At 44.0% G+C, this 64704-nt stretch overlaps 1 protein-coding gene across 2 annotated transcripts; it reads left to right on the forward strand.

Annotated features, from left to right (window-relative positions):
• Positions 1-19782: 19782 nt before the first annotated feature.
• Positions 19783-36317, forward strand: scaf1 (SR-related CTD-associated factor 1). 2 transcript variants are annotated; one of them, XM_082973576.1, is made up of 9 exons: positions 19783-19983; positions 20815-20928; positions 21014-21093; positions 21929-22032; positions 22163-26045; positions 26195-26277; positions 31462-31749; positions 33211-33339; positions 35726-36317. In XM_082973576.1, the coding sequence occupies exons 5-9, from the start codon at positions 22274-22276 to the stop codon at positions 35873-35875; spliced, it is 4422 nt and encodes a 1473-aa protein (XP_082829702.1). In that variant the 5' UTR covers positions 19783-19983; positions 20815-20928; positions 21014-21093; positions 21929-22032; positions 22163-22273; the 3' UTR covers positions 35876-36317. The 2 variants fall into 2 exon arrangements, with proteins under 2 accessions (XP_082829702.1, XP_082829703.1); XM_082973577.1 differs by having other exon boundaries at positions 31528-31749.
• The last annotated feature ends 28387 nt before the right edge of the window (positions 36318-64704 follow it).

A 64704-nucleotide genomic window follows, 5' to 3' on the forward strand; every position in this document is an offset into this window, starting at 1 on the left:
AACCGGGTGGGCGAGAACGCCCCCATCCACATCAACGGGGCGGCAGTGGAGCAGGTAGACAGCTTCAAGTTCCTAGGACAGTACATTACTGGGGCCGAGCTCCCTGCCATCCAGGACCTCGATATCAGGCTGTGTGCAAAGAACGTCCGGATAATTGTCAAAGACCCCAACCAGCCAAGCCATAGACTATCTCTGCTGCCGCATAGCAAGAGGTACATGTGCATCAAGTTTGACACCAACAGGCTCTTGAACAGCTTCTATCCCCAAGCAATACGACTGATAAATAGCTAACAAAATAGCTACATGGACCGAGTTTACCTTATCTTTATTGGCCTTTTATTTCATTATTTGCACTGTCTCTATGCACACTCACAGGGCCCTACACACTTGCACACACTGTCACTCCAACACACACACAAACACACATTTTCTCACTCACACATAATATGCACATACATTTATACTGACTTTACACACCCGCACACCCACTCACATGCAAGCTGCTGCTACTCTTTTTATCTTATATCCTGTTGCCTAGTCACCATACCATTATACAGATCTACCTCAAATCAAAATCAAATCAAATCAAATTTATTTATATAGCCCTTCGTACATCAGCTGATATCTCAAAGTGCTGTACAGAAACCCAGCCTAAAACCCCAAACAGCAAGCAATGCATGTGAAAGAAGCACGGTGGCTAGGAAAAACTCCCTAAGAAAAACTCCCTAGAAAGGCCAAAAACCTAGGAAGAAACCTAGAGAGGAACCAGGCTATGAGGGGTGGCCAGTCCTCTTCTGGCTGTGCAGGGTGGATATTATAACAGAACATGGTCAAGATGTTAAAATGTTCATAAATGACCAGCATGGTCAAATAATAATAATCATAGTAGTTGTCGAGGGTGCAACAAGCACGTCCGGTGAACAGGTCAGGGTTCCATAGCCGCAGGCAGAACAGTTGAAACTGGAGCAGCAGCACGGCCAGGTGGACTGGGGACAGCAAGGAGTCATCATACCAGGTAGTCCTGAGGCATGGTCCTAGGGCTCAGGTCCTCCGAGAGAAAGACAGAAAGCGAGAAAGAGAGAATTAGAGAGAGCATATTTAAATTCACACAGGACACTGGATAAGACAAGAGAAATACTCCAGATGTAACAGACTGACCCTAGCCCCCCGACACATAAACTACTGCAGCATAAATACTGGAGGCTGAGACAGGAGGGATCAGAAGACACTGTGGCCCCATCCGATGATACCCCCGGACAGGGCCAAACAGTATCACTCCAGTATCCCTGCACAGTTACAGTTAGAATTGGAACTGACTTTTAAAATATTTCCTGTATATAGTATACTTACTTTATTGTGTGTTTCTTTTTTTTCCATTTTTTTTCTAGTAATACATAGTTTTTGATTATTGCATTGTTGGGTTTTGAGTTTGCAAGGAAGGCATTTCACTGTACTTGTGCATGTCAAACTTGAAACTACACAAATTTACTGGCTAACTACAGTGACTTGGATGAAGCTACATCTCCAGTAGTCTTTCACTCTCTCTCAGCTTTGTTTGACAGTACAGTCTATCACCACTATAGAACATATCAAGATGTATTGTCACAGCATTGATATCACTCGTAGATATGATTAGAATGGTGCATTGCCATTATCTGTTATATGATTAATAAATATCATGTGTTTCCAACGCAGGTTTAGAGATGGACCTCTCTCTCTTTCTCATATTTGTCATTTTTTCTCCAGATCTACAGTGCATCCGGAAACTATTCAGACCAGTTGACTTTTTCCACATTTTGTTACTTTACAGCCTTATTCTAAAATCGTTTTTTTTACCTCATACATTTTGTCAAATGTATTAAGTATAAAAACTGAAATCACATTTACATAAGTATTCAGACCCTTTACTCAGTACTTTGTTGAAGCCCCTTCGGCAGCGATTACAGCATCGAGTCTTCTTGGGTATGACGCTACAAGCTTGGCACACCTGTATTTGGGGATTCGCATTCTTCTCTGCAGATCCTCTCAAGCTCTATCAGGTTGGATGGGGAGCATCGCTGCACAGCTATTTTCAAGTCTCTCCAGAGATGTTAGATTGGGTTCAAGTTGGGGCTCTGGCTGGGCCACTCAAGGACATTCAGAGACTTGTCCCGAATCCACTCCAGCATTGTCTTGGCTGTCTGCTTAGGGTCATTGTCCTGTTGGAAGGTGAACCTTCGCCCCAGTCTGAGGTCCTGAGCGCTCTGGTTTTCATCAAGGATCTCTCTGTACTTTACTCCGTTCATCTTTCCCTCAAGTCTGACGAGTCTCCCAGTTCCTGCTGCTGAACAACATCCCCAAAACATGATGCTGCCACCACCATGCTTCACTGTAGGGATTGTGATTGTTTTTTTTCCAGACGTGACGCTTGGCATTTAGGCCAAAGAGTTTAATCTTGGTTTCATCAGACCAGAGAATCTTGTTTCTCATGTTCTGAGAGTCTTTTGGGTGCCTTTTGGCAAACTCCAAGCGGGCTGTCATGTGCCTTACTGAGGAGTGGCTTCCGTCTGGCCACTCTACCATGAAGGCCTGATTGGTGGAGTGCTGCAGTAATGGTTGTCCTTCTGGAAGGTTATCCCATCTCCACAGAGGAACTCTAGAGCTTTGTCAGAGTGACTATCGGGTTCTTGGTCAGCTCCCTGACCAAGGCCCTTCTCCCCTGATTGCTAAGTTTGGCCGGGCGACCAGCGCTAGGAAGAGTCTTGGTGGTTCCAAACTTCTTCCTTTTATTAATTTCATTTACATCATTTAGCAGACGGTCTTATCCAGAGCGACTTACAAATTGGTGCATTCACCTTATGATATCCAGTGGAACAACCACTTTACAATAGTACATCTATATCTTTTTTTGGGGGGGGAGGGGGGGGTTAGAAGGATTACTATATCCTATCCCAGGTATTCCTTAAAGAGGTGGGGTTTCAGGTGTCTACGGAAGGTGGTGATTGACTCCGCTGTCCTGGCGTCGTGAGGGAGCTTGTTCCACCATTGGGGTGATGGAGACCACTGTGTTCTTGGGGACCTTCAATGCTGCAGACATGTTTTGGTACCCTTCCCCAGGTCTGTGACTCGACACAATCCTGTCTCGGAGCTATACAGACAATTATTTCGAACTCACTGCTTGGTTTTTGCTCTGACATGCACTGTGAACTGTGGGACCTTATATAGATAGGTGTGTGCCTTTCCAAATCATATCCAATCAATTGAATCTACCACAGGTGGACTCCAATCAAACTGTAGAAACATCTCATGGACGATCAATGGAAACAGGATGCACCTGAGCTCAATTTTGAGTCTCATAGTAAAGGGTCTGAATACTTATGTAAATAAGGTATTTCTGTTCTTTTTCTTTTTTTTATACATTTGACAACAAGTTTTTTGAATTTTTGCACTTTGCCATTATGGGGTATTATGTGTAGATTAATAAGGGGAAAAAAAGTAATTGAATCAATTTTAGATTAAGGCTGTAACGTAACAAAATGTGGAAAAAGGTAAAGGGTCTGAATATTTTCTGAATGCACTGTATAGTATTTTTTTTGTGTTGATTTATATCTAAGGGTAGGTCATACAATTCTGGTGTTATATTTTACATGTAGCTTGTAAACTGTTCTGTGTTCATATTTCTTTTTACGAAACACGAGGATGTGTTATACTTTAGGTTGATAGTATAGTGAGCAGGGCACAGCAGGTAAATCGTTTCAGAAATGTGGGTGTGGGTTTAATGACTTCAACAGTGAGTAATGGCACTCAATTTGCTCGAATTGGATTACAGCAGCTTTCCCCAAACTCAAGGGGTGCACATTTTGTTTTTTGTCCTAACACTCAGAGGCGGAAATCCCGGGGGGGACACGACCCCCCCTTCCTGGGAAAAATATGATTTGTGCCCCCCAATATATCACTGAAACATAACTATGTAATTTAAATAATATTAATAATATGCAATGAAAGCAATTGTGCTGATTATAGACACTTAATAGCGCGTTTTTAAGTTTCAAAAGATTGCGATCCCCCCCACCCTTTGCCTCACAATGGTTTGATCCACTGCCAGTTCCTTAGTTGGCAAGGTAACAGAGGGGTCGTGTCTACTGTCTGAAAGGCACTCAATGAACGTAACTGACGTGAGGTTAATCCAGTCAATCACGCACACACACTAGCTGAATATGCAGAGCTAGCGCGCAAATATTAATTATTAAGCTAGCTAGTACCTATTCCATTTATGTGGCGTCGTCAAAGATGGAATCTTTGCTATCGTCAATTTATTCCAAGATCAGCATGCAGATGATGTAAATTAGTGCTTCAAAGTCCCTGTGATAAGGTTAGCGATAAACTGAAGTCCAAACTGAACAGAACTACACTCTCTTCTACCATTGTCTTAAATATATTTAATGGTCTCGTTGCAAAAGCTAAATTGTCGCAAGGGAACTTTTATTTATTTATTTTATTTCACCTTTATTTAACCCGGGTAGCAAAGATTATAGCAAACAACACTGAAACGGAATTGGTGCTCGCTAGCTTTGCAAATTCAGCTATTGTTGGAAGCCAGCCAATATGAAACAAACTATTACAATTACAAAAGGTTGCAGCATATGTTGTGTAAATGGTGAACTCATACAGCTGTCAACTCTTGTCATTTTAATCCGTTTCACATTTGCTAGCTACCTTTTAGATCGAAGCCCAAATAGAATGATAGAAGATAAGATGATAGAAGCCCATCTCCTACTGTAAATAACCTACACACTGTGTGTGTGTGTGTGTGTGTGTAGCCAGCCAGGTAGAAAAATGGCAGAAAAATAAAAGATGGACATCAGAGTATTTTTCAGTACACCAAAACGCAAAGTAAGAACCCTAGTAGCCTAATATCTCAAAGACTAGTTGATAAAATGTTCATAAGAAATAAATGAAATTCTAATGGAAATGTTTCACAATGATGTCATTAGGCAGAGCAGGCAACAGATGGCACACAGACAGCAGAGTTGGGGACAGATATGCAGGGACAGACTGGCAGAGACAGGGAGTTTCAGGTAAGTTTGTTGAGTCTTTGTTTGGCAACATTATGAAAGGTTCTCAATTTTTTTGACTTGTAAAATAGGAACATAATTGGAAAATGCCATGGATACCCCCACTCTCAACTTAAACTGGTGACTGAACTAAGATTTGTTAAAGGCAACGGTATTGCTGTTGTGATTAGTTGTGTAGTTTTGGGTACCGGTAGTTAAGAGTATGGCAAACACCTTATTTCTTTGGTTCCTCAATATACATTTACCATATTACAATGTAGGCTATGTGTTACAGCACTACTTTTGGTGTCCCCCTCAGGAATTGCTCTTGAGAAAATGTTATGTAATTTTCCCCTCCAAAGTTGATATCAGATTTTTGCCCCTGCTAACACTACACAGCTGATTCAAATGATCAAAGCTTGATGATTAGTTGAATCAGCTGTATAGTGCTAGGGCAAAAACCAAGATTTGCACACCTTGGGGTCCCGAGGACCGAGTTTGGGGAAACCCTGGATTATAGGCACATTTTGTGTAGATTCAAGGCCTTTGGACCTCAAGCCTTAACCTCCTGCACTGTGCTCTCTGCCCCTACTCATTTGGGCTGCTCAGTTATGCCACCTGCTGGATCATAAAAATACTGCTGCTGTAATTCATTTCATTAACACTCTTACGGTCACACTGTTGATCACAACCATCAAAGCAACATTCGGAATGCAAATTAAGGGAATTTCATTAATTTTGACATTTGCTCAGTACTTGAAGGATGTCATTTCTTGGAAGGTGAGTGTTGAGCCAATATCTTCTCAGTATCTATCTGCAGATCCAGAGGCATCAGGCAGTCAGTCCTCTGTTATCCTGGTCAAATTAATTGTGGTAGAAAATTCCCATGACATTCTGATTCATAATTTAGTTTTATTGGGGCAATGGAATGTTTGGGCCAGCATAGTGCACACTAAAATTCTAATAATAAAACCATATGAGAGCTTTTGTAACTAAGCCCTACTTTTGTGTTGTACACTTTTGTAATTACTATATCCTATGGGAGCAGCCAGAGGAATTTGGGTACTGAAGTTGAAAATAGGTATTAAAATATAACTGAGTTTCCAGACCCGGGGCACAAATGAGTGAAATTTACTACAAAAAATACCAGATATACCACAGTGGTACACGTTGTTGAAATTAGGACAGGAAACCAACTGGATAGCCAAAACCAACTGGAAAATGGGCTTTATGCTTCAAGTTACCCTTTGAAATGTCATACAAGTGTCATCTGTCAACCTTCAGTAAAAAAGCACACTTGAAGCGAATGTAAACATGCAATATAACCGATTTAATTAAAGAATAGTTGAACAAGAGTTAGTAAAGTTTAGGATGAGGGGGATAAAGTTGTTGATGTCGTCTGACAGCCTGGGATTGGTGCCAACAGCAAAGTAACTTCCCCTAGTGTATCCTGGAGAGAAAGAGAGAGAGAACGTGGCAGTGAAGGGATCATTCAAATTATGTGAAAGGGACACAGCATTCTAACACACAGGTAACAAGTAAATAACCTGATGTGGACAACAAAATCAGAGGCAAACTACACTATACAGTGCATTCGGGAACTATTCAGACCCTTTCCATTTTTCCACATTTTGTTACATTACAGCCTTATTCTAAAATTGATTAAATAAATGTTTTTCCTCATCAATCTACACACAAGCAAAGCAAAAACAGGTTTTTCGAAAATTTTGCAAATGTATTACAAATAAAAAAATCTGAAATACCTGTGGTAAATTCAATAATTTGGAAAGGCACACACCTGTCTATATAAGGTCCCACAGTTGACAGTGCATGTCAGAGCAAAAACTAAGCCATGAGGTCGAAGGAATTGTCTGTAGAGCTCCGAGACAGGATTATTTTGAGGCACAGACCTGAGGAACGGTACCAAAAAATGTCTGCATCATTGAAGGTCCTCAAGAACACAGTGGCCATCATTCTTAAATGGAAGAAGTTTGGAACCACCAAGACTCTTCCTAGAGCTGGCTGCCTGGCCAAACTGAGCAATCGGGGGAGAAGGGTAACAAGGAGGTCTACAACACAGGGAGGTCTACAACACATTTGGATTATGTAATTGTAAAATAGGGACCTTGTAGCAGTCATAAGGCATGAAATCAGCAGAAGGCAGGTTGACGTACTCTGAGTAGATTTATTTACAGATCTTGGTGATTATAGCACCATATCATACAAAATATACAAGTAGATTTACCAAATATACAAGGGCAATAGCCCAAAAGAATTAGCCTTTGGATCAGGCTTAACCTGTCCTATTTGAACAGACATACATAGAGGGCAAGACTGCACAGCCTTCCCTTGAGAAACCAAATTTAATCTGTCTAATAGAAGCTCAAACAGGTACATAATATAAGCACTTGGCCCCCAGGACCATTGTCAATTACAACCAATAAACTGGTTCTACAATGTAAAAGGACATTTCCATTGTTACATTGGTACATTAGTCTTAATCTGCCTAATGATTGTTAATTATATTTCAACAACATGCATACCTAGAACAATCATTTTCTCTTATTCCACATTCTGACTCCAAAGCATGGAGCGCAGGCCACGTAACCTATTTCTATGTGCACTGAGGCGCGCTCGCTCCTAACACGCATAACAGAAATGGCAGAGACATAGGATACAGACACACGGAACTCTGACATGTCCCAGGAAATACGAACAAAGGAAACCATACATTTAATTAAATAAACAGAACTAATACCTCATGAATCTTGCGAACGTTCATGTGTACAATAAACATCCCTCCCACTCAGAGCAGGGTAAGTAATGCTTGGCTAAATGAAAATGTATTGTGAGCATATCAAACATAAAACAGAAATGTCTAAGTGTTGCAATACATGTTACAGAAATTATTGTAGTATTAGATGGAATATAGATTTACTACATATATGCATTTAAATGTGTGAAAGCAACAGCAAACATTCAAACAACAGAAAAAAGCACTCTCCACTGGCGGGGGTTTGGACAGTGCAAGTGGAGAGCCTATGGTGCATTTTGGTGCATTTTCGCCACTGTAATAATTAACAAAAAATTCAAAATGCAAGCCTCATAAGTAAATTATACATTTAAAGCAATTTTAACATACCAAAAGACCAGTAGGCCTATGCTAGTAATTGTTGCTTGATGCCCCATTGCTGGTAAACTTTCAAAGTAAACAGTTAATATTCTTGAGCACCAAACAATTTTTGGAGCTGCATATTTATTATGGCAATCCTCTCTCCCTACCATTTGACGTTTGCACTGCACCTGATCCTATAGCTGTAGGCCTACAGCAAATCAGCAATCTGTTCGCTAGCTCAGCTGATCTGTGTTGATTGATATTTTGCTGGTCCAATTAGAGGGCCAAGTGTACGTTTTACTAGCCAATCTGTTGCAGTTTTTTTTTGCTGCAGCTACTGTATTTTGCTGCGTGTAGAGTAATCCACGTAGACTGTGCCACAAAAGGAGTGACAAAACTTTACAAAACCTGGCCAGATAATTTCAAGTCATCAGTCTCAAGTCAACGTCGTGTGCTGAGTCTTCAGGCTCCAAGTCCAAGTCAAATTATTTTATTTTCTATCAAGTTGAGTCTCAAGTCATCAAATTTGTGACTGGAGTCAGACTTGAGTCCAAGTCATGTGACTCAAATCCACAACTCTTCTTTCCTCTGCATCTCTCTGCGCTGCTCTTTCACTGACAACCAGCGCTGTTTTCTAGAAATCCACACTTGTGAAGCTGTGGGAGGAGTGTTGTCATGATCAAACTACCATTCAGCTCCTCATGAGTCATTTGCTTGAAATCCAGAATAATGTCTAATCCCTCGAAAGGGATGCAGTTCACAGGATACAGTTCTGCTACAATGACACACTCAGGCAAACTAATTCTGTATCTAGAATCCACTCCAGGAAGAATCCCAGGCACCACACGGTATTGTCTGTAAGACAAAAACTGAACTATTGTACAGTTTGAACTGTACCACTATAACATCAATATTAGGGTAGACAAGTATAACATGCATACAGGTGCACAGGCACAGCTATTACATTTACAACAAAATGTAGCTTAATAGAAAGAAAAATGGCATAACCCTCAACCTTTGCACAGTGACCAGACCGTACAAATGAGCCTTGGTAGGTAGGCAGACAGTATCTACTGTACCTACAACGATGTCTATCGGGCATGCTTAGGCAAATACTTTTATCGTAAAACCAGCTTCAGTTTTAGAGATTTACAAATTCGTTGGCGAATGGGTAACCCGCCTCTACCATCTGTCCTATTTGCCAATGTACAATCATTGGAGAATAAACTGGATGAGCTCGGTTCGAGACTGTCCTTCCAACGGGACATTAAAAACTGTAATATCTTATGTTTCACAGAGTCGTAGCTGAACAACAACATGGATAATATACTGTTGACTGGGTTTTCCGTGCATTGGCAAGACAGAACAGCTACCTCCGGTAAGATGAGGGGTGGTGGTCTGTGTCTATTTGTCAATAAGAGCTGGTGCGCGAAATGTAATATGAAAGAAGTCTCAAGATTTTGCTCGGCTGCGGTATGGGGTACCTCATGATAAGCTGATGACCACACTATTTACCAAGAGAGTTTTCATCTATATTTTTCGTAGCTGTCTATTTACCACCACAAACCGATGCTTTGCACTAAGATCACACTTAATGAGCTGTATAAGGCTATAAGCAAACAAGAAAATGTTCATCCAGAAGCGGCACTCCAAGTGGCTGGGACTTTAATGCAGGAAAACTTAAATCCGTTTGACCTCATTTGGCAAATCTGACCATAATTCTATCCTCCTGATTCCTGCTTACAAGCAAAAACTAGGAAGTACCAGTGACACGCTCAGTACAGAAGTGGTCAGATGACGCAGATGCTAAGATACAGGACTGTTTTACTAGAACAGACTGGAATATGCTCCAGGATTCATCCGATGGCGTTGAGGAGTATACCACATCAGTCACCGGCTTCATCAATAAGTGCATCGACGATGTCATCCCCACAGTGACAGTAGGTACATATCCCAACCAGAAACCATGAATTACAGGCAACATCCGCACTGAGCTAAAGGTTAGAGCTACTGTTTTCAAGGAGTGGGACATTAACCCGGACGCTTATGAGAAATCCAGCTATGCCCTCCGACGAACCATCAAACAGGCAAAGCATCAATACAGGACTAAGATTGAATCCTACTACATTGGCTTTGATGCTCGTCCGATGTGGCATGGCTTGCAAACTACAACAGACTACAAAGGGAAGCCCAGCTGTGAGCTGCCCAGTGACACGAGCCTACCAGACGAGCTAAATGACTTCTCTGCGTGCTTCGAGACAGGCAACACTGAAGCATGCATGAGAGCACCAGCTGTTCTGGACGACTGTGTGATCACGCTCTCCGTAGCTGATGTGAGTAAGACCTTTAAACAGGTCAACATCTACAAGGCTGCAGGGCCAGATGGATTACCAGGATGTGTACTCAACTGGCAAGTGTCTTCACTGACATTTTTAACATGTCTCTTACCGAGTCTGTAATACCTACATGTTTCAAGCAGACCGGCATATTCCCTGTGCCCAAGAACGCTATAGTAACCTGCCTAAATGTCTACAGAACCGTAGCACTCACGTCTGTAGCCATGAAGTGCTTTGAAAGGCTAGTCATGGCTCACATCAAACACCATCATCCCCGAAACCCTAGACCCACTCCAATTCACCTACCGCCCCAAAACATCCAAAGATGATGCAATCTCTATTGCACTCCACACTGCTCTTTCTCATCTGGACAAAAGGAACACCTACGTGAGAATGCTGTTCATTGACTACAGCTCAGCGTTCAACACCAGAGTGCCCTCAAAGCTCATTACTAAGCTAAAGACCCTGGGACTAAACACCTCCCTCTGCAACTGCCTCCTGGACTTCCTGACGTGCCGCCCCCAGGTGGTAAGGGTAGGCAACAGCACATCTGCCACACTGATCCTCAACACGGGGGCCCCTCAGGGGTGCGTGCTTAGTCTCCTCCTGTACTCCCTGTTTATGCACGACTGCATGGCCAATCATGACTCCAACACTATAATTAAGTTTGCTGGTGACACAATAGTGGTAGGCCTGATCACTGACAACGGTGAGACAACCTATAGGGAGGAGGTCAGAGACCTGGCCGTGTGGTGCCAAGACAACAACCTCTCCCTCAACGTGATCAAGACAAAGGAGCTGATCATGGACTATGGGAAAAGGAGGGCCGAGCACGCCCCCATTCTCATCAATGGCGCTGTAGTGAAACAGGTCAAGAGAGTTCCTCTGTGTTCACATCACCAACAAACTATCATGATCTGAACACAGCAAGACAGTTGTCAAGAGGGCATGACAACGCTTATTCTCCCTCAGGTGATTTGGCATGGGTAAACAGCCCCTCAAAAAGTTCTACAGCTGCACCATCGAGAGCATCCTGACTGGTCGTATCCCCCTTGGTATGGCAACTGCTCGGCATCTGACCGCAAGGCGATACAGAGGGTAGTGCGTACGGCCCAGTACATCACTGGGGCCAAGCTTCCTGCCATCCAGAGCCTCTATACCAGGCAGTGTCAGAGGAAGGCCCTAAAAATGGGCAAAGACTCCAGCCACCCTAGTCATTGGGTGGCAGCGTAGCCTAGTGGTTAGAGCATTGGACTAGCAATCGAAAGCTTGCAAGATCGAATCCCTGAGCTGACAAGGTACAAATCTGTCGTTCTGCCCCTGAACAAGGCAGATAAGCCATTGTTCCTAGGCTGTCATTGAAAATAATAATTTTTCCCTGTGGCTCAGTTGGTAGAGCATGGTGTTTGCAACGCCAGCATAGTGTGTGCAACACCAGGGTTGTGGGTTTGATTCCCACGGGGGGGCAGTACAAAAAAAACAAATGCATGAAATTAAATGAAATGAAATTAAATGTATGCATTCACTACTGTAAATCGCTCTGGATAAGAGCGTCTGCTAAATGACTAACATGTAAAAAATGTAAAATGTTCTTAACTGACTTGTCTAGTTAAATAAAGGTAATAAAAGAAATAGACTGTTCTCTCTGCTACCGCAGGGCAAGTGGTAGCAGAGCGCTATGTCTAGGTCCAAAAGGCTCCTTACCAGTTTCTACCCCCAAACCATAATTATGGCTGTTGCAGTGACCATATTACCGCCACAACGCGGTCATGAGTCATGAAGGGAGTCAAATTCCACGTGACCATTTAGTCACGGTAATTAGGCTTCTCCAAGCTCTGATGCTGTTGATGGTCATTAGTAGCCTACCAAACTTGCTAACTGCCTGGTACTCAGCACTCTATTGTCCCTCTAATCACTCTGACATCAATGGAAATGTAATTGAAAATCTAATCAAACACTTCATGAGAGCCAATGACCTCATGTTGCGCAACATTTCTATAAGCTATGCAATTGTGTGAGAAATGGCCTCTATTTAAAAGTGGAGAATCCCGTCAGCTTTCTATAGGCTAAGCCTAATATATTATTTCTCAACTTTCCTAATATTAGGCACATTGCTTATCTTTACAACAGGAGTACCTGGCTGGCATGAAAATGAACCATGGGAAAGCGTCCTCCATTCGCTATTTAAGTGCATAGATGACACATTTTTTCTGTTTGGAGACAGGTGCATGATAATGGTCCATTCTAAATCAAAACAAATTTCACACATATATATTATTTAGTTTAAGTAAAGACAAGTTTAAGTCAAGAATAGTCTGATGGGTGACAATATTTGAATCATAGTCGCACACCTCATGTAGCTGTAATGGGTGCGTGTCGGTGGCAGGAAGTCAGGCGCAGGAAAACGAACTTGGTATAAACGTAGTCGTTTAATAAGTGCTCATAAAACTCCAAAACCAAAATGTACAAAAAATTATATAAGTGAGTACAAAACCCGTCGCGCACCGACAAATGACTTGCACAAACATACAATAAAACAATCTCCGACAAGGACATGAGGGGAAACAATGGAAACCAATGGAAAATGAAAAATGGATCAGTGATGGCTAGAAGGTCGGTGACGTCGACCGCCGAACACCGCCCGAACAAGGAGAGGGACTGACTTCGGCGGAAGTCGTGACAGTACCCATCCCGACGTGCGGCTCCAGCTGCGCGTCGGTACCGACCTCGGGGACGACCCGGAGGGTGAGGCACAGGGCGATCCGGATGGAGACGGTGGAAATCTCGCAGCATAGAAGGATCCAACACGTCCTCCACCGGAACCCAGCATCTCTCCTCTGGACCATACCCCTCCCAGTCCACGAGGTACTGAAGGCCCCTCGCCCGACGTCTCGAATCCAGTATGGAACGAACAGAGTATGCCGGGGCCCCCTCGACATCGAGGGGGCGGAGGAACCTCCCACACCTCAGACTCCTGGAGCGGGCCAGCCACCACAGGCCTGAGGAGAGACACATGGAACGAGGGGTTAATGCGGTAATCGGGGGGAAGCTGTAACATACCTTGTTCACTCTCCTCAGGACTTTAAATGGCCCCACAAACCGCGGACCCAGCTTCCGACAGGGCAGGCGAGGGGCAGTTTTCGGGTCGACAGCCAGACCCGGCACCGGGGCCTCACTGCGGTGACGGTCTGCGCCAACTTTCTGGCGCAGTACGGCACGCTGAAGATGGACATGGGCGGCGTCACATGTTTCCTCCACGCGCCGAAACCAGTCGTCCACCGCAGAAGCCGGGAAGTCAGGGAAGTCAGGCGCAGGGAAACGAACTTGGTATAAACGGAGTCGTTTAATAAGTGCTCATAAAACTCCAAAACCAAAATATACAAAATATAATATAAGTGGGTATAAAACCCGTAGCGCACTGACAAATGACCTGCACAAACATACAATAAAACAATCTCCGACAAGGACTTGAGGGGAAACAGAGGGTTAAATACACAACATGTAATTGATGGGATTGGAACCAGGTGTGAAGGAAGACAAGACAAAACCAATGAAAAATGGATCAGTGATGGCTAGAAGGTCGGTGAGGTCAAACGCCAAACACCGCCCGAACAAGGAGAGGGACCGACTTCGGCGGAAGTCATGACAGTAGCCTAGCCCCTAGGTCTATATGTTTTGATAAGATTTGAAGCACAGCTGAAGTGGTCAATTAACTAATTAAATTAAGCACATTAATCTGCTTTACAAGGGGTGTAGAGCCTAACTGGCATATGTAAGCAGCACGTGAGTTTCAAATTTGGGAAAATAATTTTCACCATAAAAATTCACCTTTTGTCACGCCCTGACCAGGTGAACTCGGGTATTTTGGGTCAGGGTGTGTCATGTTGGGTATTTTTCCTGGGTTTGTTTTCTATGTTTGCATTATAGCCTTGTGTTAGCTCTATGGGGTATATTTCTATGTTGGGTTCTGTCGATTCCCAATCAGAGACAGCTGTCGCTAGTTGTCTCTGATTGGGATCACATTTAAGTTCCTCTTTCCCCCACGCTGTTTGTGGGGTGTTGCCTCTTTGTGTTTGAGCAGTTAACGTATCGGCCTTGTCTTGGTTTTGTGTACGTGTTTATTTCAGTGTAAAGAATAAACATGTGTTCGCTCCCAGCTGCGTTTTGGTCCGCTTCCTCATCCCCCGACGACGATCATTACACCTTTATAATAAAAGCATTACATCCATAATGAAATTTGTGGTCTGTTTTGATAATGGTGTTTTCCCACTGATGGAACATTCGCGCTTATAGCCGACTGCCATGTGCGCATTTCTGCGTTCATAATGTGAAGAAATAGCATAATAGATTATCTACATTTCAAGCTAAACATTCTGATCTGTTGCGTCAGCCACATTGCGTAACAATGTTTTTTTGATGCTAGTGGTTGTATTAATTTGGTATCTATCATATCCCCAATTGTCCCAGACTATGTTTGAAATATTCATTTCTCGCACAGAATAGAATAGGTCAACGTTTGTACTACGGGGGATAGTAAATTGACATAGGCTAGTGCTTTTGCTGTTTGTTAGGCCTACTCATCTTGTTGGCTGACGAAAAGTACCTGTTGACAGTTCTTCCAATATCTTCAATATGCACCTCAGAACTGGATAAGAACGAGCGCAGTTACGTCCCCGATGAGTCTGTCTTCACTTGTAGCCTGTGAGAGGTCAGTCAATACGGAAATTTTCAAGAACTTTGAAAGTTTCTTCAAGTGCAGTTGCAAAAACCATTAAGCGCTATGATGAAACTGGCTCTCATGAGGACCGCCACAGGAAAGGAAGACCCAGAGTTACCTCTGTTGCAGAGGATAAGTTCATTAGAGTTAACTGCACCTCAGATTGCAGCCCAAATAAATGCTTCACAGAGTTCAAGTAAAAGACACATCTCAACATCAACTGTTCAGAGGAGAATCAGGCATTCATGGTCGATTGGTGCAAAGAAACCACTACTAAAGGACACCAATATGAAGAAGAGACTTGCTTGGGCCAAGAAACACGAGCAATGGACATTAGACCGGTGGAAATCTGTCCTTTGGTCTGATGAGTTGATATTTGAGATTTTTGGTTCCATCCACTGTGTCTTTGTGAGACGTGGAGTAGGTGAACGCATGTGTAGTTCCCACCGTGAAGCATGGAGGAGGAGGTGTGACGGTGTGGGGGTGCTTTGCTGGTGACACTATATATATATATATATATATATATATATATATATATATATATATATATATGACATCAAAACTATGAAATAACACATATGGAATCATGTAGTAACCAAAAAAGTGTTAACACTTTTTGGTTACTACATGATTCCATATGTGTTATTTCATAGTTTTGATGTCAACACTATTATTCTACAATGTAGAAAATAGTAAAACTAAAGAAAAAGTAGGTGTATCCAAACTTTTGGCTGGTACTGTATTGCATTTTTTTAATCAGCAGTTGTCACAAAGTTCTTATACAGTAACCTGGCCTACACCAGAGGAACCCAGAACATACAGGGCACCACTGCTTCTGTCATCACTTTCACCCGGTGTGATGTCATATCCTGTTCCTGTTTAGGCACCTGGACACCTGAGTGCAGATTGGGCTCTCCCATCAACATATGGCTCCTGCTGCTCCTGCCGGAAATACACACAGGTACTCAGACACACTATTAGGAATGTTCTCCTATTTACATGTTTGTTGTGTGTCAGAGTTGAGGGATGATAAGCTAGTGTTTGAGAAGAGGCATCTGGTGTGGGAGGAGGACATGCAGTTCCTGGACAGAAAGGGGACATATCAGTATTTCCCTACACCCTACCATTACCCCCTACTCACACCTAGCCCCTTACTCTTAAACCACTATCCCCTAAGTTTCCAACATTGATATGGTCTATAACCAACAGTCACAATACCAGAGCTAGTGTTATGTCTTCTAAAATCCCAAAAGGAAACAGTACTGCGAGGAGCATGTTTTTCCATACAGGCATTTGTCTATGGAATAGCCTTCCGTTGGAGATCAAGCAAATAAATAGTAACAATAGCTTTAAAAAGCAGGCAAAGGTTTTCATTTGGACAAGGTTGTTTCAGTAAGGGAAACAACTCCACTGCCCCTTGTGCCCCCTACTCCTGGTCAGGTGTATTTATTTGAAGGATTGGTATGATGTGCAATTAATAGATTGTTTTAAGGTTAGGGAGAAGTGCAGTGAATAGTGGCACTTTTTAGGATGTCAATATAAATGAATGTATTTATTGTTGTTTGTAATTTTGTCTTGTCTTTTATTCATTATGTGTTATTGTTTTTACCATCGAGGACCACTTTGGAATAAGCGTTTTAATTAATACTTTCAAGTGATATCCTCTGTGTCCACATTGTGCATTTTGTTGTATATGTCTGTTGCCCAAAATAAATTCAATTCAATAAAAAAATATACATATAATCTCATTAGTGTTATGTTGCACATTTGATTTCTTAACTGAAAGAGCCTACATTTCTTATTGTCCTCTTACTGTTTAGGGGTCTGAGCAAGAGTACAAGTACATCAGAGTGTCTAGTTTGAGAAACAGACCCCTCACAAGTCCTCAACTGCAGCTTCATTATAGTACCCGCAAAACACCAGTCTCAACGTCAACAGTGAAGAGGCGACTCCGGGCCGCTGGCCTTTTTAGTAGAGTTGCAAAGAAAAAGCCATATTTCTGACTGGCCAATAAAAAGAAAAGATTAATATGAGCAAAAGACACTGAAAAGAGTAACTCTGCCTAGAAGGCCAGCATCCCCGAGTCATCTCTTCACTTCACTGTTGACGTTGATGGTTGCTGATAATGGGCCTCTGTACGCCTATGTAGATATTCCATTCAAAATCTGCTGTTTCCAGCTACAATAGTCATTTACAACATTAACAATGTCTACACTGTGTTTCTAATCAATCTGATGTTATTTTAATGGACAAAAATTGTGCTTTTCTTTCAAAAACAAGGACATTTCTAAGTGACCCAAACTTTTGAACGGTAGTGTATATTTCTAATAACTGATAGAATGCACTCATATATACAATTATATTATAATTATACAATTTGTTGTTGAAATCTTACAATAAATTGAAAACCCAAATCAGCGTGGGGGTCTATTCCCCTTCAATTCCAGTCAATTCAGGAAGTACACTGAAATTCCAATTCCAATTATTTTCAATGCTTTGAAATGAGGAACATTTTAAAAAATTTGATAGATAAAAAAAATTAAAAATAGTTTGGAGTATCTTCATCCATTGTCCAACTGTTGCATTTATTATAATTGTTTTTAAAACCTTTTAAAAATGTTGATGATTGTTGCTCGGGGACTGAGTGTAATTGTGAATGCTCTTAGTGATGATTAATTGAAGGCCTCTGGTATTTGGTTTCTGATGGACCCGGACATTGGTCAGACAACATGATGCATTAGTTAATGTACAGTAGATGGAGAGAAAGGAAGTGTGTGTTTGTCAAATCAAATCAAACTGTATTTGTCACATGCTTTGTAAACAACAGCTGTAGACTAACAGTGAAATACTTACTTTCTGGTTATTTCCTGATAATGCAGAGTTAAAGATAAAAACATATATAGAAATGTGTGTGTGTGTGTGTGTGTCTGTGTGTGAGAGGGAGAGAGAGAGGGCGAGAGAACAAGGAGGTAAGGGATACAGAACACGAAAGGTTGGAGAGGAGCAAATAGAGGGACTCAGACTGAGCTGGCATCGAAATTAAAGGCCCTAACAGCCAGTCAACAGGGTAAGTTATCTCTACTTTAAAACTACTTAAAACTCTACTTGCATTTCCGTCTTTGCCTTCACAGCAACTTTTTTTCTTCTTAGCATTTGTCGATCACCCTCAATCTCAGCTCTATTTTTCTCTCTTTTTGCCTTTCTGTGTCGGGTTACTTATTTTTCTACTCTTTCTTTCTTAATCTTTTTCTGTCACTTCTTCCTAACAAATTGTTCCTCTCCATCTTTTCCTCTCTTGTTCTTACGTCTATCTATCTAGCTAGTCCTTTGTCTTTTTTTCTTTCTCTCTCACACAAACTGACTTGTCTCCCCATCGTGTAGCTCCTCTCTACTCTGTACTCCTCCTCTGTAGCAGAAGGATGTGCCTCCTTGGTCTCCCTGTCCTGGCCCTGCTCCCTCTGCCATCGCTGTGTGAGCATTTGGGAACCGCAGTCTGTGTGGCATCCAGCTGGTCGAAGCTCTGCTGTTGGTCTGTGGAGAGAAGGGGCTGTTCTACCAGCCTGAGAGATGGGTCAGAGAGGACAACATAGGCCTGCGTATGTGTCTCTGTTGTGTGTGTCTATAGGTGCCTGTTTCTGTGTAACTGGGTACCCTGTTTTCATCCCTAACAGGTATCATCCAGTGGAAGCTGGTGGGAGGAGCTATAGGAGTATGGACTCATTTTAATGGCTGGAATGGACTTAATGGAACAGTATCAAACACATCAAACATATAGAAATCACATGTTTGACTCCGTTCCATTAATTCCATTACAGCCATTACAATGAGCCCATCCTACTATAGCTCCTTCCACCAGCCTCCACTGGCATCATGATGAGGGACATAGCCCATTTCCAAATGGCAACCAGGGTGATGCTGGAGAATGAAGAGAGAGAGATCAGGACCATGGACTGTTAAAGAGGGGCTACTGAAACTACTATGACCTGGAAAACTACTGCAATACTTAGGAAAGCTCTTGCTGTGCTAGGCCAACAAGCAAAGATCTGGGGAACCACAAAACTACAACACTTTGAGACAGATTTAGCATGGGTTTACACCAGTGCAAAGTTTTCACATTTTCTGAAGTATATACACTAAAAGGATATGGGTCAACATATGAGGATAAAAAGGTTGAAAGACAATTCACACGTAAACAATAAAATAGTGTATTTTATTTAACTAGGCAAGTCAGTTAAGCACAAATTCTTATTTACAATGACAGCCTACACCGGCCAAACCCGGACGACGCTGGGCCAATTGTGCGCCATCCTATGGGACTCTCAATCACGGCCGGTTGTGATACAGCCTGGATTCGAACCAGCCTCAAGCACTGAAATGCAGTGTCTTAGACCGCTGCAATTATTTGTTATAAAAAAGGCGTGATATTCAGTCATCGAAATGTGAAAAAATATCATCTTCAGTATTAAATACACGTCTAGATGTATTGGTGGGAAAAGTATTTATTTTGTGCAGGATCTTTGAAATAGCATTTGGAAGGTTGTCATACCCAAAATCAGCCCGATCAATTAAAAACGTAATTTCCCGTCGGCCCTTGTTGACCGGTTTCAAGTGAAGGGAAGTAAAATGTCGGCGATGGATGGGATGGGCCTCTTATTGTGCTTTTGAAAGAACAATATCTCAACCTTTAATACTGTATTTTAAACGTAAATTGCATGTTTTAGAAAATAAAGGGTAGTTGAAGATTGTGGATTTACACGGACAAAACATATAACTGGATCTAAGGTAATTAGCGCATGTATTTGACTGGTGTAGCTAGGAGGTGAGCTAACATTAGCATTCCTGGCCAGCTAGCTAGTAACGTTACTGCAATTTCTGGCAGGTCTGGCTAGCTAGCTATGAATCTATCCCATTGAAAACATGTGGCGATGTAACTAGTTTTCAGGGAGCAAGTGTATTTACTAGTTAAGTTAGTTGATGTAGTGTGTCAGCCTAGTCAACTGACTATAGTGCGGCCTGATTTAGGTATTTTGCAACATCTAACGTTAACTAGCCACTGCCAGTTATAACTAATGCAATTGCTAATTAGATAGTTAGCTCGCATTAGTTAGCTCTCTCGTTCGCTGGCTGCAGTTTTCATTATAGATCTGTGGTCTTATTAGCCAGCTAGCATTACCTAGTTACGACCCAATCACTGAATGTCATGATCGTCCATCTTTCGTGTTTTTTCGCAGGAAACTGTGAAATTAGCTAAACGGCTAACCCCGATCAGTAATGATAGCTTGATGTCGAGACTAGCTAGACTACAATTTCACTATTGTTTTCACATAGATGGGCATAGAGGAAGACACTGATGGAGACAGCATGAATCCCAGAAACAAAGGGTTGTGCTGTAACTGTGCTTCCTCAAATTAATTGAGGGGTACCGTAGAAGTTGAGGGTTTTGGTTCAATCGTTTTTTTTTTATGGTCATGCTGCAACTGATTTGAATTGAGGAATGCTTACATTTACTCACTGTCTACATTTTCTAATATACCTGAAGTGATAAGCGATGTGGCACGGGGGGGGGGGGGAAATTCTTCAAAACAAAATTTGATTTGCCTTATGTGTCTTCAGACAGAGAAAGACTCCAGCGAAGAGGAGACAGATGAGGATGAAGAAAGGAGTAGGACGAGGTTGAGGTGTTACCAAGGTGATAGGGAGAGCCCAGATGACGAGCCTAGCGAGCTGGTGAGTGTGATTGTGTGTGTGTGTTTTTTAAAGCTCTTCCACTGACTGTAGCAGCTATTAATGTGTGTGTCGTCCCTTCATGTAGGGAGCTGTCATTACTGCAACCCCCGAAACGCTTCCCTGCCTGGTCCATCTTCACTGCTCTCCACAGCATCTCCTTGACAGGTAATGCCGGCGTACACTACATTACTTTTAAAATCTTTCCTGTCATTTTTTTGTCTTGCCAACATAGTGGTGTGCACTCTAAACGATGTGGCAGAGACGGGGGTCACACGCTATAAAATTCTTCCCTTGGTTGTGAGGATTCGCAATACCACCCTGTCTCGCGAAAACAATTATGTAATTAGATTAGCTAGAATGAGCTGTGGCTCAAAGCCGCCTCATAAACGTTTTCAGTCAGACATTCACGCATGCCATGCAGAGTTGAAATATCAAGCCAATACATTTTGAATTGAATGACATTGCTTGTCAACTTCAGAGCTGTGACGATATTACGCTTTGGTTAAAGGCAAGGACAAATGCATGCAAGTAGTATTCATCGCTCTTGTTTAATAGTACACATTCTGGCAGATGCGATACATCATCATCACTGGTAGGATATCATTGGCAATTGCTGATCACCGCTCTCAAAACTTGTCGTTAAACATCTCACACTACAAGAGCATTGCAGATTTTTTGAAAATATCGGGAAGTCTCAAAGACGGGATCGGTAGCCCTCAGATTTCTTCTCTGACCCGCTCACATTAAACAAGCATCGGTGACAGCCATGTGCTCCGAGTAGGCAACAACATGTGTATTTTGTCTCCAATCTCAAATTTGTCAGGGACAGCTAAATTGGGGCCAAAATCATATGCCCGGCTAAAGAGAGGATGTCAGAGTGAAAAGTAAGCTGAAATGTATGGGAGAGTGAGACACCCAATATAATAAATGACATAACAGGGAATTTAGATGTGCCAGTTCCACTGTGCGTGGTCTCAGGAGTGATGTATTTGTATTCCAGTTCTGACCTTGAAGTCGAGTTGACAGCTGAGGTAAGAGTGGAAGGCTCATCACTGCTCAGTATCTTGTCCACTGTCACCCCTGGTATAGGCAACAGGAAGTCAGGTAAATTATTGGTACCGACTCAAATAAACACGTACACTACTCTTCTTCCCCCAAACACACACACACACTTCACAGATTGTGGACCCCAGGTGGTTGATTAAAGCCTAACATTTCTTGTCTCATCTTTCAGGGTTGCTCTTTTATCCCCGGCCCTCAGCATCCCTCCTCCACTCACAACCCCAGGCTCCAGGGAGTACTGACTGGACTGCAGCTTTCCCCAAGCCCATCTCCCATCCTGGCCATGGATTTAACTCGAATCCCAGGCCTTAAAGGGATGCCTGCCGTCCCTCCTCCTCACGGGATCACAGAGACTGCCAAGAGCCCCCTGCCCTCCTCCACATCTCCCTCCTCTCCTTCCTCCTCTCCTGCCTCCCCACCTTCCTCTTCATCCTCCTCTCCTGGAGCTGTGGCAACCAGCTACCACAACGACATCCAGGAGGGAAGGGCCAACAGCGTGATGATGGGTGACGTAGTGTCCTCCACTTCCGCCTCCCTGGCTCCCCCCTCCTCTCACTCTGACCCCCCTTTCTCCTCCTCTGATCCCTTGTTATGTCTCTCCCCACCCCCTGTGGGCACCGACGGACAAAAAGAGGGCGAGACGGAGATCTACGACCCTTTTCACCCTACGGAAGGAGAGAGGGAGGGAGGAGCGGCCGAGGAGGAGGAGGAAGGGGAAAAGTACGACCCCTTTGATCCGACCGGCTCTCCCCCCTCAGAGAGAGAGGAGGAGGAGCGAGCGACAGGGGGAGGGAGGGAGAGAGGGAACAGCGTGAGCAGCAAGGGGAGCGATGCCAGAGGGAAGAAAAGGAAGGCAGAGACGGGGAGGACAGGAGGAGAGGAGAAAGACAATGCTCCTCCAGACTCCACGGACACTCTCTCTGTTCTCCCGCTCTCCCCGCGCTCCCTCCCTCTCCCCCTCCGGAGGAGGCTGGACCGAACCAAAGAGCCCCGGGTGAAAGTACGGGACAGGAGAGAGAAGGCGGACCACTCGGACCACTCTGAAATTGAGGAGGGTGAGATCGTGGGGGCCACCGAGAGGGACGGAGGGAATAGGGAGGAGAGAGGCCGGGAAGGAATCGTTCCTCTCGTCCTCCCCATCTCCTCCGGCAGTCCTTTCCTCCACGGGGGAGCTAAGCCGGAGAGGATCCTGAGGGTGCTGGATGGGGATAGCTTTGTGTCGGTGCGGGCTGAGGGGGACTGGGCGGGGCCGGTGATGCCTGGCAGGGAGGATGGGGAGCCCATGGAGGAGGATGAGGAAGAAGAAGAAGAAGAAGAGGTGGTGGTCGGGGCGGGAGATCTTAGGAGGAAGCTGGTCAGCCGGCGTAAAGCAAGATACCGTTCCTCCTTCCCTTCTTCCCTCTCACCTCAGCACCTCCCATTGTCTCCTCACACCCTCCTTCTGCCTTCCCCCCCCTCCACTGCCGAGAAGGACAAGAGCCGCAAGTCCTCCAAGAGCTCCAAGGAGAGGGAGCGGCGCAAGCGGAAGGAGGGCAAGGTAGGGGAGGAGGAGGAGAGTAGGAGGAGGAGGAAGAAAAGGAAAGAGAAGGATGGTGGAGGAGAGAAGAGTGGTGAGAGGAAGGAAAGACACAGGGAAAGGGAGAGGGGGCGGCGGAGTGAGAAAGAGAAGAAAACAAAGGTGGAGGAGAGAGGGAGGAGCAGCAGAAGCGATAGCAGGAAGAGGAAGAAGAGACGATGGAGCACCCCGGAATCTTCAGCACGCCCCCGCTCACAGAACTCCTCAGTGCAGCAAACGCACGGGGGTCGCTCCTGGTCAAACACTTCAGAGGACCAACACAGAGAGAGAGATGGGGACAGAGACCGGTACAGAGACCGAGATGGGGAACGAGATGGAGCTCGAGACAAGGACAGAAAGAAAGATGACACCCGGAGAAGGGAGAGGGATGGAGACTCGAGCCGGATAAAGAGGGAAAGAGAGCGAGACGGCGTCCGCGAATCGACCAGCCGAGAAAGAGGCAGCTCCAAGAGGTCCAAAGGAAGCATAGAACGAAGGCACCGGGACAGGCACCGGGACAGGGACAGGCACCGGGACAGGCACCGGGACAGGGACAGGGACAGAGAAAGGGACAGGGACAGAGAAAGGGACAGAGAGCGGGACAGGCACCGAGACAGGGACAGAGAAAGGGACAGAGAAAGGGACAGGGTCAGAGAAGAAGACAGGGAAAGACGTAGAGACGGTCGTCCCGTGGTGCCACCGTCCATCCAAGATCTCAATGGCTCTGACCTGTTCGCCATCAAGCGCACCATCACAGTCACCACGACCACCACCACCACTCTCCCCGGTTCCCCCCCGCTGGCTCCATCCTCCCCCCGCAGCCCCTCCCAGGGCTCGGACAAGCCCCACAAGAGAAAGAAGAAGAGGCGTCGGCGCTCGGACGAAGAGTTGGAAGACGGCATGGGCCGGCGTGGGAGCCGCTCCCTCTCGCCGCCGTCACATTACCATGGCTACGACTCGGACCATTTCTCAGACAAACTGGAGATAAACATGCACTCTCTGGACGGGGAGGCCCTGGACTCAGACTACCCCTCTATAGAAGACTCCCCACCCCCTCCCCAGCTTCTGGAACCCGCTGCCCCCAGCGCCAAACCCAAGACCGCCACCAAACCTGGACGCCACCACTTCAAGAAGAAATCCCGAACGGGCACGAAAGCTGGTCAGTCCGAGTCGTCCTCTTCCTCCTCGGTTCGACCCAAAGGCAAGGGGCTCTCCACCTCCTCACTCTCCCCAACCCAGGCCGCCCTAGCCACCCTTCCCTCGGCCAAACGAGGGCGGAAGATGGGGAAGGAGAAAGAGCGCGGGGAAAAAGGGGGAAAGAAAGAGTCTGGTCGGTCTGGCAGGTCCAAGAAATTAAGCGGTGGTGGGAGGAAAGCCAAGCTGCAATCCAAAGTGTCAGTGCTCGTGCGTGAGGGCGTGAGCAGCACCACGGGGGGCCCGGTGGGCTCTGGGAAGCTGGGCATGGAGCTCCTCGGGGCAGGCGGGTCAGTAGGGGGCTCTGGGATGCCGGTGGTGGGAGGTTCCATTGCGGTGGTCTTTAGGAGGGACAATGAGAGCAGGTCTCCGTTCCTCAAGCCCTGCTCTGAGCCTCTATTGCTGAGTGGACGCAACAAGGACCTGGGGAAGGTGGGCAAACGCAGTTCCCTGGCCGCTCCCCCTTCCTCCTCGCTGGCCAATCCCACGGTGGCAACGCTGAAGTCCAAGAAGGCCAAGCCCAGCTCCACCACCTCCACTTCCTCCTCGGCGTCTTCGCCATCATCGTCCCTGGCAACCAAGCGTAGGCGGCGGCTGGCTAAGAAGACGCGGGGAGAGAAAGGCTTAGCCGCTGGTTTGACGGACGTGGATGGCGCCATGGCCAACTGTAGCTCTGAGGGCGGCGGCTGGGGTGGGCCTTCCTCCGACATCCAATCAGGAGTCGGGACAAAACCCTCCAGTCCACACTCTGGTCCAGCCGGTCCAACCCCTTCCTCATCCTCTTCTTCATCATCCTCCTCTTCTACCAGTGTCCTCCCCCCGTCCTCCTCACCCCCCCACACCCCTCCGCCGTCCCTCACCACCTCGCGTGATGCTCGGGAGTCGTCTCCCGACTCGCAGACTGTGGACAGCAGCTGTAAGACCCCTGAGCCCTCCTTCCTTCCCGAGGATTGCCCTGTTCAGACCCAGAGCACCCCCAACCTGCCCCCCTCCAGTCCCACGTCCGTACCCTCCTCCCAGGGGGGAGGCCTCTCACAGTACGGCCCCTCCAGCATGAAGCCCCTCCCTCTGGAAGAAGCCTCCAAATCCCTGGCCTCACCCCCTTGCTCCTCCTCATCTGGCTCTGCCCTCGCCTCTCTCTCCCTTCCTCCTTCCTCCACAGACCCCTCCTCCTCTTCCTCTTCTTCTGTTTCTTCATCCTCAGCCAACAAGCTGCCACCGCCTCCTCCTCCCCCTCCTGCTGCCCCTACCCTCCCCTGGAGTCTGCAGACAGGAGTGGACTGCACAGCCGGAGGAGTTTTAGCATGTAAGTCTCTGTCACGAGCATTCATTATAATAATGTCAACTAGTAGATTTTTGGTGGAGGGGCATTACTTTTTTTGTGTATTCCTGTTGCTACTATGAAGTATATAATATCTATAAGGTTTTACTAACCCCTTGCTCTCTGTATTTCAGTGACAGCTCTGCTGTTTAAGATGGAAGAGGCCAATATCGCAAGTAGAGCCAAAGCCCAAGAGTTCATTCATGCTACAAGCCAGGTGTGTGTGTGTCTTTGAGTAATTATATTCCTCTTGGTGTGTGTGTGTGTGTGTGTGTGTGTGTGGGTGTGTGTGTGTGTGTGTGTGTGTGTGTGTGTGTGTGTGTGTGTGTGTGTGTGTGGGGTCGTGTGTGTGTGTACACAATACTAGTCAAAAGTTTGGACACACCTACTCATTCTAGGATTTTTCTTTATTTTTACTGTTTTCTACATTGTAGAATAATAGAGAAGACATCAACTATGAAATGACACATGGAATTATATAGTAACCAAAAAAGTGTGAAACAGATCAAAATATATTTTATATTTGAGATTCTGCAAAGTAGCCGCCCTTTGCCTTGATGACAGCTTTGCACACTCTTGGCAGTCTCTCAACCAGCTCCATGAGGTAGTCACTTGGAATGTATTTCAATTAATATGTGTGCCTTGTTAAAAGTTAATTTGTGGAATTTCTTTCCTTAATGCGTTTGAGCCAATCAGTTGTCTTGTGACGAGGTAGAGGTGGTATACAGAAGATAGCCCTATTTGGTAACATGACTCTACCATCTGTTCTATTGGCCAACGTGACATCACTGGAGAATAAACTGGATGAGTTCTGTTCAAGACTATCCTACCAACAGGACATTAAAAACGGTAATATCGTATGTTTCACCGAGTCATGGTTGAAGTACGTCACGGATAATAAACATTTGGCTGGGTTTTCCGGGCATCGGCAGGACAGAACAGCTACGTCTGGTAAGACGAGGGGTGGTGGTATGTGTCTATTTGTCAATAACAGTTGGTGCGCGATGTCTAATATTAAAGAAGTCTTGAGGTATTGCTCGCCTGAGGTAGAGTACCCCGTGACAAGCTGTAGACCACACTATCTACCAAGTTTTCATCTATATTTTTTGTAGCTGTCTATTTACCACAACAAACCATGCTAGCACTATGACCGCACTCAACGAGCTGTATAAGGCCATAAGCAAAGAAGAATATGCTCATCCAGAAGTGGTGCGCCTAGTGGCCGGGGACTTTAATGCAGGCAAACTTAAATCCATTTTCCATTATTTCTACAAGCATGTCATATGTGCAACCAAAGGGGAAAAAAACTCTAGACCACCTTTATTCCACACACAGAGACGCATTCAAAGCTCGCCCTCCATTTTGCAAATCTGACCATAATTATATCCTCCAGATTCCTGCTTACCAGCAAAAACTAAAGCAGGAAGTACCAGTGACTCAATACGGAAGTGGTCAAATGATGCGGATGCTACGCTACAGGACTGTTCCAGGATTCATCCAATGGCATTGAGGAGTTTATCACATCAGTTACCGGCTTCATCAATAAGTACATCGACGATGTCGTCCCCACAGTGACCGTACTTGCATATCCCAACCAGAAGCCATGGATTGCAGGCAACATCCGCACTGAGCTAAAGGCTAGAGCTTCCGCTTTCAAGGAGTGGGACACTAATCCAGACGCTTATAAGAACCACTATGCCCTCAGATTAACCATTAAACAGGCAAAGCATCAATACAGGAACTAAGATTGAATCCTACTACGCCGGCTCTGACGCTTGTTGGATGTGGTAGTGCTTGCAAACTATTACGGAGTACAAAGAAAAACTCAGCCAAGAGCTGCCCAGTGACACGAGCCTACCAGACGGGCTAAATATACTTGCTTCGAGGCAAGCAACACTGAAGCATGTGTAACCGATGTGAAATAGCTCGCTAGTTAGTCGGGTGCGCGCTAATCGCGTTTCAATCGGTGACGTCACTCGCTCTGAGACCTTGAAGTAGTTGTTCCCCTTGCTCTGCAAGAGCCTCGGCTTTTGTGGCTGTTGTCGATGTATGCAGAGGGTCCCTGGTTCGAGCCCAGGTAGGGGCGAGGAGAGGGACGGAAGCTATACTGTTACACATGCATGAGAGCACCAGCTGTTCCGGATGACTGCGTGATCACGCTCTCCATAGCCTATGCAAGTAAGACCTTTTTAACAGGTCAACATTCACAAGGCCGCAGGGCCAGACGAATTACCAGGATGTGTACTCAGAGCATGCGTGGACCAACTGGCAAGTGTCTTCACTGACATTTTCAACCTCTCCCTGACCGAGTCTGTAACACTTTCATGTTTCAAGTAGACCTCAATAGTCCCTGTGCCCAAGAAAGTGAAGTTTGGACTTCCTAAACGTGCCGCCCCCAGGTGGAAAGGTTAGGCAACAACACATCAGCCACGCTGATCCTAAACAGGGGGCCCTTCAGGTGTATGCTTAGTCCCCTCTTGTACTCCCTGTTCACATATGACTGTGCATGACTCCAACACACTCATTTAGTTTTCTGATGACACGTGGCAGGCCTTATTACCGACAACAATAAGACCGCCTATAGGGAGGAGGTTGGAGACCTGGAAGTGTGGAACCAGGACAACAACCTCTCCCTCAACGTGAGCAAGACAAAGGAGCTGATCGTGTACTACAGGAAAAGGAGGGCCGAACACACCCCCATTCACATCGATGGGGCTGTAGTGGAATGGGTCGAGAGCTTCAAGTTCGTTGGTGTCTACATCACCAACAAACTATCATGGTCCAAACACACCAAGAGGGTCGTGAAGAGGGCACAACAACACTTTTTCCCCCTCAGGAGACAGAAAAGATTTGGCATGGGTCCCCAGATCCTCAAGGTTCTACAGCTGCACCATCGAGAGCATCCTGATCGGCTGCATCACCGCCTGGTATGACAACTGCTTGGCATCCGACCGTAAGGCGCTACAGAGGGTAGTGCATACGGCCCAGTACATCTCTGGAGTCAAGCTTCCTGCCATCCAGGACCTATACTGGGCGGTGTCTGAGGAAGGCCCAAAAAATGGACAGACTCCAGTCACCCAAGTCATAGACTGTTCTCTCTGCTACCGCACGGCAAGCGGTAACGGAGCGCAAAGTCTAGGTCCAAAAGGCTCCTTAACAGCTTCTACCCCCAAGCCATAAGACTGCTGAACAATTAATCAAATGGCCACCCGGATTGTTTACATTGACCCCCCCCCCCCCCCCCTTTTGTTTTTACACAACTGCTACTCGCTGTTTATTATCTATGCATAGCCACCTTACCCCTACCTACATGTACAAATTACCTTGACTAACCTGTATCCCTGCACATTGACTCGGTACTGGTACCCCTTGTATTTAGCCTTGTTATTGTTACTTTGTTACTTTTTATTACATTTTTTACTTTTGTTTATTTAGTAAATATTTTCTCAACTCTATTTCTTGAATGGCATTGTTGGTTAAGGGCTTGTAAGTAAGCATTTTGCTGTAAGTTCTACACCATTGTATTTGGCGGATGGGATAATTAAGACGCTTACCATAACAAAGAGGTTGAATACTTATTGACTAAAGACACTTCAGCCTTTAATTTCTAAAAACACAATTCCACTTTGATATTATTGCAGTATTGTGTGCAGGCCAGTGACACAAAATCACAATTGAATCCAATTTACATTAAGGCTCTAACACAACAAAAGGTGGAAAAAGTCAAGGGAGGTAAATACTTTCTGAAGACACTGTATACAGTTGAAGTTTACATACACCTCAGCCAAATACATTTAAACTCAGTTTTTCACAATTCCTGACATTTAATCCTAGTAAATTTCCCTGTCTTAGGTCAGTTAGGATCACCACTTTATTTTAAGAGTGTAAAATGTCAGAATAATAGTAGTGATTTTATTTCCGCTTTTATTTCTTTCATCACATTCCCAGTGAGTCAGAAGTTTACATACACTCAATTAGTATTTGGTAGCATTGCCTTTAAATTGTTCAACTTGGGTCAAATGTTTCGGGTAGCCTTCCACAAGCTTCCCACTAAGTTGGGTGAATTTTGTCCCATTCCTCCTGACGTAGCTGGTGTCAGGTTTGTAGGCCTCCTTGCTCGCACACACTTTTTCACTTCTGCCCACAAATGTTCTATAGGATTGAGGTCAGGGCTTTGTGATGTCTACTCCAATACCTTGACTTTGTTGTCCTTAAGCCATTTTGCTACAACTTTGGAAGTATGCTTGGGGTCATTGTCCATTTGGAAGACCCATTTGCGACCAAGCTTTAACTTTCTGACTGATGTCTTGTGATGTTGCTTCAATATATTCACATAATTTTCCTACCTCATGATGCCATCTATTTTGTGAAGTGCACCAGTCCCTCCTGCAGCAAAGCACCCCCACAACATGATGCTGCCACCCCTGTGCTTCACGGTTGGGATGGTGTTCTTAGGCCAGTTCTATTTTTGTTTCATCAGACTAGAGGACATTTCTCCAAAAAGTACGATCTTTGTCCCCATGTGCAGTTGCAAACCGTAGTCTGGCTTTTTTAATGGCGGTTTTGGAGCAGTGGCTTTTTCCTTGCTGAGCGGCCTTTCAGGTTATGTCGATATAGGACTCGTTTTACTGTGGCTATAGATACTTTTGTACCTGTTTCCTCCAGCATCTTCACAAGGTCCTTTGCTGTTGTTCTGGGATTGATTTGCACTTTTCGCACCAATGTACGTTCATCTGTAGGAGACAGAACGCATCTCCTTCCTGAGCGGTATGACGACTGTGTGGTCCCATGGTGTTTATACTTGCGTACTATTGTTTGTACAGATGAACATGGTACCTTCAGGCATTTGGAAATTGCTCCCAAGGATGAACCAGATTTGTCGAGGTCTACAATTATTTTTCTGAGGTCTTGGCTGATTTCTTTTGATTTTTGAAGGTTGGCCTTGAAATACATCCACAGGTACATCTCCAATTGACTCAAATGATGGAAATTAGCCTATCAGAAGCTTCTAAAGCCATGCCAATACATTTTCTGGAATTTTCCAAGCTGTTTAAAGGCACAGTCAACTTAGTGTATGTAAACTTCTGACCCACTGGAATTGTGATACAGTGAATTATAAGTGAAATAATCTGTCTGTAAACAATTGTTGGAAAAATTACTTGTGTCATGCACAAAGTAATGTCCTAACCGACTTGCCAAAACTATAGTTTGTTAACAAGAAATGTATAGAGTGGTTGAAAAACAAGTTTTAATGACTCCAACCTATGTGTATGTGAACTTCTGACTTCAACTGTACGTGTTACATATTTGTCTTGGATTGTTTTGAAGGTGTTCAATATCTGACCAAGCACTTCTGTTTCTCATCATATCTTCCGTCTCTCTCTCTCTCTCTCTCTTGCAGATTCTCTCCCAAACCAATCAGAACCATTCATCGCAGCATGCCCCTTCCTCTTCTTCCTCCTCCCAGGTTCCTCCTCCCCCTGGCCCCACCCCTGCCCAGTTCATCCTGCACAGCTCTCTCCCAATGGTGGGCTGCACCAAAACCCCACCCAGCCACCTGCACCCTGGCATGTCTATGGGTGGCGGCTGTGCCCAGACCCCGCCCCCTCCCATGCCCTCTGGGTTCTCGGGAGGGTCCGGGGGCTCCAGTGATATAGGCTGGGACAATGAGAGCAAGGACCCTGACAAGGTAGCACCATTTGAAAAACATGTCTTTCTACCACCCCCATATCTTCCAATTACTGATGTGTGTGTGGAAAGGAATAAGGTCATCTGACTATCAGTACAGTACTGCATAGTGTTGTCACGATACCAGAATGTTGACTTCATTACCGATACCAGGTTTAGTATCACGATGCTCAATACCAAAACGGTTCCACGGCAAAAAAAAGGCATATTTGCCAAAGTCACCGAATGGCACTTTATCCAGACAGATATACTCAGCTACTGCTCTGTTCAATCGTTGGGCATCTTTTGAGTTCAATATCATTACATTTGCATTTTTTTACCAACATGTTTCAGAGACAGCCATGTATGCATTAATTAATCAATTATACAATCATGCAATCAGTTTGACTTTGTTTTTACCAATCTAACTACATAATGGTAATAATTTATTTGAATGGTAAATCTCTGTTGGGTAAATCAATCTGTAGCATATGGACAATACAGGTGAATGCATATTCAATAGGAGTGTGTGCATGCATTGAGTTATTGGGCTTGTTTTTGAGTGATTCCATGGGGCTACAGATGACAAATTGTATTCAACAACATTTGCGTAGAAGTAGCTTTTTCATAAAAATGTGCGTTGACTCTAACGAGTAACGATGTCATTCACGAGGCAGTCAGGACACTAAGGAACTTGGGTCAGTAGGTAGCCTAGTGGTTAGAGCTGGATTGAATCCCCGAACCCCCGAGCTGACAAGGTAAAAATCTCTCGTTCTGCCCCTGAACAAGGCAGTTAACCCACTGTTCCCCGGTAGGCCGTCATTGTAAATAATAATTTGTTCCTAACTGATTTGCCTAGTTAAATGAAGGTTAAATAAAAAATGAACAAAATATCGCTGAGGCAATAGATCATCTTTTGGAGAGAGAGAGACCGAATAACTGAATCCATAAAGTTTTTATTGATAATCAGCTTTGAAATGAACATATTATGCCTTTTGTAGTTTGCATATTATCACAAACGAAGTCTCGGATAGTGAATTGATGTTAGCTTTAGCTATCACCTAGCAAGGAAAGTTAGCCTACAAAGCTGCACACTCGGTATATTCTTCCATTGTAAAGGGTATCGACATTGTTTTGCGAACAGTAATTAACAGTTTCAACATCTACATGCCTTGTCGCATTATTCAAGTTTGTTAACTTCTGTTCAGCATGAGTGGGGAGCTAACATGATGTTGCCCAGACTCCCAGTGCAGGCTATAAATAAGCAAGTGGAGCAGGCACTGTGCGTGCTATAATAAGGGGTCGGCTGCACTGATAAGAATGGCTTGATCCGTGAGGCACATTTTGACACAAGTACCGAAAGTAACATTCTACTGCAAAACAGTTTTGCATGTTCTGGTATCTAAAAAGTACTGACGTCTCGGTATACCGTTCAACACTAGTACTGCACCTCTTATTTTATTTTTCTCTCCCTCGCTCTCAGTACCTGAAGAAGCTCCACACTCAGGAGCGTGCGGTGGAGGAGGTGAAGCTGGCCATTAAGCCGTACTACCAGCGTAAAGACATTAACAAGGACGACTACAAGGACATCCTGAGGAAGGCAGTACACAAGGTAACCCAGCTCTCTAACCATAAACCTGCTTTAGCTGCGTTACATTGTTATTACATGGTTTAAGTGCGCTGTTATTACGAACTCTTTGTTCAGAGTTCTTAACGTTGTTATTCGAGGGTGTAAAACACCTTATTCTATGACTTGATAAACAGTTGGATCAGTAGTCGAATCAGGTGTGTTAGTGCTGGGCTGGAACAAAAACGTCTGCTCTGCAATGGTCAGGCTTTTGGGTTTAGGCTGTAGCATCTCTCAGTAACGGAGTGTAGGTGCGTTTTGTTCCATAGGAATAACAATTGCTGTTCAACCTGTTTGTGACTTGCACATTTAAAAATATTGGCTCACACAATTTAAAAGATCGGCATAATTACTAGACTGAGTGGTGTGGTGTCGATACAATTACTTTGACTTGTTTGTGAAGGTTTAAAGAATTTCCACAAACAGTTGTTGGCAGTTGTTGGAAGTAGACTTCATTAAGGACAGAGGGAGTGTAGTATATTTAAGCAATAAGGCCTGAGGGGGTGTGGTATATTGGCCAATACACTGAACAAAAATATAAACACAACATGTTAAGTGTTGGTTTCATGAGCTGAAATAAAATATTTAAAAAAAATAACATATGCACAAAAAGCTTATTTCTCTCAAATTTTGTGCACAAATGTGTTTACATCCCTGTTAGTGAGCATTTCTCCTTTGCCAAGATAATCCATCCACCTGACAGGTGTGGCATATCAAGAAGTGTATTCAACAGCATGATCATTACACAGTTGCACCTTGTGCTGGGAACAATAAAAGGTCACTCTAAAATGTGCAGTTTTGTCACACCACACAATGCCACAGATGTCAAGTTTTGATGGAGCGTGCAATTGGCATGCTGACTGTAGGAATGTCCACCAGAACTGTTTCCAGAGAATGTAATGTTCATAAGCAACCTCCAATGCTGTTTTAGAGAATTTGACAGTATGTCTAACTGGCCTCACAACCGTAGACCATGTGTAACCACGTCAGCCCAGGCGGCTTCACATGCGGGATCGTCTGAGACCAGCCACTCAGACAGCTGATGAAACTGAGTATGCACAACTGAAGAATTTCTTCACAAACTATCAGAAACCGTCTCAGGGACGCTCATCTGTGTGCTTGCCGTCCTCACTGGGGTCTTGACCTGACTGCAGTTTGGTGTTGTAACTGACTTCAGTGGGAAAATGCTCTCCTTCGATGGCCACTGGCACACTAGAGAAATGTGCTCTTCACAGATGAATACCGGTTTCAATTGTACTGGGCAGACGGCGTTGTGTGGAGAGCTGTTTGCTGACGTCAACGTTGTGAACAGAGTGCCTGTGGTGGCAGTGGGGTTATAATATGGGGAGGCATAAGCTACGGACAAGTAACACGGTTGCATTTTCTCGAAGGCAATTTGAATGCACAGAGATACCGTGACGAGATCCTTAGGCTCATTGTAATGCCATTCATCCATCACCTCATGTTTCAGCATTATAACGCACGGCCTCATGTCGCAAGGATCTGTACACAATTCCTGGAAGCTGAAAATGTCCGTTCTTCCATGGCCTGCACACCAATGTCACCCATTGAGCACGTTTGGGATGCTCTGGATCAACTTTTACGACAGCGCGTTCCGGTTCCCGGCAATATCCAGCAACTTCTCACTGCCATTGAAGAGTGTGACAACATTCCACAGGCCACAATCAACAGCCTGATCAACTCTATGCGAAGGAGATGTGTGTCGCTGCATGAGGCAGATGGTGGTCACACCAAATACTGACTGGTTTTCTGATCCACGCCCATTTTAATTATTATCATTATTTTTTAAGGTATCTGTGACCCATAGATGCGTATCTGTATTCCCAGTCATGTGAAATCCATAGATTAGGGCGTAATTAATTGATTTCCTTATGAACTGTGACTCAGTAAAATCTTTATTGTATGTTGTGTTTGTATGTTGTGTTTTATGTTTTTATTCAGTGTACCATGGCCAAGGCCTGTTCTTATGCACGACGCCGAGCTGTATATTGGCCATATACCACAAACCTCAGAGGTGCCATATTGCAATTATAAACTGGTTTCCAACATAAAAAGGAGTATTTTTGCATCATACCCATGGTATATTGTATAATATACACACGGCTGAAATGCTGTTTCAGCCAATCAGCATCCAGGACGCAAACTACCCGGTTTATAATGCAGAATATGTTACTATGTTCCAGCAGTTACAATTGGAAGTTGTAATTACATTACATTGTAAGTAATTACAGCCTAGTTAAACTGTAACTACATAGTAATTACGCTGTAATAGGCATTTGATATATATATATATATATATATATATATATAGTGTGTTTCTGACTAATACCGACCTGTGTCTGCTTCTCAGATCTGCCACAGTCGAACGGGAGAGATCAACCCGGTCAAGGTGAGCAACCTGGTCAAGCTTTATGTTCAGAGGTACAAGTACTTCAGGAAGCACGGTCGAAAGATGGACGAGGAAGAGAGGGAGGACAGAGAGATGGATTCCTCCTATTGATTGGACCAGGGGTCGCACTCCCCCTACTCCCATTGGTTCTGCCACCCAAGGACCAGCCCCGCTCTCCTTGCACGTGACTGGGCCCAATGAGGCCGTAGAGTGACATTTTGTTTTATTCCCCCTCCCTATTTGCTTTCCCCATGTAAACTCGTAACACCCCCCCCCCCCCCCGTCTCCTGTGTGTCTTGCTGTACAGAAATGTTGAGTAGATATCTGCGAAATATACACACGCAGTATATGAATTTTAAAAAAAGTACAATGTTGTGGGAGAGATGCAGAACACATGTATACACACTTACACATGCGTGCACACACATACTGTATATACTGTAAGTACACTACACTGACTCTCCTTTCTCTTTGTGTGGTATAAACCTGTCATAGTCAGGTGCTTGGTCTGTTGAATGGATGGATGGTTTAAATATAGAGATTTGACACTTGATATTTTGTCCCTGTCTTTTATTTGAAGTCTGTACTCTGAGTGGTGGTTTCCTGAGCACAGGAGATTCTCTATCGAGTTCGCTTTTAAATCCAGGACCAGGCTTAATCTGTGTCCGGGAAACCAACCCTGAAGGTGTGTGTACTCTGATCAGTGCTTAGGCAGAGAGAGAAATAAATGAAAGCAGGGTGTCACTGTCCTACAAGCTATGGATTTACAGGTTTGCAGCAGCCCTGTCACTGACTGAGTGAACTGTTTGTGATGGATTCTTTTTATAAGGGCTGTTTCTGAACCAGGCTTAAATACTGTAGATAATGTTCAAGTTATGTAAGAATGTAGACACTTTAGTTAAAAGAGACACTTTGCAGCCTAAAGTAATTGCATGCATCTGTGTATCCATTTCTGTCATACACACAGGCAGTTCTAGGATCAGTTTTATCCGCCACACAATCCTTACCCTACCTATTCAAGTAGGGAACTGCAAAACTTAGATTGGTTTTGAGATGCAATTTGACATGACTACTCTGGTTAGTCTTCATTGGTTTATATTAGTGTTAGTGATTCATTTTTCGAGTACATTACCACGTGGTATCTGTCAATAAACGGACATCAAATGAAACATTGAAAGCATATGACTTGTGATATCAGAGCTGACGTTAAAAGCAACCATGAAAATGAAGTCTTCTGTGACTTGATGGGTTTACACATTGGAAGTTGAAGCTATGCGGTGAGTCAATGCATGTTGGGTGCCTGGGATGTGTGAACGGTGTTGCATGTATCAACGTGCTTGTTCCTTTCATTGTCAGGTCTCCTGTAATCTGTTAGTGGGTGAACACTCCAGTCAGTTTATCTCTACAAGTGTTTGACAAGTCAGGCAGTCAGAATTGGAACCAATGGAATAGTCCCAAACGAGTTAACTCCAAGCAACATCAAGAGCACCTCCAAAACTATGTAAGTATATAATTATTAGGGCTGTCAGAGTTAATCAGTTTTTATAAATGTTTTGTAATGTTAGTGCACCACTTTATTTTTATCACAATTTAATGACATTTTCTGAAAGTGTAGGAAATACATTGAAAGCATCCAAAATGCATTATCTATACAGCAGAAATCTAGATGTGTCACGGACACTGACGTCACGCTTCCAGACAAACTAAACACTTTCTTTGCCCGCTTTGAGGATAATACAGTGCCATCATCGCGGCTCGCTAACAAAGACTGCGTCCCCCCCCCTCTCCTCCATGGCTGATGCGAGTAAAACATTTAAACTTGTTAACCCCCGCAGGCTGCTGGCCCGGACGGCATCCCTAGCTGCGTCATCAGAGCATGCGCAGACCAGCTGGCTGGTGTGTTTACAGACATATTCAATCACTCCCTATCCCAGTCTGCTGTCCCCACATGCTTCAAGATGGCCACCATTGTTCCTGTACCCAAGAAGGCAAAGGTAACCGAACTAAATGACTATCGCCCCGTAGCACTTACTTCTGTCCTCATGAAGTGCTTTGAAAGGCTAGTCAAGGATCATATCGCCGCCACCTTACCGGCCACCCTAGACCCACTTCAGTTTGCATACCGCCCCAACAGGTCCACAGATGACGCAATCGCCATCACACTGCCCTATCCCATCTGGGCAAAAATAATACCTATGTAAGAATGCTGTTCATTTATTACAGCACAGCATTCAACACCACAGTACCCTCCAAGCTCATCATCAAGCTGGAGGCCCTGGGTCTCAACCCCGCCCTGTGCAACTGGGTCCTGGACTTTCTGACGGGCCGCCCCCAGGTGGTGAAGGTAGGAAACATCTCCACTTCGCTGACCCTCAACACTGGGGCCCCACAAGGGTGTGTGCTCAGCCCTCTCCTGTACTCCTTGTTCACCCACGACTGTGTGGCTATACACGCCTCCAACTCAATCATCAAGTTTGCAGATGACACAACAGTAGTGGGCCTGATCACCAACAACGACGAGACGGCCTACAGGGAGGAGGTGAGGGCACTCGGAGTGTGGTGTCAGTAAAACAACCTCTTACTCAATGTCAACAAAACAAAGGTGATGATCGTGGACTTCAGGAAATAGCAGAGGGAGCACCCCCCCAATCCACATCAAAGGGCCAGTAGTGGAGAAGGTGGAAAGTTTTAAGTTCCTGGGTGTACACATCACAGATAAACTGAAATGGTCCACCCTCAGAAATTTGGCTTGTCACCCAAAACCCTGACAAACTTTTCCAGATGCACAATCGAGAGCATCCTGTCGGGCTGTATTACAGCCTGGTACGGCAACTGCACCAACCTCAACCGCAAGGCTCTCCAGAGGGTGGTGCGGTCTGCACAACACATCACCGGGGGCAACCTACCTGCCCTCCATGACACCTACATCACCCGATGTCACACGAAGGCCAAAAAGATCATCAAGGACAACAACCACCCGAGCCACTGCCGGTTCACACCGCTATCATCCAGAAGGCGAGGTCAGTACAGGTGCATCAAAGCTGGGACTGAGAGATTGAGAAACAGCTTCTATCTCAAGGCCATCAGACTGCTAAACAGCAATCACTAACTCAGAGGCTGCTGCCCACATTGAGACCCAATCACTGGACACTTTAATAAATGGATCACTAGTCACTTTAAACAATGCCACTTTAAATGATGCCACTTTAATAATGTTTACATATCTTACATTACTCATCACATGTATATACTGTATATTATACCATCTACTGCACCTTGCCTATGCCGCTCGGCCATCGCTCATCTATATACATATATGGACATATTCTCATTCACCTCTTAAGATATGTGTGTATTAGGTAGTTGTTGTGGAATTGTTAGATTACTTGTTAGATATTACTGCACTGTCGGAACTAGAAGCACAAGCATTTCGCTACACTCTCATTAACATCTGCTAACCATGTGTATGTAACCAATCAAATTTGATTTGAAATAAAGTGAGCTTTCTCAATTTACCTAATTTGCTAACCATTACTTTAGACAAAATCAAGACCTCACTATACTTGTAAGGTTTTTTGTATGAACTCGGCCACTTTTCAACCTCATTCATAATCTCCAGCACTAAACCAGTGTCTACATAAACTCAGCAAAAAAAGAAACGTCCCTTTTTCATGACCCTGTCTTTCAAAGATAATTTGTAAAAATCCAAATGACTTCACAGATCTTCATTGTAAAGGGTTTAAACACTGTTTCCCATGCTTGTTCAATGAACCATAAACAATTAATGAACATGCACCTGTAGAATGGTCGTTAAGACACTAACAGCATACAAACGATAGGCAATTAAGATCAAAGTTATGAAAACGTAGGACACTAAAAAGGCCTTTTTACTGACTGAAAAAACCCAAAAGAAAGATGCCCAGGGTCCCTGCTCATCTGTGTGAACATGCCTTAGGCATGCTGCAAGGAGGCATGAGAACTGCAGGGCAATAAATTGCAATGTCTACTCTGAGACACCTAAGACAGCACTACAGGGAGACAAGACGGATAGCTGATTGTCCTCGCAGTGGCAGACCACGTGTAACAACACCTGCACAGGATCGGTACATCCGAACATCACACCTGAGGGACCGGTACAGGATGGCAACAACAACTGCCAGAGTTACACCAGGAACGCACAATCCCTCCATCAGTGCTCAGACTGTCCGCAATAGGCTGAGAGAGGCTGGACTGAGGGCTTGTAGGCCTGTTGTAAGGCAAGTCCTCACCAGACATCACCGGCAGCAACGTCGCCTATGGGCACAAACCCACCGTCGCTGGATCAGACAGGACCGGCAAAAAGTGCTCTTCACTGACGAGTCGCGGTTTTGTCTCACCAGGGGTCGGATTCGCATTTATCGTCGAAGGAATGAGCACTACACCGAGGACTGTACCCTGGAGCGGGATCGATTTGGCGGTGGCGGGTCCATCATGGTCTGGGGCGGTGTGTCACAGCGTCATCGGACTGAGCTTGTTGTCATTGCAGGCAATCTCAACGTTGTGCATTACAGGGAAGACATCCTCCTCCCTCAAGTGGTACCCTTCCTGCAGGCTCATCCTGACATGACCCTCCAGCATGACAATGCCACCAGCCATACTGCTCATTCTGTGTGTGATTTCCTGCAAGACAGGAATGTCAGTGTTCTGCCATGGCCAGCGAAGAGCCCGGATCTCAATCCCATTGAGCACGTCTGTTACCTGTTGGATCGGAGGGTGAGGGCTAGGGCCATTACCCCCAGAAATGTCCGGGAACTTGCAGGTACCTTGGTGGAAAAGTGGGGTAACATCTCACAGCAAGAACTGGCAAATCTGGTGCAGTCCATGAGGAGGAGATGCACTGCAGTACTTAATGCAGCTGGTGGCCACACCAGATACTGACTGTTACTTTTGATTTTGACCCCCCTTTGTTCAGGGACACATTATTCAATTTCTGTTAGTCACATGTCTGTGGAACTTGTTCAGTTTAAATCTTGTTATGTTCATACAAATATTTACACATGTTAAGTTTGCTGAAAATAAACGCAGTTGACAGTGAGAGGACGTTTCTTTTTTTGCTGAGTTTGTGAAAACGGCGCAATTCTATCAGGGGCAGTCGCCATACCCTAGCTCAAGACCAAAAATGTAAAGTAAGCAACAACAAAAAAAGTAGACTAAAATCATTCCAATCCTGATTAAAATGAATCGGCTGTTTAGCGTTGGCTGGCTTTAGGACCATGCAAAGCATCGCTCGGAGAGCACCTGCCAGCCTGCAGCCTTTTTTCTCACTTTTAGAAATTAGAGACAGTGCCAGTTTGTTTTGCCAGTCAGCCATTTAGGCAGTGCACAAATTGCTTCGAAGCGAGATGTCTGCATTTGAACTCGTAAACCTTGTAATCTGATAGCCAGGGGTTAATTGAATGGTGGGCAATGTTCCCTCTTTTTTTTGGTACTGAGCAAATTTCAGGTCTGCTGAGCGCAAACTTGAACATTGTGAAAATTCTGTGCAACTTCCAGCACACTTTTACTTTGAACACTGAGGCTGTACCCGCTTCAAGTTACAGTTTTAACAGTGGCCAAGTAGGCTGCTGTGGCTATTTAATCGTAATGTAGGCCTACCAGTGGCCTACCACAAAAACAATGGAGTAAATGCATCCCAAAACATTTTAACATGAAAATACCTACAGTAGCAGCCAATGTGTGGTGCTCAATGTAGGCCTAAATTCCATGAGACTTTTGAAAAAAACATGTAGGGCTTGACATTAACCTGTTTTCCACTTCTTCTTCAGACAAGGTGACTGAAAATGTTGTCGTATTGTTTGATGAAAGAAATCATTTTACAAAATAGAATGCATTATTATTCCCATACCATTATTACAAATTATGCTACCCTCTGCCTGTTGGCTACTTAGCTTATTCAAGCGTGTCTCAAAATACAACACTGCCCCTTTAAGACAAAAAAAAAAGCTCTTTACCTGACTGGCTTTTCAAAGATGTCTAGAGATGTACACATTTTCTGCTCTTGTAGGAAGCAATCATTCCCCTGTAACTATTCTAATAACTCAAACTAGCAAAGGACTAGCAAACAAAATGTGCACATGCGGCTACATGCAGCTCTTGCTTTGATCTCAAAACAAGTGCATCTACTCATGACCTCAGCTGTAAACACAGTCCAGTTCAACGTAAATGGCACAGATCCATATATGGAAATGGTCTATTTGCATATAGACCTACTGCAGCTCTGATTGGTTATGCCGCACAGGTCTGTGTCGAGTATGGGCTGATTCATGCACAATAGAATCCTACTCTGATGCCTTCTGCCTACAACAAAATCTCTTGCACAGTTAGTTTTGTTTCGGTATGTTGCATTGAAAGTGGCTAATATTGCTTTGATTTTATCACAATTGACACAGTAAAGAGGAATGGTGATAGTGTTACCTAACAGAGAATACTCTAGTGAAGTTCAATCTCGTGCTTCTCTCTGTTGGCTGATATTTCTTCTGTGCTCTGCACAGCAGTCCCGGGGACCTGCGCTGTAGTACTGCCTGGCTTCACATGCCCACAGCTTAGCGGGAACATTGTAGGTAGGCAAGCTGGCCCAGGAAACATTTGCACAAGCTGCCCCCTTGTTGGCTACTATGTTGCAAATCTATATTGATTACAAGATCCTCCTTCTGACCTACTAAGCCCTTCACCTCTCAGACCTTCTTCTCCCCTACCAACCCACACAAGCCCACCATTCCACCACAGAAGGCCACCTTGTCATCCCCAGATCCAAGCACCCTCCGTCCAGCCATCCATGACTGACTCCATCACCATCTTTCAGTTCCTCCTAAAGCCCCACATCTTTGTCAAGGCCTACCCATAAGCCCCCCCCCCCCCCCCCCCCCCCACACACACTATAGAGACACAACCCCTCTGCACCATACTGATCACCACCCAACCCAAACTGTTACCTTACCCTAAACTGGATTTGCATCCTTACCCCTAACCCGCCCCTTACCCTAAATCAGGTTTGTATCCAAAACCCCAACCCTACCCTCCCAAACACAGATACATCACACTCTTTCCCTTCCTTGAGCCCACCCCTGTCTTTGTTCATGTTTTTGTTTAGTGTGCTGTTGTTTTGTTTGAAATGCATTGCAATGTGGAAAGAAAAACAAGTTCGAAGTCCTATGGGAAAATCCCTGTCAACTTTTGTTAATGATGGGCAGCTGGCAAGAAACCACATGTATTTGTCTGCGATTGTGGTCATCATCAAGGGGGGACATTGGACGCGATAGAGTCAAGAGGGGAGGGGGTCAGTGGACTTTTTCTGTCTATGATGGAATATACTCTCTGAAACGACAAGGAACTTGCCAAGGTGTTTAGCACCATACCCAACAATGCCACACACACATCCCACAATTTTCAAAATGAAAGGAGTGAGGCATCCTCAGCTACATGCGAGAACTCATTTTCCACTTTTACAAACGTGTTCAGTCAGCACAGAAGAAGCATGCTAAACCAGGAAAGCTCAACTAATCCAACTGGAATTTGAGGGAGATCTTACAAGAAGATTTCGGGGAGAATGAAATGAAAGTTCCACAAAGCATCAAGGGGGCTGGAACTCTTCTGAAAAGGGAGGAAACAATCTAGCTGGTTGGTTTTGATCAAAATCTTGGTGGCACAGCCAGTGGTGTCATTTCAGCAAAAATGTAGGGTATGGAATGGCAAAATGATGTCCTTAGCCATTGTCGTGTCTTTGGCGTCATTAAAGGTGAAGACTGTTATTTTATCAAATAAATTCTCTGTAATTATTATTACGTGATTAAACTAATCATGTAAATTGAATTAACTAGGAAGTCAGGGCACCACGGAAAATCTTCAGATTACAAAGTTATAATTTTCCGAATATAACTCTTCAGAAATGTTAATATCTCATCAATTAGTCTTCTGTTTATGAATTGTTCTTTACCTCACGTCAGTCTCATCTGAACGTTGTAAATTGTTGGAACCCAGCCTTTACTATAAATCATCCATACACCAATTGGCTTAATCATTTATTTACTAACTAAATAATCAAAGAAATGCATAAACAAACAAACAGTAGATATTGGTTACTAACACTGATAGGGAAGATTCCCTAGCGGGCTAAACCGATATGACGGCTTGGTGGACAAAGGGAAGGGGGTGTGGACTGAGAAAGAGTGGGGAAGACATGGATTCATTACACAGTCAATAATTATATACAGTCGTGGCAAAAGTTTTGAGAATGACACAAATATTAATTTTCACAAAGTCTGATGCCTCAGTTTGTATGATGGCAATTTGCATATACTCCAGAATGTTATGAAGAGTGATCAGATGAATTGAAATTAATTGCAAAGGCCCTCTTTGCCATGCAAATGAACTGAATCCCCCAAAAACATTTCCACTGCATTTCAGCCCTGCCACAAAAGGACCAGCTCACATCATGTCAGTGATTCTCTCGTTAACACAGGTGTGAGTGTTGACGAGGACAAGGCTGGAGATCACTCTGTCATGCTGATTGAGTCCGAATAACAGACTGGAAGCTTCAAAAGGAGGGTGGTGCTTGGAATCTTTGTTCTTCCTCTGTCAATCATGGTTAACTGCAAGGAAACACGTGCCGTCATCATTGCTTTGCACAAAAAGGGCTTCACAGGCAAGGATATTGCTGCCAGTAAGATTGCACCTAAATCAACCATTTATCGGCTCATCAAGAACTTCAAGGAGAGCGGTTCAATTGTTGTGAAGAAAGCTTCAGGGCACCCAAGAAAGTCCAGCAAGCGCCAGGACCGTCTCCTAAAGTTGATTCAGCTGCGGGATCGGGGCACCAGCAGTACCAGAGCTTGCTCAGGAATGGCAGCAGGCAGGTGCGAGTGCATCTGCACGCACAGTGAGGCGAATACTTTTTGAGGATGGCCTGGTGTCAAGAAGGGCAGCAAAGAAGCCACTTCTCTCCAGGAAAAACATCAGGGACAGACTGATATTCTGCAAAAGGTACAGGGATTGGAATGCTGAGGACTGGGGTATCCGGAAAAAAGCTTGTCCAGAGAGAAGACAAGGTGAGCACTACCATCAGTCCTGTGTCATGCCAACAGTAAAGCATCCTGAGACCATTCATGTATGGGGTTGCTTCTCAGCCAAGGGAGTGGGCTCACTCACAATTTTGCCTAAGAACACAGCCATAAATAAAGAATGGTACCAACACATCCTCCGAGAGCAACTTCTCCCAACCATCCAGGAACAGTTTTATCTCATGAACAATGCCTTTTCCAGAATGATGGAGCACCTTGCCATAAGGCAAAAGTGATAATTAAGTGGCTCAGGGAATAAAACATCAATATTTTGGGTCCATGGCCAGGAAACTCCCCAGACCTTAATCCCATTGAGAACTTGTGGTCAATCCTCAAGAGATGGGTGGACAAACAAAAAACCCCAAATTCTGACAAACTCCAAGCATTGATTATGCAAGAATGGGCTGCCATTAGTCAGGATGTGGCCCAGAAGTTCATTGACAGCATGCCAGGGCAGATTGCAGAGGTCTTGAAAAAGAAGGGTCAACACTGCAAATATTGACTCTTTGCATCAACTTCATGTAATTGTCAATAAAAGCCTTTGACACGTATGAAATGCTTGTAATTGTACTTCAGTTTTCCATAGTAACATCTGACAAAAATATCTAAAGACACTGAAGCAGCAAACTTTGTGGAGATTAATATTTGTGTCATTCTCCAAACTTTTGGCCACGACTGTACATTGAAATGCTAATCCTTCGCACATGAACGGCCGCTCATTCGAGAATAATTGCAAGTACATATTTACGGTGTATATCATTGTTGTCTTCTCTGTTGGAATCTGGTCCGTCTGCTGGAGAGTTCATCCGAGTGTCTCTCTCTCTCTTTCTGTTTCCTTGAAGATCAAAGTATTTCGTGGTTAGAATGGATACTTCAGAGTACCATTCAGAAATGTTCTCATAGAATAGATGTTTAGGCGGTTGTCTGTATTCTCGTCCTCGGTTTAAGTAATTTCTAGCTGCAGACTAGTACTTCATATCTAAGATTTGCTCTTATTCTGTAGGGATCGATAGTCTCAGAGTTGAACCATTTCCAGCCATGTAGCCAATACTCCACGTGGTATGGTTAGGAATTCAACAACCATTGCAACCTTAGCTTACACTGAGGTTTTTGTGGTCTTAACTATTCGCAATCACAGCTCACGCTGTGGGTTTGCTTAGTCTGGAGTGGATTTTCTTAGGAGGGGCTTGTATTCGTAACAGTAGAAGAGGTGGTTCCATGACGCCAGATCATGTCTGTGCTCAAGGGGGCGTGGCCGCTGACTAGTTAAACTTTACAGGGAATACAATTCTCTCAAAATTTAAAAGGTTAACATCACATTACATCATTTCACAAATAGTTTCATCTTACTCATTCATTTTATACAAGAATTAGATGCAAACACCATAATTGACAAATGTACACGTTCAGAGATATAGTTGTGTTTCCTGTCCTTTGTGAGGTCACCAAATGAAACACACTCAACATAACTGTCCCTTAAGTGTCCAATGACCCTTCCCACATTCTCACAAGTGGACATATAGTTTCATTTTCCCATTTTGGGGATTTAGGAGTTTGGCCACGTGAAATCCTTTGTTCACTCTGTGGTCTCTCTCTCTCTCCATGAAAAGGGGAAGAGAGTCTCCGCCAGGAATTTATGACCTGAGACAACCAAACCTGGGTGTAGGAGAGAGTGAGAGAGGGGGAAGCCACGATCTACACCCAGAAAGGGCCACGTCATGACATCATCGGCTTTGCTTTAGTGTGTAGGGCGCTGTCCATGGTGTTAATAGAGCGCAGTGGAGATTTCACGCCCACCTGTCACTTCTTGATCAAAAGCACTCAATGGTGGTGGCATTTGAACTGTTATGTTTATTGTGGTGTAGCAGGATATAAGCACCATTCAATATAATTCCAATGCAAGAACCCAAATAACAACCCTGGGTATACAGTGTATTCGGAAACTATTCAGACCTCTTGACTTTTTCTACATTTTGTGGAAAAAAATAAATAAAAATGATTTCAAAATAAAAAACAGATTTTATTTACGTAAGTGTTCAGACCCTTTACTCAGTACTATGTTGAAGCACCTTTGGCAGCGATTACAGCCTCGAGTCTTCTTGGGTATGATGCTACAAACTTGGCACACTTGTATTTGGGGAGTTTCTCCCATTCTTCTCTGCAGATCCTCTCAAACTCTGTCAGGTTGGATGGGGAGCGTCGCTGCACAGCTATTTTCAGGTCTCTCCAGAGATGTTCGATAGGGTTCAAGTCTGGGCTCTGGCTGGGCCACTCAAGGACATTCAGAGACATGTCCCAAAACCACTCCTGCATTGTCTTGGCTGTCTGCTTAGGGTTGTTGTCCTGTTGGAAGGTGAACCTTCGCTCCAGTCTGAGGTCCTGAGCGCTCTGGAGCAAGGTTTTCATCAAGGATCTCTCTGTATTTTGCTCTATTCATATTTCCCTCGATCCTGACTAGTCTCCTAGTCCCAGCCGCTGAAAAACATCCTCACAGCATGATGCTGCCACCCATGCTTCACCGTAGGGATGGTGCAAGGTTTCCTCCAGACGTGACGCTTGGTATTCAGGCTAAAGAGTTCAATCTTAGTTTCATCAGACCAGAGAATCTTGTTTTTCATGGTCTGAGAGTCCTTTAGGTGCATTTTGGCAAACTCCAAGCGGGCTGTCGTGTGCCTTTTACTGAGGAGTGGCTTCCGTCTGGCCACTCTACCATAAAGCCAAGTTTGGTGAAGTGCTATAGAGACTGTTTTCCTTCTGGCAGGTTCTCCCACCTTAGCCAAGGAACTCTGTAGTTCTGTCAGTGGCCATTGGGTTTTTGGTCACTTCCCTGACCAAAGTCCTTCTTGCCCGGTTGTTCAGTTTGGTCAGTTTGGTCAGATGGCCAGCTCTATGTAGAGTCCAGGTAGTTCCATATTTTTTTTAATTTCCTAATGATGGAGACCACTGTGCTCTTGGACACTTTCAACACTCTAGAAATTGTTTTATACCCTTCCACAGATATCTGCCACATTTCCTTGGACTTCATGGTATAGTTTGTGCTCTGACATGCACTGTCCACTGTAGGACCGTATATAGACAGGTGTTTCTTTCTAAATCATGTCCAAACAATTAAATTGGCCACAGGTGGACTCCAATCAATTTGTAGTGACATCTCAAGGATTATCAATGGAAATTGGATGCACCTTAGCTTATTTTGGAGGGTCCATAGCAAATGGGTGTGAATACTTATGTAAATTAGATGTTTCAGCTTTTCATTTTCAATACATTTGCAAAAATGTCTAGACATGTTTTCACTTTGTCCTTATGATGTATTGTGTGTAGAAGGGTGAGACATTTTGAATCCAGGCTGTAACACAACAACACGTGGAATAAGTTAAGGGGTATGAATACTTTCTGAATGCACTGGATATGTTTTATCATAGAAATAGATCAATTCTATTATGGTTTTCTTGGTAGCCTATTGATTTTCGTGGTTGTAAATGGAACTGGAAACATGTTTATGGCAGGCTGGCATTGCTTAATTGATTATGTGGGTAGAATTGTATCCAGAGAAGTGTATTGTGCCATATCACAACGTGTTGCTTGTACTCATCAGCGGCATTATTTTCCATGTTTGAAGCTGTCCTATAGGCCTATTTGTTTGGCAAGACAGCTGTGCATGGCTGCATCTCACTGTAGTATGCTGTAGTTTATGTTTTGGTTATTTGGATCTCCATTCACCTTTTGTTTACTGTGTTTGTTTACTGTTAATGTAATTATCCTAAATATAGATTGGGTCCTACCTTTATCAATCTGATATTTAGTTTACTAGGCCTACTCGGTACCGCTGTTTTGTACTGTTCCTATTAATTTGTTCGCATTCACAGTTGTGTCGTTATTCTAAGCCAACCTGCTATTCAGTATTTTTGTTTGCATGCATGAATAACTAGGCTGCTACTAACAGCATTTAGTTTGCGTTATTTTTGTAAGACAGCTGTGTGTACGGCTGCATTCACATAGGCTGTTTGCAATAGGTGAATTACCCTATCTATTATGTAGTCTATATTCATGACCTAAATGGCCTTGCTTAACTGTCCATTGTTCTGATACTCCCACTTTAGTTACTTTATCCTGGTGCTGGGTCTGGTGCACACATTAGGAGGAACATCTCTGAATGAAGCGCAAATCAGAGAACATTTGACTAACCAAAATACATACCCACTGGGCACACACTGGTTGAATCAACGTTGTTTCAATGAAATTACATTGAACCAATGTGGAATAGACATTGAATTAACATCTGTGCCCAGTGGGATAGGTTTGACAAAGTGACATGTAAAGCTCCTTTTAAAAAGGCATGTGTAGATTTTCCTTATGTATTTCATGATTTTCATCATTCTTTGGTTGAGTTTGTTTTTCTTTATGCGTTTTTGTCGATTGTAGGCCTAAGTAAGTTTGCATTCGTGGCCTGCAGCATACCACCCTGCATCCCACTGCTGGCTTGCCTCTGCTAAGATGGGTTGGTCCTGGTCGGTCCCTGGATGGGAGACCAGGTGTGGCCAGGTGTGGCCAGTAGGAGGCAATCTTTCCCCCCAGGACAGTGATTGGGGACATTGCCCTGTGTAGGGTGCCGTCTTTCAGAAGGGAAGTTAAACGGGTGTCCTGACTCTCTGTGATCACTAAAGATCCCATGGCACTAATCGTAAGTGTAGGGGTGTTAACCCTGGTGTCCTAGCTAAATTCCCAATCTGGCCCTCATACCATCATGGCCACCTAATCATCCCCAGCTTACAATTGGCTCATTCATCCCCCTCCTCTCCCTGTAACTATTCCCCAGGTCGTTGCTGTAAATGACAATGTGTTCTCAGTCAACTTACCTGTTAAAATAAGGAGTAAATAAATAAAAAAGCTGTTTTACACACCGGTGACTTTCACATAGATGTCAGCATTTGAAGTTGACCTTGTGACTTAATAGCGTGTATTATGCATCTATTTCATGTTGCACTGTATGCGCTGTTCCACAAGTAAATGAGTACATTTATGAAGAGGTTGAGTAGTGGTTGACATTGTATACGCTGTTCTACAGACCTTTAAACCTAATATTGCGGTGATAATTAATGGCTGGGGTCATTTTATTGTTGTTGCAGTTCTCCAAATAGCATTTTAGAGTTTTTAAATTGTGTAGAAATGCAGTAAATGAGCTTCAACGTCCACCCCAACGCGACCTCACTTTGCCGTACTCTAGGTTTAGCTGAACTGATGCCATTGGTTTCTATGATGTGTGGTTAAAAAGATACGAAGAAAGGTCCTAAAAAAATGCTTCTCCCCTCATCACCGCAAATGTAATAGTGTTTGAAAATCAATGTTTTTAAAATATTAAAACTTTTGATGATGTCATTGGGTAGAACTTTTGAATGTTATATTTTTTTGACATAACTTAGACATGCTGTCAGGGTTGCCGTAGGTTAAAGTGGACCAAGACCCAGCGGGGAAATGTGCACTCATCTTCTTTTATTTAAACGGACAAAGAAGGTAAACCAAAATAAATACGTACACAAAAAACACAACGACAAATAACAGGCCGGTAAGGCACAGAGCTACACAGCACAATCTCCCACAAATACTAAAACAAACACATACCTATTTATAGAAACCTCAGAAGCAACGAGAAAACACCTGCCTCCAATTGAGGGTTCAACCCCCAATTAACTAAACATAGAAATACAAAGAACTAGATTGAACATAGAAATACATAAACATAGAACAGTGCCCAAAACCCGGAATACTAAATCAAACACCCTACAACTAACACAACCAGCCCGAATCACATAAAACAAATAACCCCTATTACTGGTCAGGACGTGACACATGCGTCGTTTTTGCAAATGTAAATACTGGTTTGGGGCTGGAGATAAATAATATAATGTGGAAAAGTGGCAGAATTGTCCTTTAAATTACAGCAAATCCTGTAAGTTAAAAAAAAGGACAGTGAGTTATCGTTTGACAGCCCTAATAATTATGTATTTTAAAATCAGCAGCTCTGATCAGCTGATCAGGCACTGAATTAAATAGAACTAGACCTTTGTCTCAGAAATGTCTAATTTATACGATATGAGAAATATTTGAGGTGTACAACCAGGAACGAAATCAAGAAACAGAACCCAAAACAGGTTTAAGCGGACAAGAGGCACTTTGCTCCAATAGGATCTAAATCGAGTAAGTAATGTAGCCAAAGTCATATGAATATTAAATATGTCCCAGACCACGCCCTTACAGACCATGATTAACCTGCCCAGCAGTCTAAGGCACTGCATCTCAATGCAAGAGGCGTCACTACAGTCCCTGGTTCGGATCCAGGCTGTATCACATCCGGCTGTAATTGGGAGTCCCATAGGGCGGCGCACAATTGGCCCACCGTCGTCCAGGTTTGGCCGGGGTAGTCCGTCATTGTAAATAAGAATTTGTTCTTAACTGACTTGCCTAGTTAAATAAAGGTAAAAAATAAAAAAAATAAAACCCTGTGTTCTCTAATTACCTTGCTGGTGCCCGCCTACTGGGTGTGGCTAATCTGATGAAGAGAGGGAAATTGACACTACTAGGCCCAAAGTTAGCTGCCCCATCTGCAGGTCTACAGTCTCCTGCCCTGTACGGATCGGGTCTCCTACCTTATTGGGTATGCAGCTTCCTATCCCGCCAGGCTTAGAGCCCCCTGCCATGCTAGGCTATAAGTTAGCTGCCCTGTTTTCAGGTCTGCTGTCTCCTGCCCTGCTCAGATCTCAGCCCTCTGCCTTAGTTGGTAGCCAGTTGCCTAGCCCACCAGGTTTAGGCTCCTGCCCTATCAAGCCCAGAGTTCACTGCGCTAGGCTCACTGTCTTCAAACATAGTCAGCCTGCAGCTCCCTAGCCCGCTAGACTTTCAGCCTCCTGCCCTGCTAGGCCACAAGTTGCTGATGCTAGGTTCTCAGTCCTCAGCCCTCCTAGGCCTTCAGTCCCAAGCACTAGGTCCTCAATGTCCAGCTGCACTAGTCGGCCCTCAGTCCCTAGCCCAGGTGGGTCATCAGGTGGCTGTCCGGCTAGGCTCAGTGTTACCAGTTCCTGGAGTAGGCCCAGAGCTCTTAACGCTCTCCTAGCACTCCGTGGTTTTCCCTGTCAGGTCCAGAATCAGTTTCCCTGCCAGGTTCAGAGTCGTTCTCCCTGTCAGCTCCAGTGTCTGTATCCTTGTCAGGTCCAAAGCCAGTTTCCTTGTCAGGTCCAGAGCCAGTTTCCCTGTCAGGTCCAGAGCCAGTTTCTCTGTCAGGTCCAGAGCCAGTTTCCCTGTTAGGTCCAGAGCCAGTTTCCCTGTTTGGTCCAGAGCCAGTTTCCCTGTTAGGTCCAGAGCCAGTTTCCCTGTCAGGTCCAGAGCCAGTTTCCCTGTCAGGTCCAGAGCCAGTTTCCCTGTCAGGTCCAGAGCCAGTTTCCCAGTCAGGTCCAGAGCCAGTTTCCCTGTCAGGTCCAGAGCCAGTTTCCCTGTCAGGTCCAGAGCCAGTTTCCCTGTTAGGTCCAGAGCCAGTTTACCTGTCAGGTTCAGGGTCATTCTCCCTCTCAGATTCAGTTTCCACCAGGCTTTGGGTTGTTTTTCCCACCAGGTCCGCAGCCTCTGCCCTCAGTTGGTCTGCAGCCCCCAGCCTCAGTCGGCAAACAGTCAGCTCCCTTAGTGCTACACACCAAACCTCCTACCCTGGTTCTACACCCTGTGTCTCCTGTTCTGCTAGGCTCTGAGTCCATGCCTCTAGCAAGTTTGCAGCCCCAAGCCACAGCCAGAGCCCAGTCACCTGTCCTAGCGCCAGGCGCCAAGTTCCCTGCTCAGCTTAGTTCACAGTCTCCTGCCATACTTGGTTCTAAACCTTAGTAGTAAATTCTAAGTCCCCTGTCAGGCCCTGAGATTCATACCCTGCTAGCCCTCAGCCCCTGGCCTGGGGGACCCACCATTCCCTGACCTGAGAGTCCTGCTGTCTCCAGTTCTGGGGGTCTACCCGCTTCCTGGGCTGGAAGACCATTTGGCCCTCGCACCTGGGGAACCACCTGACTTGTCTCTGGGGCCCAGGCAAGTCATGCCTTAAGATCCAAGCCTCCCCCAGTTTATGGAGCCCCTTCCCACCAGCACAGGAGTAATCTCCTTCAGTTGTGGTAGGAGAGCCACCCAACAGCCATGGTCAGCACGCCCCACTCCTTCACTCCTTCAGCTATGGTCAGGAGACCACCTTCAGCTTCTTGCACCTCACTCAGCGCCCATTGTGGGCCCCAGCGACCCTACAGCCATGCTGCAGAAACATTTACCACACACGTGGCCCTCCATGCGGCGGCTAAATGCTGTGCCCTTTGACTATGTACATTCCTCACAGGGTAACCGAATACAATGCCCTTGACTTCCGTGTTCTTCCATCACGGGGCGGCCCTTGAGCCCTGTAAGTACAGCTGAGCTGGCACCTCCATGGTGTCCTAGACTGAGAGACCTTTTTATTGCCTTTGATTCAACTGTCCAACACAGGCTTTTAATTGTCAGCTGTCCCTAGTTTTATGACCTTTTTCAAGATGTTAAAATGTATAGTGTACATTTTGGGGCAGCTGTTAAAAAGGCCCTAAAAGACTATGACTGACCTGCCAACGAACAAATTGCTGCTCCCTTGTGTCCTCTAATTACCTTGCTGGTACCCGCCTACTGGGCATGGCTAATCTATTAATAATGATCAGACCCTTTTTTTCAATTTTGCATAAAATTACATACTCCAATCTAACTACCTGTAGCTCAGGAAGCAAGGCTATGCATATTATTGATACCATTTGAAAGGAAACACTTTGACGTTTGTGGAAATGTGAAATTAACACATTAGATCTAGTAAAAGATAATACAAACAAAAAAAACATGCGTTTTCTATTTTATGTTCCATCATCTTTGAAATGCAAGAAAACATTGTGTGTGCAAAGTTTCATACTGATCCAGTGAAGAATTACATCACATTTTGTATCGAGTTTGCCCAAATGGGTCGGATTGGTCAATTTATACATTTTCAAGTACATAACTATAGAGAACATATAAAAATGCTATGGTAATACAGAAATAAAGTTTACACACTCCCAGGAATGTCATACATTATGGATCATTAGCTTCCCTACAGAAAATACACTAACCTTCACACATCTAGATGGCCAGGCTGGGGTGGGTGTGGAGCCAGAGACAGCAGTGGGGTCAAACTGTAGAACCCAGTTCCTACATTTGAATATAAAAATTGATTTTTTCTAAGAAAACTACACTACATTTTTTCTCTGGGACCCTCAGGATGACAAATCAGAGCAAGATTACTGAATGTAAGTACATTATTTACCTTGAGGTGAATGTATCAAACCAGTTTCCGTGATAAAAGTGTTTTGTTGTTGTGCACTATTCTCAAACAATAGCATGGTATTGTTTTGTTGTAATAGCTACTGTAAATCGGACACTGCATTTAGATTAACAAGAATTTAAGCTTTCTGCCCATATAAGACATGTCTATGTCCTGGAATTGGCTGTTGTTTACAACGTCATTCTAGTCGCATTATCGCATATTGAGCAACAACCGTCCCGGTTTAGGGACACCGAACCCGTAGAGGTTAAAAAGAGGGAGATGGACATATGGGAGCAGAACTACCAACAAAGAAGTTGTTTCTGTGTCACTGTGTGCGTAAAATAATAAAGCACATACCCTGTTGTAAAAGTACCAAAAATGATGATGTGTGGTGACAATAAAACCCCTTTACCCTGGCATCCCTGTGGTCCTTCACACATCCCTGAATCAGTACATAATGTTTAGTAGAGGTCATCAAGACAGTTTCATTTTTACACCCAGCCTTTCTTAGTCATGACTGTCAGGAAGTGGGCTTCCTGAGTTGTCAGAATGCAGGGCTACAGTTTCCTGTGCTGTGTCTTTATGTTGCCTCCTCCCAGAGCCTGCAGAGATCACACACCGGTTGTGTATGCTAGTTGTAATGACAGGATGTTTGTGTGCTATGCTATGGGTCAGGGGAGACTAGATGGAAACCGATAAAAGACCAAACATTTCCTTGGAAATGTGACCGGAAGGTTCTTCAATACACACACACATACCACACACACACAATGGCACACACATTCCCTCTGATTCAATACAACACACATTGCATTACTATACATGATGGTTGTTCTCCTGTGAATAACTACTACAGTCGTGTATGGAATGGAAAATGAACCTTTTCCCTGGAAAAGTAACAGGAGGTTTACATTGGGGTGGGTTCATTGGAAAGTATGGGCATCATTTCCAAGGAAAATCTACATTTTATTTTTCAAGACCATTCTCGACTGAAGTTATTTACAGGAGATCAGCCATTCTATATTGTAATGTACTGTATCTGTGATTCATCAATGCAACCCCAATGTGTGTTGTGCTAAACAGAGGATGTGTGAGTGTGTGTGTCCGGTGTACATGTGTGTATTGAAGAACCTCAGGAGATTTGTATTTGTACTGTGACTTCCTTGAGTTCAGGAAATAACACGACTCCACATGGGTCTCCAAGACATGACTAAGGCCCAGTTCCCTTTCAGTCCCTATCCCCTTCCCTTAGGGCCAACCCTCTTCAGTGTTCACAGATCTGAGCTAGAGGACTTGATCAATTTAAGATATACGAAGCGGATCCCTACTAGTCTTCCAAAAGGCTGTGGCGTTCCAATTGCATTGCTTTCACCTATCAGATCTGTGAACACAGAAAAGGGTAGAGAGCTAGACGCCAAAGGTAAGGAACCAGGCCGGAGTTAGCGACTAACAATGCAGGATGCCTGAGGTCCCACCCAACGTTGACCCTGTTTGATAAAGAATGGAAGGAACCCAGCCCATGAAAACAAGTGTATCCATACCCAACTGGTTTCAGTCAGGTGGATAATCTTCTCTATCTCCCAGCATGCTCCCCCTCCACCCTCGGACCCACCCTTTCTCTTCCAATCCACTATCACACCTTTCTACATTAAGTGTCAACTTAAATAGAGACATGTCTTTATGACAACAGACTTTATGACAACTATAGGCCTAGCCCACTAAGCACACCCACGTCTATTCAACGTGAAAATGTGGATAATATTTGGTTGAGACCTTGATCAATGTGATTACAACCTTTAACCACTCAAAAATGACAGCCAGAAGTTTGTTGAATTGTGTGCTTTCAACCGTCTAAAAGCACAACCATATTCCAATGGAAAAGCAATGTCTGATTGTTGTTTTTTTTTGTCATCTAAATGTATTATCACAGCGCTTTCAACCATTTAAAAGCACAACAAAGTTCAAATGGGAATACAATGTCAGATATTTGATATTTTTACAACAACTTAATGTTTTATCATTTATCATTTTTTTTGCGTAATTTGTAACTTATTTTGTACATAATGTTTCTGCCGCCATCTTTTATGACCGAAAAGAGCTTCTGGATATCAGGACAGCGATCACTCACCTTGTACTGGACGAAGATTTCTTCTTTAACGAGTCGGACGCGAAGGATTTACTTCAGACGCCCGACAAGGCCCGCATCCTCGTCATTCGCATGAGAAAGAGTCAGAGATATCTGGGACGTAGGTCAGGGTGCCTTGTAAGGATCCGACGCCGAGTGGGTTATCTGCCTCTGCCATCAGTCCTATTAGCCAATGTACAATCATTGAATAACAAAATAGATGAGCTACGATCACGAATATCCTACCAGCGGGACATTAAAAACTGTAATATCTTATGTTTCACCAAGTTGTGGCTGAACGACAACATGGATAAAATTCAGCTGGCGGGGTTTACGCTGCATCGGCAAGATAAGGGGTGACGGTCTGTGTATATTTGTAAACAAAAGCCAATATTAAGGAAGGCTCAAGGTTTTGTTCGCCTGAGCTAGAGTATCTCATGATAAGCTGTAGACCACACTATTTACCGAGAGAGTTTTCAACTGTATTTTTCGTAACTGTCTATTTACCACCACAACCTGATGCCGGCACGAAGTCTGCACTCAATGAGCTGTATAAGGCCATAAGCAAACAGGAAAATGCTCATCCAGAGGCGGCACTCCTAATTTCTACCAGCATGTTAAATGTGCAACCATAGAATTATGGTCAGATTTTCCAAATGGAGGGCAACGGAGAGCTTTTACGCATCTCTGTGTGTGGAGTAAAGGTGGTCTAGAGTTTTTTTCCCTCTGGTTGCACATTTAACATGCTGGTAGAAATTAGGAGTGCCGCCTCTGGATGAGCGTTTTCCTGTTTGCTTATGGCCTTATACAGCTCATTGAGTGCGGACTTCGTGCCGGCATCAGGTTGTGGTGGTAAATAGACAGTTACGAAAAATAGAGTTGAAAACTCTCTCGGTAAATAGTGTGGTCTACAGCTTATCATGAGAACAAGTTGAGAACATAGTGAAAACAATAGTGGTCCTAAAACGGAACCTTGAGGAACACCGAAATTTACAGTTGATTTGTCAGAGGACAAACCATTCACAGAGACAAACTGATATCTTTCCAATAGATCAGATCTAAACCAGGCAAGAACTTGTCCGTGTAGACCAATTTGGGTTTCCAATCTCTCCAAAAGAATGTGGTGATCGATGGTATCAAAAGCAGCACTGTCTAGGAGCACGAGGACAGATGCAGAGCCTCGGTCTGACGCCATTAAAAGGTAATTTACCACCTTCACAAGTGCAGTCTCAGTGCTATGATGGGGTCTAAAACCAGACTGAAGCATTTCGTATACATTGTTTGTCTTTTGAGAGGACTGGGAGATTCGATATAGGCCAATTGTTTTTTATATTTTCTGGGTCAAGGTTTGGCTTTTTCAAGAGAGGCTTTATTACTGCCACTTTTAGTGAGTTTGGTACACATCCGGTGGATAGAGAGCCGTTTATTATGTTCAACAAAGGAGGGCCAAGCACAGGAAGCAGCTCTTTCAGTAGTTTAGTTGGAATAGGGTCCAGTATGCAGCTTGAAGGTTTAGGGGCCATGATTCTTTTCATCATTGTGTCAAGAGATATAGTACTAAAACACTTGTGTCTCCCTTGATCCTAGGTCCTGGCAGAGTTGTGCAGACTCAGGACAACTGAGCTTTGGAGGAATACGCAGATTTAAAGAGGAGTCTGTAATTTGCTTTCTAAAGATCATGATCTTTTCCTCAAAGAAGTTCATGAATTTATTACTGCTGAAGTGAAAGCCATCCTCTCTTGGGGAATGCTGCTTTTTAGTTAGCTTTGCGACAGTATCAAAAATAAATGTCGGATTGTTCTTATTTTCCTCAATTAAGTTGGAAAAATAGGATGATCGAGCAGCAGTGAGGGCTCTTCGATACTGCACATTACTGTGTTTCCAAGCTAGTCGGAAGACTTCCAGTTTGGTGTGGCGCCATTTCCGTTCCAATTTTCTGGAAGCTTGCTTCAGAGCTCGGGTATTTTCTGTATACCAGGGAGCTAGTTTCTTATGACAAATGTTTTTTGTTTTTAGGGGTGCAACTGCATCTAGGGTATTGCACAAGGTTAAATTGAGTTCATCAGTTAGGTGGTTAACTGATTTTTGTACTCTGACGTCCTTAGGTAGGCAGAGGGAGTCTGGAAGGGCATCAAGGTATCTTTGGGTTGTCTGAGAATTTATAGCACGACTTTTGATGCTCCTTTTTGGGGTCTGAGCAGATTATTTGTTGCGATTGCAAACATTATAAAATGGTGGTCCGATAGTCCAGGATTATGAGGAAAAACATTAAGATCCACAACATTTATTCCATGGGACAAAACTAGGTCCAGAGTATGACTGTGGCAGTGAGTAGGTCCGGAGACATGTTGGACAAAACCCACTGTGTCGATGATGGCTCTGAAAGCCTTTTGGAGTGGGTCTGAAGACTTTTCCATGTGAATATTAAAGTCACCAAAAATTAGAATATTATCTGCTATGACTACAAGGTCCGATAGGAATTCAGGGAACTCCGTGAGGAACGCTGTATATGGCCCAGGAGGCCTGTAAACAGTAGCTATAAAAAGTGATTGAGTAGGCTGCATAGATTTCATGACTAGAAGCTCAAAAGACGAAAACGTCAGTTTTTTTTTTGTAAATTGAAATTTGCTATTGTAAATGTTAGCAACACCTCCGCCTTTGCGGGAAGCGCGGGGATATGGTCACTAGTGTAACCAGGAGGTGAGGCCTCATTTAACACAGTAAATTAATCTGGCTTAAGCCATGTTTCAGTCAGGCCAATCACATCAAGATTATGATCAGTGATTAGTTCATTGACTATAACTGCCTTCGAAGTGAGGGATCTAACATTGAGTAGCCCTATTTTGAGATGTGAGGTATCACGATCTCTTTCAATAATGGCAGGAATGGAGGAGGTCTTTATTCTAGTGAGATTGCTAAGGCGAACACCGTCATGTTTAGTTTTGCCCAACCTAGGTCGAGGCACAGACACGGTCTCAATGGGGATAGCTGAGCTGACTACACTGACTCACTGACTGTGCTAGTGGCAGACTCTACTAAGCTGGCAGGCTGGCTAACAGCCTGCTGCCTGGCCTGCACCCTATTTCATTGTTAGGCGGTGTCAGAGGAAGGCCCTTAAAATTGTTGAAGACTTCAGCCACCTTAGTCATAGACGGTTCTCTCTGCTACCGCACGGCAAGCGGTACTGGAGCGCCAAGTCTAGGTCCAAAAGGCTTCCTAACAACTTCTACCCCCAAGCCATAAGACTCCTGAACAGCTAATCAAATGGCTACCCAGACTATTTGCATTGTCCCCACCCCACCCCCTCTTTACGCTGCTGCTACTCTGGTTATTATCTATGCATAGTCACTTTAACTCTACCTACATGTACATATTACCTAAATTACCTTGACTAACCTGTGCCCCCAGCACATTGACTCTGTACTGGTACCCCCTATATATATGCCTCGCTACTGTTATTTTACTGCTGCTCTTTAATGATGTTATATTTTACTTTTTTTACTTTTTACTTAACACTTATTTTTCTTAATACTGCATTGTTGGTTAAGGGCTTGTAAGTAACCAGTTCACTGTAACCTGTTGTATTCGGCGCATGTGACAAATAACATTTGATTTGACTTCATCTAATAGCACAACCAAATTATCTGGATTGCAGTTGAGATTACATTTAAAGTACATAGTGCTTCAAACTTTATGTAAACTGCATCTAAAGTTTGATTTGATTTAGTCCTATTCTTCTGTTTAGATTTTTGGTTGAGATGTAGACGTGAATCCAACATATCAATGATTAATATGTAACTGGAATTAAAGCCAGACAAGTCAGTGGTACAGATGGTACATTTCAAGCAGAAGATACATCTCCTTCAAATGTTGATATTTGGTTGCGTTGACAGCCAAACACAATTCAATATCCACTTTAAATTAAGTTTGATTTGATGTAGTCCTATTCTTTAACTTTGATGTTTGGCTGAGCTTGAGAAGTGAATCCAACATATTAATGATTACATTTGAAATCAACCAAAGCTTAAAACCCTAGGCCTATATGTATTGCTTATTTTTAGTTTAACCCTGGGTTGAATTGAAACAAAAGCTGTTGATGACTTTGCAAATGCTATATAGGCCTAAATATGATCATTGATGATGTATGACAAACTATGGTTACAATTTATTTGATCTGTTAAACCTACTCTTTCAATGACTGCGATAGCAACCGTGAATCTATTTTGTTATTATGAGCTCTGTCAATAATCATTAACACGATAGCACATTGGTAGTAGTCAGTGACATATATCAAAGCTGGGCTTGGTTAAAACCCTGGATGGGAGACCAAATGAATAGCTGTAGCTAGATTCAACTATCCAGTAGGAGGTGCTGCCCAGCCTATTGTTATTTTTCTTCTGATAGTGGATATAACTTTGAAGAGCTGATATTGCTTCAAATTTACAAATTCAACATATTTCATACAACAACAAACAAAAAAATGTAGGAAATGTATGCATTCACTACTGTAAGTCGCTCTGGATAAGAGCGTCTGCTAAATGACTAAAATATATATAAATATAAAGGTTTGTTTATGTTGAAAATGTGTTACAACCAGTGGAGATTTTAGCATTTAAATCTTAGTAGGGCAAACTCACCCCAATATTTTTTGATGCATGCCAGAAAATCCACTACACAACACTAAACAATACAATAATTGTACTATAATGGTGACAAATGGTGCCCACAAACTGTGAGGGCCGACCTAAAGCTGTCTCAACAGCAGAGCTTTCTTTTCAGCTCCATGAAGTGAATCCTTACCATTGCTACACCTGGCTTGTCTGGCAGCGAAACAGTTCATTCAGCCTCATTTACTGCCTTTTAAAAGAACAGCTGATACGGCTGACTTGCTTAAACAAATGTGGTTTCTACTGTCAATTGAGATGTACAAACTATGGCATAAGGGAACGACGAGCGCATAAGAGGCAAACCTTAATTTTGATTAAGACATTAATGAGCGAGCTCGGATGGACATTTTCAATAAACTACAGTATTTGTTCAGCACTTTAGAAATGTACAGCGACAGAATTCAGAGCATGGGCCGTTCTTACAGTATACTCTCTGTACACCAAGTCAAAACCATAGGATAAATAAAGGGGGCATATACAGTGCATTTGGAAAGTATTCAGACCCCTTGACTTTTTCCACATTTTGTTACGTTACAGCCTTATTCTAAAATTGATTCAATTGTTTTTCCCCCCCTCATCAATGTACCCTACAATGACAAAGCAAAAACAGGCTTTCAGAGATTTTAGCAAATGTATTTAAATGAAAAACTGAAATATCACATTTACATAAGTATTCAGACCCTTCACTCAGTAATTTGTTGAAGCACCTTTGGCAGCAATTACAACCTCAGGTCATCTTGGGTATGATGCTACAAGCTTGGCACACCTGTATTTGGGGAGTTTCTCCCATTCTTCTCTGCAGATCCTCTCAAGCTCTGTCAGGTTGGATGGGGAGCATCGCTGCACAGCTATTTTCAGGTCTCTCCAGAGATGTTAGATCGGGTTCAAGTCTAGTCTCTGGCTGGGCTACTCAAGGACATTCAGAGATTTGTCCTGAAGCCACTCCTGCGTTGTCTTGGATGTGTGCTTAGGGTCATTGTCCTGTTGGAAGATGAACCTTCGTCCCCAGTCTGAGGTCCTGAGCACTCTGGGGCAGGTTTTCATCAAGGATCTCTCTGTGCTCTCTGACAAGTCTCCCAGTCCCTATTGCTGAAAAACATCCCCACAGCATGATGCCACCACCACCATGCTTCACCGTAGGGATGGTGCCAGGTTTCCTCCAGACGTGACGCTTGGCATTCAGGTCAAACAGTTCAATCTTTCTTTCATTAGACCAGATAATCTTGCTTCACATGGTCTGAGTCCTTTAGGTGCATTTTGGCCATCTCTAAGTGTGCTGTCATGAGACTTTTACTGAGGAGTGGCTTCTGTCTGGCCACTCTACCATAAAGGTCTGATTGGTGGAGTGCTGCAGAGATGGTTGTCCTTCTGGAAGGTTCTCCCATCTCTACAGAGCAACTCTGGAGCTTTGTCAGAGTGACCATCGGGTTCTTGGTCACCTCCCTGACCAAGGCCCTTCTCCTCTGATTGCTCAGTTTGGCCGGGTGGCCAGCTCTAGGAAGAGTCTTGGTGGTTCCAAACTTATTCCATTTAAGAATGATGGAGGCCACTGTGTTCTTGGGGACCTTCAATGCTGCAGAATTTTGTTGGTAAACTTTCCCAGATCTGTGCCTTGACACAATCCTGTCTCGGAGCGCTACGGACAATTCCTTCGACCCCATGGCTTGGTTTTTGCTCTGACATGCACTCTCAACTGTGGGACCTTATATAGACAGGTGTGTGCCTTCCCAAATCAAGTCCAAACGATTGAATTTAACACAGGTGGACTCCAATGAAGTTGTAGAAAAATGTAATGCATGATCAATGGGACCAGGATGCACCTGAGCTCAATTTCGAGTCTCATTACTAAGGGTCTGAATAGTTATGTAAATAAGGTATCTGTTTTTTATCTTTAGTAACTTTGAAAAAGATTCTACGAATCTGTTTTCGCTTTGTCATTATGGGGTATTGTGTGTAGAGTGACAAGGGGAAAAAACTATTTAATCCATTTTAGAATAAAGCTGTAATGTAACAAAATGTGGAAAAAGTCAAGGGGTCTGAATACCTTCCGAATCCACTGTAAGTAGACAATGAAAGCTCTTACAATATTCAATGATTACATTTGTCACGACTTCCGCCGAAGTCGGCTCCTCTCCTTGTTTGGGCCGCGTTCGGCGTTCGACGTCACCGGCCTTCTAGCCATCGCCGCTCCATTTTTCATTGTTCCATTTGTTTTGTCTTATTCCCCGCACACATGGTTTACATTCCCTAATCAACTGCATATATATATATTCCTCAGTTCCCCCCATGTCTTTGTGTGGGATTGTTTTGTTACGTGTTTTGTATTGACGCGCCTAGGGTACTATGTGTCAACCCAGAGTATGTTTAATTGTTAAACATTTTTGCTTATTTGTGACTTTGTCGCACTTTTCACTTTTGCCTTTGGCTAGAGGTTTGTTGGACACTGTTGCGTCCGTCTGTTGTTTGCTTCTGCCGAATAAAGTGTGCACCTGATATCAACTCTCTGCTCTCCTGCACCTGACTTCAACACCAGTAGCGCATACGCTGACAACATTTCTCTAAAACAGGCTATAGGCTACATGCTCACCACCACGTCAGAACAGTAGGCTAAGTTAAGAAGGGGAAAGGGACCAAATTATTAGGGTGAGGCACATGGGCTACTACACAACACACACTTAGTATTACTTTCTTAGCTACAGTATACATATCTCCCTGGCATATTACATCATTATGCAGCAACATACAAGACATTTTTTAACTCACCTTGTTGTTCTGTGCTCACTCTGTTCTTCTTGTGGTCCAATTTTGTCATCAAACTTGAAAGCACCATAAATCCAGAGCATGCCAGACTTTGATGACAAAAACAAAGTTAAATCATGACGTCAGTGATCTTCATGTCGGAGCTCTAGGAAGAGGCCCTAATTCCTGACTTGGAATTCCTAGTTGGATGACCGTTCACAACATATTTTCCCAGTCAGAGCAAATTTTTTTACCAAGTTCCCAGTTTTCTTGAACTAACTGAAGTCTGAACTAACTGAGATTTCCTAGTCCCGAGTTTCCAGTTGTTTTGAAAGCAGCAGAAGTCATGTTGCATGGCCAGTGTATGGAACCTTTTATGTGAATGTTTATCCTTTTAAGCTTGGAAAAGAGACCCTTAAACCCAGAATTGGACCACACACCCGCTCCACTGAATAGCAGGAAGGGGAAACAAAATAGTGATTGCTTTGCAATGCTTGATCTATAATTTATCTTCATATGACAACTACTGTATTGATAAAGATTTGCCAGTAGATTGTCGACTTGATTCATGATGATGACTGCTTGTCTAGCTTGCTAGATAATATTTTGAAAGTATGATGTTGACATGATCAGTCCCATCAAAGCTTCGGTAGATATAACGTGATTTGCCATTTTATCTGTGGCCAATGACTTTGAGCCTTCTTGGATGGGGCAGCACCCAAGGGGCTTGAATTCCCGAGTTCTCGCAGTAGATTTTTCAGTGACGTAGTGTCCCCCATGAGTGACAGAAGACAGCCAATCACGGCGCAACTAGAGAACATGACCAACCCTTACGCTTTGTATTTTCTGCTGGCTGCCCCACCACCACAGAAAGCACCGAGCTAGACTGAAACATCTGCATTTTGGAGCTGCCTTACTCAAGAAAGCAAAAAAAAGAGACCATGTTTGTATGCGGCTTTAATAACTCAATTATA

Source organism: Salmo salar, chromosome 03, assembly GCF_965601325.2.
Source record: "Salmo salar chromosome 03, fSalSal1, whole genome shotgun sequence".
Taxonomy (NCBI): Eukaryota; Metazoa; Chordata; class Actinopteri; order Salmoniformes; family Salmonidae; genus Salmo; species Salmo salar.

Coding starts and splice junctions, on each gene's coding strand:
- scaf1 (XM_082973576.1), top strand. CDS start 22,274: ATGGATTTAACTCGAATCCCAGGCCTTAAAGGGATGCCTGCCGTCCCT. Junction 26,046..26,194: donor AGCCGGAGGAGTTTTAGCAT/GTAAGTCTCTGT, acceptor TCTGTATTTCAG/TGACAGCTCTGCTGTTTAAG. Junction 31,750..33,210: donor AGAGCAAGGACCCTGACAAG/GTAGCACCATTT, acceptor CCTCGCTCTCAG/TACCTGAAGAAGCTCCACAC.